Source organism: Triticum urartu, chromosome 3 (assembly GCF_003073215.2).
Source record: "Triticum urartu cultivar G1812 chromosome 3, Tu2.1, whole genome shotgun sequence".
Taxonomy (NCBI): domain Eukaryota; kingdom Viridiplantae; phylum Streptophyta; class Magnoliopsida; order Poales; family Poaceae; genus Triticum; species Triticum urartu.
This window is the reverse complement of record NC_053024.1, coordinates 76,880,389-76,930,932: the sequence shown is the minus strand read 5'-3', so window position 1 is coordinate 76,930,932 and position 50,544 is coordinate 76,880,389. Positions and strand designations below refer to the sequence as shown.

Genomic DNA, 50,544 nt, shown 5'->3' with positions numbered 1-50,544 from the left:
TTGAGAGAGACCTCTTGCTCCACCTTTCCGCCACCGACCACAAAGTACAAACTCTCAAGCGATGAAGTAAACCTGAAAATGTGACTGAAAGGACCTTAGGTGCAGCAATTGCTGATGAATGGGAACATTCTGAACATGTAGAAATAAAGTATGAGTTGATAGGGAAGAGGCCAAAAAAGAAGATATAAAATATTAGTATTGAGATTGCCTGAATTTCGTATATTAGTGGATGATTGAAATCATGTACAGAAAGTTTAGGAGCTATTGTGTAGTAATTTTGATGCCAATTGAGGACTAAGTCGTGGTAGAATGGATTTGTGGGAGCACTGAAAAGGTAATTCGAGTTACACAATACAATTATCATATGAAGAGATTAAATAGTCAATAATCAGACTGTAACCCTATCTAGTGCTGAGCTTGGCATTGATTTGGATCATGATAATTCACCTTTTAATGATATAATCAGAGTCTAACCCTTCCAGAATAACGTTGTTTAACTGTGGCAATGTTAGTTGTGTGGAAAGATCATGTATATAAAAGAATGATAGAATGAGAATCAGTTCACATTTGGTCGCTGGAAAAAGTACAGTGTAGACTTTGTAACATCCTCCACTGCGACGTATGCAGATCATGATGCAGTAAAACGACCAAAGAAAGTAAATAAGCACAAGCATCAAATTCTCTTGTGTATGGAACATAAACTGAATCATAAGTACAGGGTAGACTTTGTAACATCCTCCACTGTGATGTATGTAGATAATGATGCGCTAAAACGATCAAATTCTCTTGTGTATGGAACATAAAATGGACCATATGCTGGGTACCTCACTATTCGGTATAGTTTTATATCAATCTACACTTCAATCAATCGAATGGAAACTTACTGGTTTCTCCATAGTCAGATAAAGTCGTGGCCGTCCGTTGGGCAGCGTTGGGCAGCAGAGGAGGGCAGCACCGCCGCACCGCGCTGACGTCCTTCCGTGTGGCAGCAGAGGCTGACCGCGGGCAGTGGGCAGCGGCGGCAGGGGGCGCTCCCGCGTTCTTGGGGCAGCAGAAGAAGACCAGCGGGGGCCTGCTCTGCTCACGCCCACGTTTGTCCGCGGGGAGGCAGAAGAAGTCTGGCGGTTGCGGCGACGGATACCAAACTGGGCGGCGGGGGACGGCGCGGGGCCGGCCAGGGCGGCGGCGGACCGGCGGCCGACGGGCAGGGGACGCAGCGCGCGGGGCCGGCCGGGGTGGCCGCGGACCGACGTCCGACGGGCAGGGGACGTTGGGAGGGAGTACTGGTTGGGAGGAGGAGAGTGGGAAAGGTCGTGTGGGCGTGCGCGTTCTGCAGAGCGGTTTGTTTTCGTGATTATAGCGATGGAGGATTAGTGGGTTGATTGGCGTGTTTGTTGCATCAAACATCGAAGGATTAAGGGCCATTAGATTTTGTTGATGGATGGATTTGATTGTTTGGTTCTCCGCCCTCTCTTTCTTTTATAGGAGTAGTAGATAAATTCATGGTAATAGTTCATTTATCTTGCCACAATTTTTATGTTTGTTACATTCTTATTTTTGCCGCAACAAATTGTTTTTTACAATGATAGATTGTTATTGCAAACAGATTGACTATTTATATATATTATATCATTAAGCTTAAATATCTGAGCTAGCATTACTCCGTTTTTTTGCGATTGAATTTACCTTTATAAAGATAAATTTCAACTTTTACTACAAAACAATGATTTTATCATACACTTTTTATTTTACACTAATAACATAAATGAATTTGTTGCGATTTTGTTCATACCAATATTTTATTTTACAATTATTGCATTTATTTTATCATTTTATTTTACAATGATAAAATAAGTGAAATTTATTTTTGTAGAAATACATATTTGTAGTGTTACCTCGATCTATATTCCTATGGCGAGACTCTTGCCTTTTACTGCAAAAAATACTTGTTATCGCAGTACATCTTTTTCATGTGATATACTTGGCTATGTGCCGGGGATTCATTCCCAACCCTGCATAGTACTTGTGTGGGAGCGATGGATTCCCCTACATGTCTTCTTTCGATGTAGGACTGTTGGACCATTTTTCTGGGCTCTTCGAGGGAATATAGTGCCTTTCTTGCCAACATTTTTTGTTGTAGTGTTACATTCTCATTCAAACATATTTTAGTTTTAATAACTACTACCACCATGTGAATTTGTTGTGTGCAAAGAATTTTTGTTGGAATAGAAAATATAATGTACTGTGCACAAAAACTGGTGAGGGCCAAGTACTTATTGCCGATATATACACATATGAGATGTCCACATGTGGTTGCATTTATTTGGCGTCCATCTGTGTGGCTCACTCAAAAAGAAGAAGGGGATATTTTTTCTTCATCAGACAAACCTCAGTTACATCTCAAATGTATTTGTTGAGAACCACAATTGATCGATCTTTTTTTAAATCATTCAAACAAAAAAATTGATTGGGCTTATAGCCTATTTAGCCACAACCCTTGGTTGGTTAAAGGAAGACAATCCAGGCTCATCAAGTGGTTATGTCAAACGTTTAAAAAAAGATATTCCATGTGTTCCAAAATGTATGTGTATTTTAAATTAGTTATTAGAAAACTATTTCCATATCTACAATATCATATTCATATCTTTAGTTCCATAGTGAAATGAAATGTGCTTTAATCTTTTATTTATTTGGCATTTTAGGCGCTGATATTTTGTTCTATAGACTTGGTAAAATGATAAAATTTTGAATTTTGTAAAAACACACCTTATATTCTGAAGGAGTAGGAGTAGTTGGGTCGGATCTTCTCTCTCTTTTTATTTTGATTTTTCTTTTTCATCCATGAAGTACCCCCGCCTCTTTTCATGAGAGGCATAACCGTTTCCTCCACTACATGGACTGTTGGAAATATGCCCTAGAGGCAATAATAAAATGATTATTATTATATTTCCTTGTTCATGATAATTGTCTTTTATTCATGCTATAATTGTGTTATCCGGAAATCGTAATACATGTGTGAATACATAGACACCAACATGACCCTAGTAAGCCTCTAGTTGACTAGCTCGTTGATCAACAGATAGTCATGGTTTCCTGACTATGGACATTGGATGTCATTGATAACGAGATCACATCATTAAGAGAATGATGTGATGGACAAGACCCAATCCTAAACATAGCACAAGATCGTATAGTTCGTTTGCTAGAGTTTTTCCAATGTCAAGTATCTTTTCCTTAGACCATGAGATCGTGTAACTCCCGGATACCGTAGGAGTGCTTTGGGTGTACCAAACGTCACAACGTAACTGGGTGACTATAAAGGTATACTACGGGTATCTCCGAAAGTGTCTGTTGGGTTGACACGGATCAAGACTGGGATTTGTCACTCCGTATAACGGAGAGGTATCTCTGGGCCCACTCGGTAATGCATCATCATAATGAGTTCAAAGTGACCAAGTGTCTGGTCACGGGATCATGCATTACGGTACGAGTAAAGTGACTTGTCGGTAACGAGATTGAACAAGGTATTGGGATATCGACGATCGAATCTCAGGCAAGTAACGTACCGATTGACAAAGGGAATTGTATACGGGGTTGCTTGAATCCTCGACATCGTGGTTCATCCGATGAGATCATCGAGGAGCATGTGGGAGCCAACATGGGTATCCAGATCCCGCTGTTGGTTATTGACCGGAGAGCCATCTCGGTCATGTCTACATGTCTCCCGAACCCGTAGGGTCTACACACTTAAGGTTCAGTGACGCTAGGGTTGTAGAGATATGAATATGCAGTAACCCGAAAGTTGTTCGGAGTCCCGGATGAGATCCCGGACGTCACGAGGAGTTCCGGAATGGTCTGGAGGTGAAGAATTATATATAGGAAGTGCAGTTTCGGCCATCGGGAGAGTTTCGGGGGTCACCGGTATTGTACCGGGACCACCGGAAGGGTCCCGGGGGTCCACCGGGTGGGGCCACCCATCCCGGAGGGCCCCATGGGCTAAAGTGGGGAGTGGAACCAGCCCATAGTGGGCTGGTGTGCCCCCCTTGGCCCACCCCATGCGCCTAGGGTTGGGAACCCTAGGGTGGGGGGGCACCCCACCTGGCTTGGGGGGCACTCCACCCCTTGGCCGCCCCCCCCTAGGAGATCCCATCTCCTAGGGCCGGCGCACCCCCTAGGGGGCCTATATGAAAGGGAGGAGGGAAGGGGCAGGGGCACCCTTGAGTCTTGGCGCCTCCCTCTCCCTTGCTACACCTCTCCCTCTCGCAGTAGAACGGCGAAGCCCTGCTGCGGTGACCCCTGCATCCACCACCACGCCGTCGTGCTGCTGGATCTTCATCAACCTCTCCTTCCCCCCCTTGCTGGATCAAGAAGGAGGAGACGTCACGCTGACCGTACGTGTGTTGAACACGGAGGTGCCGTCCGTTCGGGCTAGGATCTTCGGTGATTTGGATCACGTCGAGTACGACTTCCTCATCCCCGTTATTTGAACGCTTCCGTGCGTGATCTACAAAGGTATGTAGATGCAATCCAATCACTTGTTGCTAGATGAACTCATAGATGGATCTTGGTGAAACCTTAGGAAATTTTTTTGTTTTCTGCAACGTTCCCCAACAGTGGCATCATGAGCTAGGTCTATGCGTAGTTCTCTTTGCACGAGTAGAACACAATTTGTTGTGGGCGTAGATGTTGTCAACTTTCTTGCCGCTAATAGTCTTATTTTGCTTCAGCAGTATTGTGGGATGAAGCGGCCCGGACCAACCTTACACGTACGCTTACGTGAGACCGGTTCCACCGACTGACATGCACTAGTTGCATAAGGTGGCTGGCGGGTGTCTGCCTCTCCCACTTTAGTTGGAGCGGATTCGATGAAAAGGGTCCTTATGAAGGGTAAATAGAAGTTGACAAATCACGTTGTGGCTTTCACGTAGGTAAGAAAACGTTCTTGCTAGAACCCTATTGCAGCCACGTAAAACTTGCAACAACAATTAGAGGACGTCTAACTTGTTTTTGCAGCAAGTGTTTTGTGATGTGATATGGCCAAAGTTGTGATGAATGATGAATGATATATATGTGATGTATGAGATGTTCATGCTATTGTAATAGGAATCACGACTTGCATGTCGATGAGTATGACAACAGGCAGGAGCCATAGGAGTTGTCTTTATTTTTTGTATGACCTGCGTGTCATTGAGAAACGCCATGTAAATTACTTTACTTTATTGCTAAACGTATTAGCCATAGTAGTAGAAGTAATAGTTGGCGAGCAACTTCATGGAGACACGATGATGGAGATCATGATGATGGAGATCATGGTGTCATGCCGGTGACAAGATGATCATGGAGCCCCAAGATGGAGATCAAAGGAGCTATGTGATATTGGCCATATCATGTCACTATTATTATTTGATTGCATGTGATGTTTATCATGTTTTTGCATCTTGTTTACTTAGAACGACGGTAGTAAATAAGATGATCCCTCATAATAATTTCAAGAAAGTGTTCCCCCTAACTGTGCACCGTTGCGACAGTTCGTTGTTTCGAAGCACCACGTGATGATCGGGGGTGATAGATTCCAACGTTCACATACAACGGGTGTAAGACAGATTTACACATGCAAACACTTAGGTTGACTTGACGAGCCTAGCATGTACAGACATGGCCTCGGAACACAGAAGACCGAAAGGTCAAGCATGAGTCGTATAGAAGATACGATCAACATGAAGATGTTCACCGATGTTGACTAGTCCGTCTCACGTGATGATCGGACACGGCCTAGTTAACTCGGATCATGTTATACTTAGATGACTAGAGGGATGTCTATCTGAGTGGGAGTTCATTGAATAATTTGATTTAGATGAACTTAATTATCATGAACTTAGTCTAAAATCTTTACAACATGTATTGTAGATCAAATGGCCAACGTTGTCCTCAACTTCAACGCGTTCCTAGAGAAAATCAAGCTGAAAGACGATGGCAGCAACTATACGGACTGGGTCCGGAACCTGAGGATCATCCTCATAGCTGCCAAGAAAGATTATGTCCTACAAGCACCGCTAGGTGAAGCACCTGTTCTCCCTGCAGAACAAGACGTTATGAACGCTTGGCAGACACGTACCGATGATTACTCCCTCGTTCAGTGCGGCATGCTTTACAGCTTAGAACTGGGGCTCCAAAAGCGTTTTGAGAGACACGGAGCATATGAGATGTTCGAAGAGCTGAAAATGGTTTTTCAAGCTCATGCCCGGGTCGAGAGATATGAAGTCTCCGACAAGTTCTTCAGTTGTAAGATGGAGGAAAATAGTTCTGTCAGTGAGCACATACTCAAAATGTCTGGGTTGCATAACCGCTTGACTCAACTGGGAGTTAATCTCTCGGATGACGCGGTCATTGACAGAATCCTTCAGTTGCTTCCACCGAGCTACAAGAGCTTTGTGATGAACTTCAATATGCAGGGGATGGAAAAGACCATTCCTGAAGTATTTGCAATGCTGAAATCAGCAGAGGTAGAAGTCAAAAAGGAACATCAAGTGTTGATGGTGAATAAAACCATTAAGTTCAAGAAAGGTAAGGGTAAGAAAAACTTCAAGAAGGACGGCAAGGGAGTTGCCGCGCCCGGTAAGCAAGCTGCCGGGAAGAAGCCAAAGAATGGACCCAAGCCCGAGACTGAGTGCTTTTATTGCAAGGAAAGTGGTCACTGGAAGCGGAACTGCCCCAAATACTTAGCGGACAAGAAGGCCGGCAAAACGAAAGGTATATGTGATATACATGTAATTGATGTGTACCTTACCAGTACTCGTAGTAGCTCCTGGGTATTTGATACCGGTGCAGTTGCTCACATTTGTAACTCAAAGCAGGAGCTGCGGAATAAGCGGAGACTGGCGAAGGACGAGGTGACGATGCGCGTCGGGAACGGTTCCAAGGTCGATGTGATCGCCGTCGGCACGCTACCTCTACATTTACCTATGGGATTAGTTTTGAACCTCAATAATTGTTATTTGGTGCCAAGTTTGAGCATGAACATTGTATCAGGATCTCGTTTAATACGAGATGGCTACTCATTTAAATTCGAGAATAATGGTTGTTCTATTTATATGAGAGATATGTTTTATGGTCATGCTCCGATGGTGAATGGTTTATTCTTAATGAATCTCGAGCGTAATGCTACACATATTCATAGTGTGAGTACCAAAATATGTAAGGTTGATAATGATAGTCCCACATACTTGTGGCACTGCCGCCTTGGTCACATAGGTGTCAAACGCATGAAGAAGCTCCATGCAGATGGACTTTTAGAGTCTCTTGATTACGAATCATTTGACACGTGCGAACCATGCCTCATGGGTAAAATGACCAAGACTCCGTTCTCAGGAACAATGGAGCGAGCAACCAACTTATTGGAAATCATACATACTGATGTGTGCGGTCCAATGAGTGTTGAGGCTCGCGGTGGCTATCGTTATGTTCTCACCCTCACTGATGACTTAAGTAGATATGGGTATGTCTATTTAATGAAACACAAGTCTGAGACCTTTGAAAAGTTCAAGGAATTTCAGAGTGAGGCTGAGAATCAACGTGACAGGAAAATCAAGTTCTTGCGATCAGATCATGGAGGAGAATACTTGAGTCACGAGTTTGGCACACACTTAAGAAAATGTGGAATAGTTTCACAACTGACGCCGCCTGGAACACCTCAGCGTAATGGTGTGTCCGAACGTCGTAATCGCACTCTATTAGATATGGTGCGATCTATGATGTCTCTTACCGATTTACCACTATCTTTTTGGGGCTATGCTTTAGAGACTGCCGCATTCACTTTAAATAGTGCTCCGTCGAAATCCGTTGAGACGACACCGTATGAATTATGGTTTGGGAAGAAACCTAAGCTGTCGTTTCTAAAAGTTTGGGGATGCGATGCTTATGTCAAGAAACTTCAACCTGAAAAGCTCGAACCCAAGTCGGAAAAATGCGTCTTCATAGGATACCCTAAAGAAACTATTGGGTATACCTTCTACCTCAGATCCGAAGGCAAGACCTTTGTTGCCAAGAATGGATCCTTTCTAGAGAAGGAGTTTCTCTCGAAAGAAGTAAGTGGGAGGAAAGTAGAACTTGATGAAGTATTACCTCTTGAACCGGAAAATGGCGCAACTCAAGAAAATGTTCCTGAGGTGCCTGCACCGACTAGAGAGGAAGTTAATGATGATGATCATGAAATTTCAGATCAAGTTGCTACTGAACTTCGTAGGTCCACAAGGACACGTTCCGCACCAGAGTGGTACGGCAACCCTGTCTTGGAAATCATGTTGTTAGACAACGGTAAACCTTTGAACTATGAAGAAGCGATGGCGGGCCCGAATTCCGACAAATGGCTGGAAGCCATGAAATCTGAGATAGGATCCATGTATGAAAACGAAGTATGGACTTTGACTGACTTGCCCGTTGAGCGGCGAGCCATAGAAAATAAATGGATCTTTAAGAAGAAGACAAACGCGGATGGTAATGTTATCATCTATAAAGCTCGACTTGTCGCTAAGGGTTATCGGCAAGTTCAAGGGGTTGACTACGATGAGACTTTCTCACGGTAGCGAAGCTGAAGTCCGTCCGAATCATATTAGCAATTGCCGCATTCTATGATTATGAGATATGGCAAATGGACGTCAAAACGACATTCCTTAATGGTTTCCTTAAGGAAGAATTGTATATGATGCAATCGGAAGGTTTTGTCGATCCTAAGAATGCTGATAAGGTGTGCAAGCTCCAACGCTCGATTTATGGGCTGGTGCAAGCATCTCGGAGTTGGAACATTCGCTTTGATGAGATGATCAAAGCGTTTGGGTTTATGCAGACTTATGGAGAAGCCTGCGTTTACAAGAAAGTGAGTGGGAGCTCTGTAGCATTTCTCATATTATATGTAGATAGATGACATACTTTTGATGGGAAATGATATAGAGCTTTTGGACAGCATTAAGGCCTACTTGAATAAGAGTTTTTCAATGAAGGACCTTGGAGAAGCTGCTTATATATTAGGCATCAAGATCTATAGAGATAGATCAAGACGCCTCATAGGTCTTTCACAAAGCACATACCTTGATAAGATATTGAAGAAGTTCAATATGGATCAGTCTAAGAAGGGGTTCTTGCCTGTGTTGCAAGGTGTGAAATTGAGCTCAGCTCAATGTTCGACCACGGCAGAAGATATAGAAGAGATGAGTGTCATCCCCTATGCCTCAGCCATAGGTTCTATTATGTATGCCATGCTGTGTACCAGACCTGATGTAAACCTTGCCGTAAGTTTGGTAGGTAGGTACCAAAGTAATCCCGGCAAGGAACACTGGACAGCGGTCAAGAATATCCTGAAGTACCTGAAAAGGACTAAGGAAATGTTTCTCGTTTATGGAGGTGACGAAGAGCTCGTCGTAAAGGGTTACGTTGACGCTAGCTTTGACATAGATCTGGATGACTCTAAGTCACAAAACGGATACGTGTATATTTTGAATGGTGGGGCAGTAAGCTGGTGCAGTTGCAAGCAGAGCGTCGTGGCGGGATCTACATGTGAAGTGGAGTACATGGCAGCCTCGGAGGCAGCGCATGAAGCAATTTGGGTGAAGGAGTTCATCACCGACCTAGGAGTCATACCCAATGCGTCGGGGCCGATCAAACTCTTCTGTGACAACACTGGAGCTATTGCACTTGCCAAGGAGTCCAGGTTTCACAAGAAGACCAGGCACATCAAGCGTCGCTTCAACTCCATTTGTGAAAATGTTCAAGATGGAGACATAGATATTTGTAAAGTACATACGGACCTGAATGTAGCAGATCCGTTGACTAAACCTCTCCCTAGAGCAAAACATGATCAACACCAGAATTCCATGGGTGTTCGATTCATCACAATGTAACTAGATTATTGACTCTAGTGCAAGTGGGAGACTGTTGGAAATATGCCCTAGAGGCAATAATAAAAGGATTATTATTATATTTCCTTGTTCATGATAATTGTCTTTTATTCATGCTATTATTGTGTTATCCGGAAATCGTAATACATGTGTGAATACATAGACACCAACATGTCCCTAGTAAGCCTCTAGTTGACTAGCTCGTTGATCAACAGATAGTCATGGTTTCCTGACTATGGACATTGGATGTCATTGATAACGAGATCACATCATTAAGAGAATGATGTGATGGACAAGACCCAATTCTAAACATAGCACAAGATCGTATAGTTCGTTTGCTAGAGTTTTTCCAATGTCAAGTATCTTTTCCTTAGACCATGATATCGTGTAACTCCCGGATACCGTAGGAGTGCTTTGGGTGTACCAAACGTCACAACGTAACTGGGTGACTATAAAGGTATACTACGGGTATCTCCGAAAGTGTTTGTTGGGTTGACACGGATCAAGACTGGGATTTGTCACTCCGTATAACGGAGAGGTATCTCTGGGCCCACTCGGTAATGCATCATCATAATGAGCTCAAAGTGACCAAGTGTCTGGTCACGGGATCATGCATTACGGTACGAGTAAAGTGACTTGCCGGTAACGAGATTGAACGAGGTATTGGGATACCAACGATCGAATCTCGGGCAAGTAACGTACCGATTGACAAAGGGAATTGTATACGGGGTTGCTTGAATCCTCGACATCGTGGTTCATCCGATGAGATCATCGAGGAGCATGTGGGAGCCAACATGGGTATCCAGATCCCGCTGTTGGTTATTGACCGGAGAGCCATCTCGGTCATGTCTACATGTCTCCCGAACCCGTAGGGTCTACACACTTAAGGTTCAGTGACGCTAGGGTTGTAGAGATATGAATATGCAGTAACCCGAAAGTTGTTCGGAGTCCCGGATGAGATCCCGGACGTCACGAGGAGTTCCGGAATGGTCCGGAGGTGAAGAATTATATATAGGAAGTGCAGTTTCGGCCATCGGGAGAGTTTCGGGGGTCACCGGTATTGTACCGGGACCACCGGAAGGGTCCCGGGGGTCCACCGGGTGGGGCCACCCATCCCGGAGGGCCCCATGGGCTAAAGTGGGGAGGAGAACCAGCCCATAGTGGGCTGGTGCGCCCCCCTTGACCCACCCCATGCGCCTAGGGTTGGGAACCCTAGGGTGGGGGGGGCGCCCCACCTGGCTTGGGGGGCACTCCACCCCTTGGCCGCCGCCCCCCCTAGGAGATCCCATCTCCTAGGGCCGGCGCACCCCCTAGGGGGCCTATATAAAAGGGGGGAGGGAAGGGGCAGGGGCACCCTTGAGTCTTGGCGCCTCCCTCTCCCCTGCTACACCTCTCCCTCTCGCAGTAGAACAGCGAAGCCCTGCTGCGGTGACCCCTGCATCCACCACCACGCCGTCGTGCTGCTGGATCTTCATCAACCTTTCCTTCCCCCTTGCTGGATCAAGAAGGAGGAGATGGCACGTTGACCGTACGTGTGTTGAACACGGAGGTGCCGTCCGTTCGGCGCTAGGATCTTCGGTGATTTGGATCACGTCGAGTACGACTTCCTCATTCCCGTTCTTTGAACGCTTCCGCGCGTGATCTACAAAGGTATGTAGATGCAATCCGATCACTCGTTGCTAGATGAACTTATAGATGGATCTTGGTGAAACCGTAGGAAATTTTTTGTTTTCTGCAACGTTCCCCAACATGGACTACCATCACCTCTTTGCATGGAAGGTATAACTAATGTTTGTTGGCACATGATTATATCTTAGTGCCAAAGAGTATGTCATTGACCCATGAGACATGCGGGGGTGTGACCAAATTAAAAGGGGTCAACGCCAGAGAGAATCTTGTTAAGCTCTAATAGCTCAAAGCTAGCGACTTTGGCATTACCCATGTAATCTTCGTTTTGCTGGTGAACCGCTTAGCTATTTCCTATGGCATTGTAGCCAAGTTCGACATCACAGAGGTTGTTGTTGAGCAAAAGGATTATACTTGATTAAAGTTAGGTGAAAGGACATTTTCTGTTGAACTGGAAAATGACCAATTTTGTCGATCTTCACCTTTTGTTTTCAATATAATAGGGTGCATGTACAACCGAGACCCAACTTCTCCTCTTTAGGGAGTATTGCAACTTTCTAGAACATCACTTTTATGGTTCTTGATTCTCATTTTTTTAGAGACACGCTTAATTTATTATTAAGAGGGACATAGTACAAGCACAATACATGGATATCTTTTTTGACATTGGATTTGAAAAAAGCAGCTGCAAAAGGTTGATAAGCTCGTCGCTTCCATACCTACCAGGCAACATGAAAATAGCTTACAGACCCACTTGTGTCGCCTACCATAATGAGTAGGATCTTGAGAGCAAAATACATGCTTCATCTCAGGCCTTGCCCCTTTCACAAAAGGAAGGTCTACCTCTTCATTGTCACAACATCATGAAAAGAGAAAGAACGCTATCAAGAACGTCAATGCAGGAAATTGAAGAACCAAATACCAAAACAAGCCAACATGAACGAATAGACCAGATTCATGAGCTACCAATCTAACAAACAAAATCACCATTATTCTGAGTGTCATCATATATTTGGCTTCTTTGACAAGGACAAGGATACGAAGCCCTAGCACAGAGCTACAAATGCGGTGGTGATCACCCCACCTCACTCACGACGCATAGGAGGTGAGGGACATTGACCGTTTTGCCCACGGGAAGAGCTCCATGTAATAATCATGGGAGCTTTGCAGTGTTTTCTTAGTGAAGGTCCTTGTATTGTGATCGTACGTACATGTGGTCGCACCTATATGCCTCTTATTGCAAGCAATAGGGGGCAAAAACGTGCAACCAGTCCGCGGCCCATCATGACATGGAATGTATTTTGGTACGACCCATTAAAGACACTATTGGTTTATATAAATCAAAATATATATTTATTTAACTAATTTTGTAAAAAAATAATTTAATAAAAAAGTTCATGTACCAAAAAAATGTGTAAGTATATCAAAAGAATGTCCCGTGTATTTTTTAAAGGTTTTTGTATGTGAATTTTTTATATCCATGCTGTAAAAAGTACATGTGCATAAAAACAAATGCTCATGCATTTTGAATAGAAAAAATGTTCACATATTTAGAAATAAAATGGTTTCACATGTCAATACAAAATGTCCATGCATGGTTAAAAATAAATATTCATACATATCAAAATAAAATGTTTGTATATAGCGAAGAAATGATCATGATTTTTTTAAAATGTTCACCTATCTCAGAGAGATGTTTTATGTAGTGAAAATAAGTTTGTGTGTTCTAAAGGTAGTTTTCATGTATCTCTTACAAAATCATTCATGTATCTAACTAAAATAAAAATAAATAAAAATAAATCAAGCATATTAATGAGTTAGCAAGAAAATAAATAGGTCAATAAAATATGAAAAGTTAAATCTAGTGGGGAAAAAGAAAAATAGAAATTTAAAAAGAAAGAGCGAAAAAAATGAACGAGAAATAACCAGGCCACCATATCGTAGCCCAATCAGGCCATAGTAGACAACGAGACAGGCGACAACGGCCCACAGAACATCAGCACCAGCTCGGCCTCACGTGACGGCACGTGCGGACGCGCGTTGGCATCCGATGTCCCGTCGCACGAACGAACACGAAGCCAAAGAAGCTGAGCGAGGGGGAGGGGCGACTGCCCGCACGGAGAGACACAGACGCTGACAGACAGCGAGAAATTGGCGGCCACGACCACCGCCGGGTCACGCGGTGAGCTCCCTCGCCCGCCGCGTCTCCCTCGGGCGCGACCCCGCCCCCGCGGAGTCTCCCCCGTGGTCTACCACCGCGCCCTACCTCAGCGTCACCGCCGACGCCTCAATCTCGCCCCTCCACGCCTCCCGCCTCGCACGCGGGCCGCCGCAGTCGCCTCCCCCGCTCTTCCTCGCCGGGGCATCGCGCCCCTGCTGTCCCCGCCCCGCCCCGCCCCGCCCCGGTCTCTGGCCATTTGGGGTTTGAGGTATGCTGCTTGTTCTCATCCATGCGATTAGTTGAAAATCCCACCGACCTTCACGATTTCGGGGTGTGCCGCTGCACGCTCGGCGCATCATCTAGATCCGCCGTAACAGTAGCGAATTTCACCTCTGCTGAAACTTTGTTAGTCAGTGAACTAATCAAGTCGAGGGACTTGATCCCCTTCCATGGTTTGGTTTTAGTCTGATGTCGAGTTTATTTTGCCATCCACTAATCATCTGGATTGTCATTTTGGATGCTACATCTGTTAGTTGCCCCCAGACCTCGAGCCGATTCTCTATTTCATTTTAGCACATCGTAGTCATTTTTTTGTCTCATCGTTGCTCCTGTTTTATTGCAATTCTCTGCTTCGGTTATGATATTTTTAAACAAAAACAAAAACAAAAAACTCAGACCAAATTGTCCTGTTAAATTTTTGGTCGCTCAATCATTTTCAGAGTATTATTTTCCAAAGAGCAACCATTTTCAGAGTGGATTGTTTAGGTTAGTGACTATTTGAAATAGCGAACTACTATATATTTAGCGAGTAGTGTTGGTATATATGCAGCAGCGAGCTATAATGTTTTGCTTGAAGCTTTCCTATTCTGTATTATGTTGGCTAACTCTCTTTCTATTTTTGCAAGAGATGTTGCTTGCTGCCACCATTAGCAGGTGAACCGGTGCAGAATAACAATGCCCATATCTTATGAGATGGAGGGTGGGCCTACTGTACTGCAGTTATATAAGTGGAAAAGCTTGCATCCCTGTCTTGAACTATCAAAATTCTGTGAAGCGTCCATTTCTCCTACAAGGAGCCTGTTTGGACTGCTCTCGGAACATGGTGAAGCTTTGTTGCTTTCCTTTATGCTCTAATATTCCTCTGCTCATCATCATCATCTCCTTCCTCTTATTTTTTTCTACTGATTATGATTTTACAACCCAGGCGATCTTGTTCTGTCAACTGTCAATGTCCAACCATCACAAGTTGAATCACCTATGGCTCTCTCAGATAGTAGCTTGCCAGTGTTTGAGTGTTTTTCTTCTATTCCCAGGGTGAAGTCTTTAGCATGGGGACACTGCTGTGATGCTTCTAGTCAACTTGAGGTTCCGGCTTTCAGTGAATTTCTTGTTTTATCTAGTGATGATTCTATCACAGTTCATGCGTTTTGTCATTCTGACAAAAGTGCAGTAACAGTCAATTGTGATACTAAAGAGCTGCATGGGGAGTGGAAAGAATGGTTTCCTACCAAGTGCTCAGTGCCGGAGGATGGCGAGTCGGGTGCAAGGAACTGCTTTCGCTCTTTTCTGACTACAATCAGTGCAGCTGTTTGCAATGGAAAATACCAAGCCAGATTTCCTCTGAAGTCTTCATTGCCTCATTCTGCAGAGGTGGTATCATTTAGCATATATGATATTACTATGTCCTTTCTGAAATTCTGGTTAAGCAGTTCTGCTATGAAGACTAGGACGGAAACTGACAGTGGATCTCCTGAAGATCTTCCAAGTCATGGACCTGTAGCTGAAGCATCATGCAGCTGCCAGTGGGAATGTTTAAAAGTTTTGCCTAGCTCTTCCGGTTATTTGACCGGTTTAGTGTTAACTCCTAATGAATCTGTAAATTGCGAGGTCCATCAACACAACGCCAAAAATATTTTGGTGGCTATCCTTGAGCTAAACCATTGGGGTATACAGTGGAACTTTGTGGTAGACCTTCAGACTGCATATGATGATGTAGAACCTAATCCACAGTGGGTCGATTTCCAACTGTCAGATATATTTCTTGCCTCCATCAATGCAGTGGGTTTTGTCGCCATTTGGAATGCGAAAACTGGTCACCCTATCAGCTCGTTTAGTGTTCTTGATTGGTGCAGAATAGATCTGGAGATGCCTTTGCCCACTGTAACAAATGTAGGAGAAAGCACCTGTGTTGAGAATGTCATTGGCAGAATGTTCAAGAGGTTAGTTTTGGCACCACATTCTCCACTTGTTGCTGCTGTAGATGAGGCTGGGGTAGTCTATGTGTTCTATGCTGACGATATCTTAAATTTCAAAGCCAATGCTCATGAAAAGTTTGACCAACCTTCTATAAATCATTATGGCAATAATTTTGCTGCCTGGGAAACTGCTGGTCATGAGATCGGGAGTCAAACATTTTGCAGTCATCAGCCAATTAGACAAGGGTCACTTAATCCAGACAAAATGGTATATGATTTTTCAGATAGATACAATGCTGGTGTCGTCGGAGCTAGGAAAAGAAGAAAATACTGTAAATGTAATGAAAATCAAGTGGATAGCTGGCCAAGTGGTTTCAGTACTACATCACAAATGAAAGATGTGGTAACTTATTCTTCCACAATGGTGGGTTCTGCTCATGTGCGAAGAGTAGTCCTTCCTCCATGCAGATCACAGGAGAATGTAATAAGCCTCTCACCATTTGGACTGACAAGGATCTTTAGAAGTTGCAATGCAGAGGGACATAAACATGTTAAAATTATTCACACGGAGTTGCTTATGGCTTCATGTTCACTTGACGAGAGAGATATTGATGCTGGTTTTCTGGACAGGAGCCTCCCATATCAGAAGGATTTTTCTTTTGCTGGTGAATCTGCTGTTTGCTCCTTTCAGGGATATTTGTATTTGATTTCGCAGGATAACCTTTCTGTGGTCCTTCCATCAGTGTCTGTATCGTCTTTTTCATCTCGTATCGATGCCACTCAATTTTGGCAACCAGGTTTTTCTGGTGGTAGTGCATGCAATGCTCTGAATTTGTTGTCAGTAAATAGACTTCGAACAAGATTGGAGGCCTGGCAAATAGAGGTTTTGGATAAAGCATTGTTGTATGAAGGACCTTCATTAGCAGACAGGCTCTGCTGGGAGAATGGTGCGTTGTTATTCAGTTGGCCTTGTCTTTATTTTTTCGCCCTGTTTGTCGTTCTGCTAGTGTCACTACGGTTAGCTCGAACAACCCAGTTCAGTATTTCAGTTATGGAGTGGCTTGTCCTATGCTGTGTCCTGCCACTCAAACGTATTTTGCGGGCGTGATCAATCATTTTATCACGATTGAAAGAATAGCTCAAATTTGCTACTACTTTTAAGCTAAAAAATGTTTGTGCAGTAAACATTATATGCAAGATTGTTACTGCCATGCATGCACATTATACAGTTTTTTCATCTGGTTAATGTCAATCAATACCGATCTAGGTGACTGGTCAATCAGCATTTGCTGGAATCGTGCACTGTGCTGGTGTTAGTCACAATGATCAGCTTCAATAGCATGGCCACTACCTGAACATGATGCATATTTATTAACAGAAATGGTAATGCATTTTGCTCATATATCTTTCTATGGCAACTATCCAACAAGCAATAATCTTCTTAACCTTTTCAATGGATGTGTATTTCCCCAATTATATATGTATAAATATTTGACAGTCCGGCTGCTGAGAATGATAGACCTCCTGGATGCTGATGGTTTGGATGTTCTGTGCAGATATTATATTTTTAGAGAAAAGCATCATGTGATCTAATATTATTTATTGCATTGGCAGGATGGGACATGAAAATCTCTAGGCTGCGCTGGGTGCAATTGTCATTGCATTACACAAATATCAATGATCTGGAGCAGTAAGATCCTCAATTATTTTCTGGGCTAAAATTAATTTTCATTTGTTATTAGTTTAGCTTAAACTTCATAGCTCTTACTTAGTTACTTCCAAGCCCTTGTTTTCTTAGATTTGTGTTGGAACATTCACAACGTAGTTCATGGTCATGTTTCTCGACGATTCCGATGGATCATTACTATTGCTTGGAGTCCAAGTATTGGTTTAAAGTAGAATTTCAGTATACAGTGGAAACTATCTCCATAGTTAAATGAATCGTACAAGAATGGCAAGACTAATTATCTATATTTACCTACCTTTATGATCTACTCCCTCCGTTCCAAAATAGATGACCCAACTTTATACTATGTACTAAAGTTAGTACAAAGTTGAGTCATCTATTTTGGAACGGAGGGAGTATTTGGAGGCTGATAAAATATTTGATCTTTTAGGAATGAATTTGAATATCTAGATGAAAGGGTTCCGTTTATAAGAATTTCTTAGGTTTATTCCGAAGTTCGAAGGTGGAAATAGATGGTTGCATGTAACTCCCAAGTTTCAATGCATTTATATGTGTATACTTACTTCTGGCTTTACGCTGTAAGCATGTTTTTTGTCTACGAATCTTGTCTCATTTTGTTGAATGTAGTTTTCAGTTAATTCCTCACCTACCATGTGTGTTTGTGTGTGTGTGAATTCTTCTCAGTTCTACTGATCAGTATGCACAATTGTCTAATATTAATCATTTCTAGATCGTTGAATATGCTCGCGGAGGTTGATCTTGCAGAAGAAGGTGTTTTGCAACTGCTATTGGCATCTGTTTATCGGCTATTATGTAGCACAAGAAGTGATCATGAGGCTGCAGTGTCATCCAAGTATATTTCTTCTCTTCTTTTAAGATTAGTATATTTCTTCTCTGATGGAGTATTTATCATAAATTATAAGCCATATTCGTAAATTAGGATTCTTCTGTAAAAACAATCTTTCTTGGGAACATGCTTTTCTCTATCTATTTATGTTGTAATATACATACAAAAACTCAGTTAGATATTGACCTCAGTAAGTACTGGGTAGGTACCCAAGAAATTAAGGATTCATTGCCCTGTGCCCTAGTAATGATATAAATATATTCTTCTCTAATTTAGACAAACACGAAACCTTAAGCTTCATTGCACCAATTTGTATTGGGTTGAGTTCATTTTAAAATCCTACGAGAAGAATGATTCATTTCAATCTTTCATTATCTTCACCTGCTTCTGCAAGGGAATGACATGAGTTGCATATTACTAGGTAAATTCATGAGCAGAAGCAGAGTATTAGCAGAACTTTGAGACATTCATCATTTTTTTAGCTGAATAAATTAGTTGCACCGAAACAAAAATGTTTCTCCTTATTTTTTTCATAGAAATAATCAAAGTAACTCAAATGTGATATTGTATTGTGTGCTAAATATGTCTCGTCAAAGAATGTTTACACGTGGAATACCATGGAAGGCAGGAAATGCTTCAGATATATACTGTTTAATTAGATACAATCTTATTGTATGGTCAAGAATAACGCGTGTACAGAAAATGGGGTGGAAGTTGGAATGGTATACACTTAAGTTTTTTTTGTTTAGTAATTTAGATGTAACATAAAATGTTTTGATATTTTCTGTCATCCTGCAAAGCTTATACAAGAAAAATAATTTGATGATCTAGTGCAAATGGACTGAAATCTATGTTGTGGCATGCAACTGAATATAATGTGATGTTGATATGTCTTCAAATCGCAATGGAACATATTAGAACATGCCCACAAGGAGGCGTGCCTTATATTCTTTCTACTAGTTATACTTTGAGTTGACCATGACCATGCTTGCAATATGTTACATACTTGTAGCTTTTAGCTTCATGTAATTTGTAAGCTTACAGTGTGAAAACAGGTTAATGGTTTTAGCAGTCCGCTTTGCAACGAGAACAATCAAGGCTTATGGGCTACTTAAGCAAAAGAAAGGTTACATCTCTTCTCCCGCACACCCACACATGTCCACGCACGTGCCCACACACTTTGTTATCTGTGAGTTTATTCCTTTTCATTTATCTTTTCCCCAGACATGCCAGCCAATTCAGTAAAGCTTCATGAAATGGCTTTCCTTTTGGGAGTAATTAGAAGTATCCAGGGCCGAATCACTGCAAAGAACCAGAATTCAGTCCGGATGGTAAATAATTATAGCTGTTTTTTACAATTAGTCTATCTTCAAATGGAAGGACAGGCCTGGCGCAGTGGTGAAGTACTCCTCACTTGTGCCAAGAGGTCCTGGGTTTGATGCGGCCTCTCTGCATTGCACTGTGCAGGTGTAAGGCTTGCCTCGTATAATCCTTCCCCAGACCCCACCTGGTGTGGGAGCTTCTAGCACTGGGTCTGTCCTTGAATTTATCTTCAATATTTTGCGGAAACAGCAGGGAAGACCCTACTGATATAGACTAATGGACCCTTATTTGGTATGTTATTCTTTGTAGCAAGGAGATGATAAAAACTCACTGAAAATAGGCAAAGAAGTACTACAAAATGATTCTCCATCCCCAGTTGTTGTAGTGGATGGTGTTTCACCAGAACTGTCAGCTGGTTTAGATGCTCCTGACAGACAAGGATCAACATCTACTGCATTTGAGTTTGTTCCTGGTAGTAACAGGCTGTTAGCATTAACGCAAGTTGAATCCTCCCTTACTACTTCTCATGACAATGACACTGATCAAAGAACCACTCAAGTTGGAAGACTGGTTACTCAAGGAAATATCAAGGATATGATGAACCGTTGGGAAATGAATAAGTTTGACTTGAAAACAATAGTCGGTGAAGCACTACAATCTGGTCGACTACCGTTGGCAGTTCTTCAGCTTCAACTGTTGCGCCAGAGGGAATCATGTTCTGGTGATGATTTTGATGACGTTTTCTCCGAAGTTCATGAAATAGGAAGATCCATTGTTTATGATCTGTTAATGAAGGTACCCATAGCTTAAAAATGTGTCTCCCCATCATTTCCTGAAGTCTTAACACATAATTTTACAGGGTGAAAGTGGACTGGCAGTAGCTACACTAGAAAGACTAGGAGATGACATAGAGTCGGACCTTAGACAACTTATGCAAGGTACTGTCAGAAGGTCACTTAGGCTACAAATAGCCGAGGAGATGAAACAGCGCGGGTACATGCGATCAAATGAGTGGAAGATGTTGGAGACCTTAGCACTGATTGAGGTTTGCTTCTGCATCCTGTTTTAGCTAATTGAAAAAATTCTGTTCTTACAATATATTTTGTTTCTGTTATACATTTTTAACACATAAAAAGAAATAAATGTTTGCGCGCTGTTTGTTTCCGCACTGATCAACCTTTTTTTCTTTTGTGGAAAAGCGTTTTTACCCAAGCAGCAGCTTCTGGGACACATATCTTGGCAGGGAGAACGTTATTCATGATGCTGTAAATATTGTTACACTTCCAGGGGAAGATAAACCAGTGCTTGCTCTCCATATTCGCAACCACCCTGCTATTGAATGTGGTGATGTTGATGGAGCTGTGCTTGGTTCTTGGGTGAACGTTAACGATTACGCTGATTTAAAGGAGTTCTCTCAAAGCAACCTTTCCGATGGATATTGGGTGTGTGCTGCTGTGTGGTCTGATGCTTGGGATCAAAGAACTGTGGACCGCGTAAGTCATGACTTGTCCTTTCACTTGTTAACTGGGGGATTGCACCTTCTTTCCGATAATAACCATGTGCTGTAGCTCATCATCTACAAAAGTGCAAAGGATTTTCTTGTTCTGTTAGCTCTTACTAGTTACTATTAATTATAAAATCAAGTGTTTTTTGCATTTTTCTCTATAAAATGAAGTGAGCATGGAAGAGTTTGTCACACTACTGATTCTGCCTAATTTGTTTTCCTTGCATTGTTCTTTTGTTTGCATTGAAAATGTTTATGATGTGCCATTTAATTAGCCATGGCAATATTTTTGGCCAGTTGAATAAGATTATTTTTGGCCAGTTGAATAGATTATAAAGCGCGCTAAACTCTGGATTATGGTCTGTATTACTTATTTTCTTAACTATGGTCCTAAGATTCTTTTTATTGTATGTTCTTTAGATAATACTGGACCAGCCTTGTCATATCTCTGCTCAATCGGACCTCCCATGGGAATCTCAGTTTGAATATTTTGTTGCTCATGATGATGTGGGGGAAGTCTGCAAACTCTTGGACATGATTCCTGACAGTGTACTTCTAGAAGGGATACTTAGCATTAATGTGGACAATTCACGAGCTGGTTACAGCATTGTGTCTGACGTCAGTGTCCCTGATTATAAAATGTATATATGCGACTCAGAGGAGCTAGAGCCTGTTTGTATGGAAGTACCACATGTCAAAATATTCAGATCCTTGTCTAATCATGAATCAACATCATGGATGAGAATGCTAATGCAGGAACAACTGGCAAAGAAACACATCTTTATGAAAGAGTACTGGCAAAGTACTACCGAAATTATACCTTTACTTGCTCGAGCTGGCATACTTACTAATACAGCCAAGATAGGCCCCAAGAAAGAAGCTTCTATGCCATTAATTGCTTCAGAGATGCCAGATGATGAACGTCACCAGGCTTGTGAAAGAGCATTGCATAAACTAGTCATCCGTTTTTGTGTGCAATATGACTCTCCATACCTACTCGATCTCTATCTGGACAACTGCAATTTGATTCTCGGGGAGGACTCTATTCCTTTGCTCAAAGAAGCCGCAGTAAGTCATACTGCATCCCTTTAGTTTATGATATTTGGAGTTCTTTGTGCTCAGCTCTGATTTAAACCTACCAAACTTGCTAATTTAATGACCCCTAGCAGTGGAATCAGCTGGTTGTGTCAAATAAACTTATTTCTTTTGTTAGGATACGCACTTGGTAATTTGGCTGTTACATGATTAGTGTTTATGTGGAGTCAAGTTTTTATGATAAGTATGGCGGGTTTGCTCCTGTTCAAATTTTCCATGATTCCTGCATGCAAGTAATTGGTTTTACATTATTCTTTGGAAAATACCTGAAGTTCAAGTTGCCAAACATTCCATTTCAGTGAGAATCTGCATATGCATGCTTCTCACCTGTTTTTTTCTGGTTTCCTGGCAAGTGACCAGTTGCCCCTTCTGTCTGCAAACTTGCTCTGTCTAATAGAGGACCAATTAATTTTTTGTCATACTTGCTACCCTGCACATTAACACTTCCATACCCAGTATCTTCTAGACGAGCTAGTATGGTGGTAATACAAACTATTATTGGCCGACCCGGCTTTGTCTGTTTGCTGATACTATGTACAGTAGTGGTAGACAAAGTACTTATAATACTGCCTTATGTTATAGATATAAGATTAAGCTGCTCGACCTTTTCCCAGTTTAACAAAAAATTATTCTGACTTTGTTATTATGTCATGAAATTTCTCAGGGTGATTGCAAGTGGGCACAATGGTTACTCTTCTCCAGAGTCAAAGGTTATGAGTATGAGGCATCCTTTTCTAACGCCCGTTGGAATCTGTCACAGAAAATGGTTAATCATGGCAATCTAACTGCAATTGAGATAGATGAGATATTATATACTGTTGATGATATGGCTGAACGGATTGGGGAAATGTCTGCACTAGCTACCTTAATGTATGCTTCACCACCAATTCAAAAGTCCATATGCACTGGCAGTGTGAACAGAAATCGTGGATTGTCTTCTCAGTGCACATTAGAGAACCTAGGTCATTGTCTCCAGCAATTTCCAACCCTATGGAAGACACTTCGTTCCACCTGTTTTGGGCAAGATGGGTATGGCTGTCTAAATTATTCTCCAACTAATGGTAATCAAAATACAACTCTTTTCCCTTATTAGTTTTGAAGCCAACTACTCACTATGTCCTTTCTTAATAAAACAGAATAAATTCAATTTCTTTTTCAGTTTCTGGAAAATCCGCAATGTCAGATTACTTGTGCTGGCGCTATAGCATTTTTTCCTCTGCTGGAGGAGACACTTCATTGTTGCAAATGCTCCCGTGTTGGTTTCCAAAGTCTATTAGAAGATTAATCCAACTATTTGAACAGGTTTATTTCTGCTTTTTGGATAGCATCTTGCAGCTAACATTTCTGAATTCCAGCATTGGTATCATTAAGCATTTAGTTCTACCCCATATGACATTAGTTGACTTTATGTTCTTATGACACAAGTACATGCGAATTGTTCCTTTCCTTCTGGAACAAATCTTTTCGGATGTTCCAAAGCACTTCTGGTGGATCAGTTGTGTTTTCTCTCAGTATCTTAGTTTTTCTCTATGGAAGTATTTAAAACAGTAATCACTCTTTCAAGAATGTTACCAAAACTGCACTGTTTTTGTGTTCCAATTTACGCCTAATTGCCCAAGGGCAGTGGACCAAAGTCAACAACATAAGCTGTTTGGCAAATGTGTCTTAAGCTCTTAGCCCCCTTTCAGTCTCTTCTATAACATCGTCTCTTTTAAAAAGATAACTTCTATACCAGTGTACTCTAATTATGTATTAGAAAAATGTTAGTTTAATAGAGTGTGTGATTATCGGTTACCATGAAGGAAAGCACTATAAGATTCGAGACATGCAAGGCTAACTTAAAAGCAGTAAGCGTCTTTGAGATGCCAAACTTACTTCCCTCATATATATATATATTTTGTGTACATGTAAATCTTGATCTTCCAGCAGCATTGATAGCAGGATAATTCTATTTTATATAATTGACCACAATCTGTGATCAGGGCCCTTTTGGGATGCAACTGCTATCGAGTGCACCGTCATCTGAGGAGTTATTTACTCATGGTGTCACTGACTACATATACAATACCACTGGATATAGTGAAACCAATGCGTTGTCCTTAGAAGCATCCATTCAAAAAAGTGTTGAAGAAGAACTATATTCTTCCCTCGAGGTACACTCTATCTTGTACTAATGTACTTAATACATTATTGAGAACAGATTCTTTGTTTTCTTTCTTGCATCACTTTTGCGCCATGTTACTTCTCTATTTAGAACAACAGAATTTTGTTTTGTCATGTTGAATGTATGCTAGTGCTCATACTTGGACACTGGTCAAGAATAGGAGATATACATACTTGATCCCGGCAAGAGCTAGTGCGGAGGATGCTTATCCATATAACATAAGCCCACCACTAGCATATACTATTTCTTAAATCCACACTGCATGTAATATTCTGAACTTAGGGTTATCGCCCCCAGTCTTGTTTGTGTTCTCTCACCGTATTATAGTGTTTATTTCCAAAGCAGTAATTTCATTATTAGTTAACTCCTCCCTTCAGGAGAAAGACTTGAGGGTGGAGCATCATTTGCACCGTGGCCGAGCACTAGCAGCTTTCAGGCATCTTCTTGGTAAAAGAGCTTCACAATTAAAATCAGCAAATGCGCGCCAAGTGATCTCCACACAGTCTGATGTTCAAGCAGATGTACAACTGATCCTAGCCCCTTTAAGTCAAACTGAACGATCAGTTCTTCTATCGGTATGTTCATGTTTCTGACTTGTTTTTTTCTCTCGAACAACTAGTTATACCAGTATCCATCAAAACTTTACACTCTGATTGAAAAACTTACTCTTCGAATAGACTAGTTATCATCATCATTCAGTTTTTGTTATTCTGATCACTAAGATGAATAAATATTGGAGAGTTTGGACTTCTAGTGAAGGTAGAGATGGGCATATAATCAAGAGCTACTTTATACAGATAGTACCCATTGGTCACTTAGAGGTGGCGATATTCCAAATCTTTTCCTGGATATGATATGCCAAAGTTTATTTTTGTCCCAGTTTTATCTTTTGATACCATTTACAAGAATGCTGAATGCCTAAATGGCAGAACATATAATCAACATAAGCTTCGGGAAGAAGTTCCATATACTATTTGTTAATTTGGAAATAATTTTTTCAGTTTCTATTGAAAATTCTAATGCTTTTTTCTTGGGTGTGCTGCAATATGTTATCATTTCTCCAGGTGGCTCCACTAGCTATCACAAACTTCGAGGACTCCACACTGGTTGCTTCCTGCACATTCCTGTTGGAACTATGTGGCATGTGTGCTAACATGCTCCGCCTAGATATTGCTGCTCTTCAGCGCATCTCTTCCTACTATAACTTGGCTCAACAAAATAAACAAAGTGAGCTATCTTCACCAAGGAGCTCCGGGTTACATGTGCTCTCCCATGGGGCTGATATTGCTCCTGCTCTTGCTCGAGCATTAGCTGAAGATTATGTCCAGTCTGATCATCTTCAGATTTTAGAGCAGAAGCAAACCTCTAGGGGTCCCAAAAGGGAACAACCATCACAGCCTCTTATTGCTATACTGGAGCACCTGGAACGAGCAAGTTTGCCATTATTAGACGAAGGTAGAACCTGTGGATTTTGGCTCTTGAGTGGCATTGGTGATGCATCTCTTTACCGGTCGCAGCAAAATGAAGCCAGCCAACATTGGAATTTGGTTACAGAATTCTGTCTGGCGCACCATCTCCCATTAAGTACAAAATATCTGGCTTTACTGGCCAATGACAATGATTGGGTACTGACACATTTTTTATTTGTCTTGTGGGTATGCTATTTATTTTAAGTCCTCCCACTGATGATCATGCTTTTGGCAGGTTGGTTTTCTAACAGAAGCCCAGAGAGCTGGTTTTCCAATTGAAGTTGTTATCGGAGTGGTATTTTTTTAATCATAAATAGTAAGCGTTTTGTTGATTGACAAAACACTATTCTCATCTCTTCTCCCTGGCATTGTGTTCAGGCTTCCAAAGAGATAAAGGACTCAAGATTGAGGACTCATATACTAACAGTTCTGAAAAACACGTTATCAAATAGAAGGAAATCGTCTAGCAATGTACCCTCAGGTAGTAGGGATCCATCTCTCTTGTCTGTTGATGGCGACGACCCCATGGAACTTTTCTGCATACTTGCTGTTTGTGAAAGGCAAAAGAACCCCGGGGAGGCACTTCTGAATAAAGCGAAACAAATGCAGTGGTCTTTATTGGCGTTGATTGCTTCATGCTTTCCAGATGTAACTCTTCTCTCATGCTTAAGCTTTTGGCTTGAGATTACAGCTGCAAGGTAATTCATTGAGCATTGTAGGGGTTTGATGCATGCGACATTTTGCAAGATTCATTGCTCTTGTTGTGTAATTTTGTTGTGTTGGCATCTATTTCTTGTCTTCAGGGAGTTGTCCTTAATCAAGGTGGACGGTATTTCCTCTAAAGTAGCTAAGAATGTTGGATCTGCTGTTGAGGTCACAAATAAATTGCCAAGCGTGAGTAGGAATGTTGAATATCGTTACAACAGGAAGAATCCAAAGCGGAGACGGTTCTTGGAGGCCTCTCCAGATAGCTTCAAATCAGGTTTTTCGCTGGACATCGCAAGTGGGCCAAATGGTACTGCAACTTCCAATCCTTCCGATATTGATGCTCATCAGGAAAGAAGAAAGCCCACCTCTGAAGAGACTGATATTCCAGTTGATATTGATGAGAGGCTTGCATCTTTATCAAGTATAGTAGCAGTGCTGTGTGAACAACAGCTGTTCCTACCGTTACTTCGATCCTTTGACTTGTTTCTGCCATCCTGCTCCCTTCTCCCCTTCATTCGTTCTCTTCAGGTTAGTAGAAACAGGCCATTTATATATTTTGCTAGTTGTATACCAACTAACATGAGCATTTTGTTTGTGTTACCTTGAAGGCATTTTGTCAAATGCGCTTGTCCGAGGCTTCTGCACATTTGACATCATTTTCAGCAAGGATAAAAGATGAAGCCTCTCAATCAAACTCATTCAAAGAAGCATCATCAATAACAGGATGGGTAGTTGCTACAGCTGTAAAAGCCGCAGATGCAGTACTCTCAACCTGTCCATCACTTTATGAGAAGAGGTGTTTGCTACAGCTCCTTGCAGCGGTTGATTTTGCAGATGGTGGTTCTTCGTCAGCTTACTTCGGCCGCAGTTATTGGAAAATCAATCTGGCTGAACCGTCCTTATGCAAAGATGGTGATATCTACAAGTGGAACGATTCCATGGATGATGCTTCTCTCCTGGCAGCATTAGAGAAGGATGGACGATGGGAGGACGCTCGTACTTGGGCAAGGCAACTGGAGTCGAGTGGCATAGCTTGGGAATCTACTTTTGATCATGTGACGGAATCACAGGTTTTGTAACTTTTTATCCTTAAGTTTCTCTATGGCTCATAATTTAATATCTACTCACTAATATCTTATGATTTATTCTGATATACATCTGTCCATTGTCTCAGGCAGAAGCTATGGTTGCCGAATGGAAGGAGTTTCTCTGGGATATTCCACAAGAACGTGCAGCTTTGTGGGGCCACTGTCAGTCGCTTTTCATGAGATATTCTTTGCCACCTTTACAGGTACCGTATTTGATGATTGAATCAGTGAAATGCATATGTGATCTCTTATCCCTGTAAATTCCGTGTGATGGTAATGCCCATTCAATTATGTGTGCAGGCTGGATTATTTTTCCTTAAGCATGCTGAAGCATTAGGGAAAGAGATACCAGCACGAGAGCTTCATGAAATACTTCTGCTATCTTTACAGTGGCTTACTGGAACTATTACTAAATCCTCTCCGTAAGATCCCTTGTAATCTATATTGATGTATGCTCATTCGTATCTTCTTCTTACCGATATATACATTTTTTGCAGGGTATATCCTCTTCATCTTCTCCGGGAAATTGAGACTAGGGTTTGGCTCCTGGCAGTCGAGTCAGAGACTCACTCTAAGGCTGATGGCGAATCTTCTGTTGTTTCTCAGAGTCTAGCTATTGGAAACAGTACCAGTATTATAGAACAGACTGCTGATGTCATCACAAAAATAGACAGTAGTATGAGTTTGCCAAGCATGAAAGCTGCAGAAAGAAATGGTATGAGGGACAATAACTTATCAAACCATCAACATTTGCATCTCTTTGAATATAACAGTGAAGCAACAACAACAACAAATAATGCAAGAGCAAAGCGAAGGGGCAAAACAAATCTACCACTTAGACGAGGTGTCACTGATAATGTTGAAAGTAGCACCAATGATTCTGATGATAATTCTAAAGTTTTCTTTCGTTCTAAGATTGGAGAACAAGCAAGAAATTTACTATCTGAAGAGGAATTTGCAAAGATGGAAGCGTCTCTGTCTGGTTGGGAGCAACATGTCAGGCCTGCAGATATGGAGAAGGCTGTGCTCTCCTTATTAGAATTTGGGCAAATAACTGCAGCTAAGCAACTCCAACAAAAGTTATCTCCATCATATGTTCCTGAAGAACTTGTCCTTGTTGATGTTGCGTTAAGAGTTGCAAATGACGGTGGTGATGGAGAGATCAATTTATTATCCTTCGACACAGAAGCCCTTTCAATACTTCAATCTCTCCAGATTGCAAGTGGCAGCAATATGATTGATCCATCACAGGTTTGGTTATACTGTTGCATTCATTTTGCCAGAAGTTTCTGTTAACACAATGACCATCTTATGTCAACAATTATTATTTACATTAGTTAAACATAATAAGTTAAATTACAGTTTAATATGTCTGCTTGCAATTTTTCCTCTTCTGGAAAAAGGCACAAAGAACAGCAGTATTGTCAAACACGAAAATAGATGTAATGCATGTTTACATTTGCTCAGGTGTTCTATCCAGTGTATGGGTTCTGGGGCGGAGCTTCAATTTATTTTTTGCATGTTGCATGATAATGTTAACATAGATAGAATGAATACTCTTGACATGATACATGTATGTTACTTATATTCTTAAAACACTGATCTGACTATGGACAAACAAAGACTAGGGTGGAGAGCTTCAATTTATTTTTGGCATAATTTACATTGAATGAACTCCTGACATGACGCAAGTGTTTTACATAGCATTTGTGTTCTGAAAACACTGGCCATGCGCATGAAAGAAACACCATATGTTTTCTCTAGTTTATTGGGCTTGCACTGTTTAATTTGCCACAAAAGTTACATATAAGGTCAAAAGGCTATAGCTTTCATCCAATTTTCAATCCATTTTTTCTTGTAGTAAAGATTACACTATGGTTGTAGTTGAGTTAGAAATATTTGCCTGTGGTTTGCTGGGAATGAATGATCTTTATGTCGAGAGTATACAAATAATTCTCCAACAACATAGTTGCAAGCTGGCAGCCGTGTGCTGTTTCTCTAGTCAATAAATATCGCAAACTGTCGTCCAGATTAAATATTGGTGTGAATTTACAACATAGTTGCTTGGTACATCAAAAAAGTTCTCATTGCGTTTTGGAAACAGACTGCTCTCATTAATGTTACATATTGGCCTGAACAAAGAAAATTCTGCTTTTAAGTTGCTTCATGACTTTGTACATGTCGGCCTGAACAATCCTTGTGAATACAAAGTCTCTAATCCAGGCGTGGAATTAAAAATGTGGCATCTAGTGCTAGTAGCTTAGGCCTAGTGGTAGGATCAAGTACTTTACCAGGTCTAGGGCGTAGGTGGTAAGGGAAGGATGGAGGGGGCCTTGGCGAGGAACGGGCGCACCGGCGGCTGGGCGCCGTCGCGAGCTAGGAGAAGGGCGGCGGCGGCTAGGGCTGTTGGCGGCTAGGGTTTCCGGCTCCTCAGGGAGCCGGGCAATAGGAGATAATATTCTTCTTATTGCTTGATCTGAAAAGAGTCTTACAACTTATATTTATAACCTAGATAACTTGCACACGAATTAACCTAAGATAACTTGTGGGCTAAGATTGCCCGATGGGCCTTCCATATGACAGGCCGGACATAACACTTCTCCCTGCCTGCACAAACAGCTCGTCCTCGAGCTGTAAGGTGGGGAAGCGCTTGCTTGAACTCTTCGAGGTAATCAACCAGCGTCAAACACCTTCTCGACATCTGGGGCGGCCAGGTCGTCGGCGACGGCGTCCTCCGGAATGTAGTCTGCCACCTCCAGGTAGAAGAGTCGCGGGCAGGCGTGGCCGGGCTTGTAGGGTTCGTCGCAGTTGAAGCACAACCCTTGGCGGCGAAGCTCGAGTATCTCAGCTGGGGTGAGCCGGCGGAATGGGCGCCCCGTGGTCGCGGCGAGGGGTGCCGCAGAAGCCTGCACAGGCCGACCCTGCGCGGAATCCGGTTTGGGTAGCGACCCAGCAGTCTGGGACGGTGATTCCTGCTGGATGGCCACCGCGCGGCGCTCGAACGCGCGGGCGTAATACATGGGCGACTGGAGATCCTGGGGTCCCCGAAGTTCCACGTCCACGCGGATATGGTCCGGCAGACCGCCCACAAATAACTCGGCGCGCTGAGTTGCGGAGACGCCCGGCGCGTGGCACGCCAGGGCCTGGAAGCGGTCGGCGTAGTCCTGCACCGTGGATGTGAAAGGTAAGCGGCCGAGGGCCGCCAGTCGGCTCCCGCGGATAGGAGGCCCGAACCGGAGGAGACAGAGCTCCCGGAAGCGCTCCCATGGTGGCATGCCGCCCTCGTCCTGCTCGAGGGCGTAGTACCAGGTCTGCGCTGCGCCTCGAAGATGATAGGACGCGAGCCAGGTGCGATTCGAAGCGAGCGTCCACTGCCCTGGAAAGAACTGCTCGCACTGGTTGAGCCAGTTGAGGGGGTCCTCCGTGCCCTCGTAGGTGGCGAAGTCCAGTTTGGCGAAGCGAGGGGGTGTCGGCCCGCCGTGCCCGGGGGCGGCCACAGTCGCCGCCGGCGCGTATGCTGGGTCGGGAAGCGCCGGGGTGTAGTTCGCCGAGCTGGAGGGTTGATCAAACCGCAGGGAGGGCGTCGGTTGTTCCGGCGCCGTGGAGTAGACCGGCCCCGGAGACGAGCCGGTCGCCCAAGCGGGGATCGGCGATGGTGACGGTGGAAACTGCACCTGGTGCAGGGGCCGACCCGTAGCCCTAGGCGCGGGTGGTGGTACTGTCGATGGCGGCGGCGCCTGGTGGAGCTGCTGCACCGGCGCCTGCGGCGTGGGGGCCGGCGGTGGCGCCGGGAGAAGCTGCTGGGGCGGGCCCCCCAGCGGCGCGGTGGAGGCCGGCCATGCTGGCCACGGCTGTCCCGCAGCCGAGTAGTGCGGCAACAGCAGCGGCGGCTGGGACGCCCCTCCGTAGGGCGCCTGGAAGGCCGGGGCGGGCCACTGTAGCGGCGGCGGCCCGTAGGCAGTGGTGCCGGCGCTGGGTGGCGGGGGCTGGTTCCCGGCGAGGTAGAGGGTAATACCCCTGACCGCCTGGACAAGCTCCTGCAGGGTGCCCGACACCTCCTCTGGCGAGAGGAGTGGAGGCGGGTCTGCCGCGATGGTGATGGGTGCGGTGGTGATGGTGGTGCCGGATGCGATCTCCGCCATCGCGGTGGAAGTGGCCGGCGGCAGCGAGAGCGGGGTGGAGGTGGATGGTAGCGGCGGCGGTGATGGAGATTGGGACATGATCGGTCTGGTGTCTCTGGATACCAAATTGGTAGGATCAAGTACTTTACCAGGTCTAGGGCGTAGGTGGTAAGGCAAGGATGGAGGGGGCCGTGGCGAGGAACGGGCGCGCCGGCGGCTGGGCGCCGTCGCGAGCTAGGAGAAGGGCGGCGGCGGCTAGGGCTGTTGGCGGCTAGGGTTTTCGGCTCCTCAGGGAGCCGGGCAATAGGAGATAATATTCTTCTTATTGCTTGATCTGAAAAGAGTCTTACAACTTATATTTATAACCTAGATAACTTGCACACGAATTAACCTAAGATAACTTGTGGGCTAAGATTGCCCGGTGGGCCTTCCATATGACAGGCCGGACATAACACCTAGGATCCGGTCAATATTAGCCATTGCTTTGGTCCATAGTTGTAATGTCAGATTCGCTATTTTTGTATGATAATTTTTGTTGGTATATGTTGACTAGTAGTGTACAACCCACCAATCAGAATGTTATTTCATCTCAGGCTATGGAGAAATTAGCCGTCAAATGTGGCGAGGGGCGCGGACGGGCTCTTATTAGGAGAATAATAGCGGTTGTGCAAACTGCAAAAATACTGGGACTCCCATTTTCTGAAGCATTTGAGAAACAGCCAATTGAACTTCTGCAGTTGCTTTCACTGAAAGCTCAGGATTCTTTTGATGAAGCTAAATTTCTGGTGGAGACACACATTATGCCTGCATCTAGCATTGCAAGAATTCTTGCTGATTCCTTTCTGAAGGTCTGCTCAGTGCACTTTGTTTTTGGTGAGGAAAACATGTATTATGTTAGATATCTTGACTGATACGTCCAATAATTGCAGGGGCTTTTAGCTGCACATCGTGGAGGTTATCTGGACTCCCAAAAAGAAGAAGGCCCTGCACCACTATTGTGGAGATCAAGTGACTTCTTGAAGTGGGCAAAACTATGCCCATCAGAACCAGAAATTGGCCACGCTTTAATGCGTTTGGTAATGACTGGGCATGAAGTACCGCATGCTTGTGAGGTTTGTGTGATCTGGTTTCAGTTTTTTAGTTTACTAGATGATACCCCGCATGTTGTTGCGGGAATGTTTTGCAATATAGTTCATTAAGATTTGGTTGTATGGAACATGAATATTTAGAGTAATAATTTGAAAACTAAAACTAAGAATACATATGATTTATTGTGTTTGATTATTGTGTATTTGTAAAGTTTTTATTAAATGTAAATAGCATAATTGATTGAAAATTATCATGCATGTTGACGTGTGGTTTTTCCTATGCATAGTTGCATGTTAAAGTGGGTCTTTTCCTATGCATGTTGCGTGCTGAGGTGGCATGCTTGCATGTTGAGAGAAATAGATTAGTGGGGGTTATGGCTATTTAGATATAGAAGATTCAAACTTTGCAAGCATTCCTTCCATCCCCTGGACTGGCGGTTACTGGCCTAGAGAGGTGATGTAACAGAGTGATGTGTGGAGATGGTATGTCAGCTACACTGGGGGGTGCACACCGAGGTTTTTCATGGTTAACCTGTCCTCCAGCATCTTGGGTGTTAGGATAGTCTGGTGGGGCTGGCGAACAATGCTAACTGTATGTGTGTGTGACAATGAGTTGTATATGGGAGGTAGTTTGGCAGTGGGGTGTTGAGCTGCCAACACCAGGCAGATGTGTTGGAGGGCATTGAGGTACTGATAATGCAGCCAGACAGGCTGGTGAGTGCTGCTGGTGCCTGCAACTTTGACGGGGATGGGGCACAGAGACAAGTGAAGGAGGTGTGTCTGCTGGATGATGGTGTTTGTGTTGTGGAGTGATGTGGAGATGAAACTGGAATGTGGTTTCTGCCATCTAATGGTGTTCTGCTTTCGTGCCATTTTTTGAACATTTGTAGTTAAAGATTAGAGATGATGAGGTTTAAGCGGTGAGCTAGGGCTTTGAAGACTGGGACTGGGTGTCAGAAAAACTGCAACCGTCCAGTTCTGGTTTCTGGGCCGGTAACCGGTGGTTTTCTAAGCTTTGTCTGTACCCATTCTCTCGTGATTGAGCTAATATGTTGGAAATGAAGAACCTTATTCAAATGGCATTTGCAGTGTCAAGCTATACCTTTTATATGAGCTGTGCATTGTATTTATTTCAGTATTTTTAATGTTCAGGTTTGGTTTGAGAATTTGCTGATTTCTTGCTGTTCTTTACCGTCTCTAAGTCCATGCCAAATGTTGTTGCAGGTTGAACTCCTTATACTGTCACATCACTTCTACATGTCATCTTCTTGTCTTGATGGTGTGGATGTTCTCGTCACATTTGCAGCCAACAGAGTGGATTCATATGTTTCAGAGGGGGATTTTTCTTGCTTAGCTCGCTTGATAACTGGAGTGAGCAATTTTCACTCCTTGAGCTTCATCCTTTCCATCCTTATAGAAAATGGCCAATTGGAGTTGCTACTTCAAAAGTATTCTTCCACTGACACAGCCACAGTGGCACCTGCATCAGTTCGAGGGTTTAGGTTGGCTGTTATTACTTCACTGAAACATTTCAACCCAAATGATGATGAGGCTCTGTCTCTGGTATATGTCCTCTCTCTCTCTCTCTCTCTCTCTCTCTCTCTCTCTGTAAATGTAGAATGGGAGTAGATTTAGGTGCAAAGACATGTTTAGCACATTCCGTAAAAAAAACTTTGTTAACCACATAAACACTTCTGGGTATCATTGTGTTTTGTGTTAATTATTTTGTAAAGAATAGATGGAAAATCGAACATAAGAAAGTTAACCCAATATATACAAATGTTGAGCAAACCCTTTTTCAGGATCTAGATCTATTGCTTTGCTGAAGCATAAAATCTGTTGATTAGCAGCCTATCATGGCAGCTTCTCATTAGTACGAGGCGGAAATGAAATCTGTTGATTAGCAGCATGCCATGCCAGTTTTTAATTAGTATGGAACAGAAATGTACTGAGCAGTAGTAGCTTGTTTGGGGGCCAGAACCATCTGTGCAACTACATGAAGAACAAAAAATATACAAGAATTTGTGATTTTGGTTTCCATCATACTTGCGGTGTTTCCTTACAACTTGGCTGTCGTCATTACAAGATAAGTCTTTCTGCTGTTTCGTTATGCCCCCTTCAACATATGTGTCTGATGCAGGTATACAAGCACTTCGACATGAAACATGAGGCGGCTTCCCTCCTTGAGTCGCGTGCAGAGCAGTACATGGAAAGCTGGTTAGATCGGCATGATAAGGAACGACGGAATGATGAGCTCCTTAAGGCTATGCATAACCTTGTACAGACTGCTGAGATTCTTTCAACAATTGACGCTGGCCAAAGGACACATCGTGCTTGCGCTCGTGCTTCTCTCCTATCTCTTCAGATCCGAATACCTGATCTTGTATGGATTGGTCTTACAGAAACCAACGCACGCCGGATTTTTGTGGATCAATCTAGGTTCCAGGAGGCCCTCATTGTTGCCGAAGCATACAGCATAAATCAGCCAATGGAATGGGCCCCAGTCTTCTGGAACCAGATGCTGAAACCTGACCTCATCGAGCTATTTGTGGCTGAATTTGTACTAGTTCTGCCCCTGCACCCACCAATGCTCGTGGAGCTTGCGAGATTTTACCGGGCCGAGGTTGCAGCCAGGGGCGACCAGTCGCACTTCTCAGTCTGGCTTTCACCTGGAGGCTTGCCTGCTGAGTGGGGAAAGCATCTCGGCAGATCATTCAGGAGTCTGCTGCGTCGAACAAGGGATATGAGGCTGAGGCTGCAGTTGGCAACTCTGGCAACTGGGTTCAGCGATGTCCTTGAGGGCTGCAATGCGGTTCTGGACAAGGTCCCTGAGAACGCTGGGCCGCTGATACTGAGGAAGGGCCATGGGGGTGCATACCTCCCTCTCATGTAAATCATCTCTTCTTTTTGTCTCCAAAAGGTGGATAAATCTTACAGGAGTGTATAGCACAACGGCAAATGTTTCATGCTTTCTTTGGCCCAGTCGCCCGGCAACCATTTTCCCTCTTCCTCTGAATTCTGTGACGTGGATGGGGCCACTGGGGCTTCCGGTTTGTATATAAAGCATTTTGAGCCTATAGGTTGGACACACCGCCAATTGGAAGTCAATTTTGCAGCCTATTCGGCAGAGACGATTTTCCTGGCATGGCTGGTGACGCCGTTTCTCCATCCATGGACAGACGATGTTTGTAATGTATGCTACATTGTACTCCCTCCGTAAACTAATATAAGAGCGTTTAGATCACTACTTTAGTAATCTAAACGCTCTTATATTAATTTACAGAGGGAGTATATTTGTATATCAATCCAAACTATGCAATTTTCTGGATTTTGATCTGTGGTTTGCGCCTTTTCCAGTCTCCATGCAGGGTTTTTCTAAGCATGTTCGTTTGTTGCCGGGTGAAGTTTTGTACTCCTGTTTCTTTTTTACTTCATGTATAAGGTTTGCTTGAAGTCGAGCTACGCAAAGTTTGACCAAATTTATATAGAAAAATATCAATATCCAAAATACTGAAGTTATATAGTATGAAAATTATGATGCATCCAAAGATATTGATTTCATATTGTGAATGTTGATATTTATTTCTATAAAGTTGGTCAAACTATACTAAATTTGACTTGAGATGTATGAAGGCTAAAAAGAAACGGATGGAATATATTTTTGAGGCGCTGTCCTGCAACCGTCAGATTACGGGATGCTTGTGATGATCACAGCCAGCGGCCGTAAGGATTTGCTTGGTGCTGATCCAGGCGTGTCTTGCTCGTCAGGAGCGACCGGACCGCATGTGCTTAGGTACTGACGTGACCAGTAAGAAAGTGATCCACTATCCGGTACCGACAAGAAATTTGTTTGTCTGTCTCCAACCGAACACTTCACGGGCAGAATCTTCGCCATCTATTTCAGCTGCTAGCTCGTTCACTAGTTGGATGGATGGTCGCCGGCGGCCAGAGGCCCTCTCCGGCAATGTCTCAAGCCTTGCGGCCGCGCTGGTCGGTGTTGTGGCCTTCTCGTCTGCGGGTGATCCGCCAGGCACGTCCCGGCACTGCAGCCGTCTCCTTCAACAACCGATGTAATGGTACTGAGCCCTCCTCATCTACTCTGCTCTTATCGCATTTAGGTTCTTTGCTGGCTCTTTGATTGCTAGTTCCTGTGCGGAGCGATGTAAAACCAACGTGAGAGAGACGATGGCAGCGTGGATATGATTGCTTTCTCAATCTAAATCTTTCTTGAGCCAGTTCTTAAAATACAATTTTAAACATGAACTATCTTTTTAAACGAAGGGAAAATGGGAAGTAGGAACTCTCGTTTTTACTCCATACTAGCAATGTGCCCGTGCGTTGCAACGGATCCAAAATAGAATGATACTTGATCACAAACTTGAAAGAAAACACTCTAGTTTTGATGTACATATATCACTAAAAATATACTATGTTTCACTCAAAATATATTTCTTAGGCTATTTTGATGACGCGAGGGAGGGATGTGGTTGGTTTTAAGATACTAATGGGTTTTCCACAAATTGGAGAAAAGAAGTGAATTATCTCTACTACTTAAAAAGAACGTAAGGTTCCATTTCACCTTTCTCTTCACCACCCTTTCGTCTAACCTTTCATTTATATGACAATCAATCACCTTAATTTACTTACCTTTTGAACCAATTCCATTTTAATTTACTTACCAAACTTCTAATCAAAATATAAGGTAATTCACGGTCATGATTTGATGAACATTTATTTACAAAATCACATTATTATTGATAGGTAAATCACAAGCTAACGTACTACAATATTTATATCCCGTTGCAACGCACGTGCATTATTCTAGTTGTTGTAAAAAGGTCATAGCTTACATTATAGCCGTTAGATGTAGATTTAATGGTCAGAAATGATGGATGGTAGACACACCATCATCACCAACTGAATAGGAGTAGAGATAATGCTACCTTATATCTAGAGCTTAGATTTTGGACACCAATAACGCGATGTTGACGTTCCCCCAAGGGGAGGCCACCTGAGCGAATGATCGGGTATTTCTTACATGAATCTCTCTTTTTTATGGGTGATTCTTACAGGAATCTTGTTTGAGTGAACAACGCCATCAGAGAGTGTTCCCTAAAAACCACTCCCAAAGAACACTTAGGAATTGTCATGGTATAACAAATATATTTGTCATACTATTACAGAAAGATTTGTCATGTTTTTTTTGTCATGCTAGCCAAAGAATTATCAGGAATTTGCCTGTAGTAGAGTAAATTGCCATGCGATTTAGGAATTTGCCATGATGCAGCAGAAAGAACTACCAGGCTAAAGAAAAAGGAAAATTTGCCAACACGTTCGAGAATTTGCTATGCCGCAATAGACCGAATTTCCATGCTATGTAAAGAAATTGCCATACATGCTTCTAATTAATTGCCATTCTACATCATGGAGTCTCGTTCCTTGTGGATGGTGTATGGGAGCGAACGTTTGCGTCATTCCTCGGTTTAGTCTTCGGTCACCTTGTATGAATCTTATATTAAAGCGTTGATACGGGTTCAGTCTTCGGTTTTCATGCACAGGTTCACTCATCGATCTTGTCCCCGCAAAGCGTCTGAAATCCTCTGTTTCAGCTAGTTATCGTAGCATGCCGGGCTATAGGGTAGCTCAGCGTGCAACATATCTAGGTCCCAATGTTTAACTCTATTGGTGGTAGTGATGATTGATGGCCCAAGGGGTCGATGTTTATTCGGCGGGAGATGGTGGTGGTGGTCGTATCTAACTTGTCCCTGTCATCACAAGCGGATGGTTAGCGATGCATAGTCGAGTGAAAACCTTGCCTCCAATTGATGGCAATGACGCCCATAGGTGTTTTTTTTTTGAATGCATCGTTGGGATCTTAGAACAAGGTTAATAGTATAGATAATAACCGGCTAATGAAGTTATCATGTTACTAATGAAGTTATCATGTTACTTATAGCCATATTAGCTCATTCATACGATAGTTAGTTATATATACATGTTATTATGTTATTAATGGGTGGGCCATCTTTTTCTCTCATAAGGGATGCTAGAACCCATAAAGCTGACTGTAAATTTATAACCTGTTTTTCTTCTCTTCCCTCTAACCAAACAAAAATTTAATATGATACTCTTATAGATCATCTATATCATCGTGTTATATTTTTAGTATGTATATATCGTAAGAACTGAACGCATATCATCGAAAAGTCTAGCACTTAAATCCTGATGAGCTGATAGTACTAGTACCACTGCGGTGTTCATGGGTGAGTAGCGTTCGCGTCCGTACTGTGTAAAGTAAACTCGTATCTCTCTCCCTCCCACGTGTCCACGAGACGCGCAACGTAGCAGCCGACGTGGCTCCTCGTGCAATTATTAACTTTTCCCTGGAAGCTTCTCCTGCCAGCTGCCACTTCTTTTCCCCAGCAACAATCCCGATTCCGATCCGATCCGATCCCACGGCCATTCCAACCCCCAATACCCTACACCAATCCTCTCCCCCATCAAACAGCTCTCGCGAACTCAACGGGAAACGACTCACGCCCCCCTCCCATCCGACCCCCGCAGATCGCCCCCGCCGCCGCGCGCCGCCGCTGACGCCAATGGCCGCCGCCGCCGCCGACGCCGGGCCCGAGCTGCGGCGGAGCTCCAGCATCGACCGCATCCCGGCGGAGGCGCGCCGCATCCTGCACCGCCTCGCCGGCGAGCTCTGGGGCGCCGACGTCGACCCCGCGGCCCTCGTCGTGTCCCAGCTCAAGGGCGCCCTCACCAACGAGGTCTTCCGCATCACCTGGCCCGGCGGCGAGGGCGACCCGCGCAAGGTGCTCGTGCGCATCTACGGCCAGGGCGTCGAGGTCTTCTTCGACCGCGCCGACGAGGTCCGCACCTTCGAGTGCATGTCCCGCCACGGCCAGGGCCCCCGCCTCCTCGGCCGCTTCCCCCAGGGCCGCGTCGAGGAGTTCATCAACGCCAGGGTACGTACGCAACGCAATGGCTTTGCTGCTCCTTGCTCCTACTGTAATGCCATTTCTCCTTCTGATGTGGCTGGCGTTGTTGTCTGCTCAGACGCTCTCGGCGCCGGATCTGCGCGACCCGGAGATTTCCGGCCTGATTGCCAGGAAGCTGCGGGAGTTTCACGAGCTCGACATGCCTGGACCCAAGGACATCTCGCTCTGGCAGAGGCTGAGGTAGGCCTGGTGAATCGCGACTCCTTATGCTATGGGTGGCAGATGTGCGTATTGCGACCAGAAGCTAACAGCAGGGCATTGTATGATTCAGGCGGTGGCTTGAGGAAGCTCGCAGCAGGTGCTCGACCGAGGAGGCCAGGGAATTGCGGTTGGAGACGCTCGGCGATGAGATTGCGGAGCTGGAGAATGTATTGTCCGGGGTCGATCAGAGAGTAGTATTTTGCCATAATGATTTGCAGTATGGGAACATTATGATATACGAAGAGACCAGACAAGTGACCTTAATTGTAAGTAGTTGTTACAAACCTGACCTTGTTTATATGGATACTAACATATATTTGTGAATGCTTATTTAAAGATAGACTAGCGCCTGGTTGCATATTTAGAAGAGCACAAAAGAAAAATTCTCAATTATGGTTATAGTCAATACTGCTTACCAATGAATATTTGTCAATCCTTATTTAAGCATAAACTAGCACCTGGTTGCATATTTAGAAGAGCACAAAATAAAAATTCTCAATTATTGATGGTCGACTCGTAATTTTTCTTTGTGCTGCTTAGTGATTCTAGGAACATCGACAGTTTGGTTTGCCTGTTTATTTTCTATAGCTGATTGCACTTTTGTTAATCTCTCTATCCTTCAGGACTATGAATACGCTAGTTTTAACCCTATTGCGTTCGACATTGCGAATCACTTCTGTGAGATGGCTGCTGATTATCATAGTGATACACCGCACGTGATGGACTTCACAAAATATCCTGGTTAGTTTTTCAATAACCAAATGTACCAAATTATATAATAATGGATGGCTATGTGTCTCACACCTTTTTAATCACATGTTGATTACTTGTTTGATTCCCCTGCATAATTTCAGACATGGATGAACAGCGGAGATTTCTTGAGGCTTACCTTAGTTCTTCAGGTAATTGGAGAGTTCTTTGGGAACACCACACTCTGCTGTGCTGGAAATGTGATGAATACTTCAGAATGCACGATTGCACGTTAAAACTACTTTAATGCATCACTCAAATGTGCTGTTCCTAAATGCTTCCTTTGTTTGTCAGGAGAAAACCCATCCGATGTAGAAGTCGAAACATTGCTTGGCTTGATTGCAAAGTACAGTCTCACAAGCCATCTCTTCTGGGGTCTCTGGGGAATAGTCTCGGTAAGCTCCACAACAAAAGGCAATTGCAATGTATCTACTCAGTGTTAATAATCAATCTATCAAAGCTCACTGTTATTTTTCGGTTCTTCCTCTATCTCTGCAGGCGCATGTGAACAAGAACATCGACTTTGAGTACAAGGAGTACGCGAGGCATCGGTTCGACCAGTACTGGGACACGAAGCCGAGAATACTGCAAGCCTGCAACACAACCAGCTGATCATGCGGATGGCTCGTTCTTTTTCTTATAGCATCCATCGCCCTCTCGAGTAGCTTTGTGGAGTCCTGTGACTGTGAATCTTGTTCATCAGCCAATTTGGCTACAGATCGTTTAGGCTAGTAGTTGACCGTGTCGTGTAATTAAACCTGCGCAGAATAGTCGATTCTACGGTTTTACACAAGCTTCTTTCCGTGTCGCCTGTTACATCGTTCATGTCCGCAAGAATCTCTTGGAGTTGCATTGCTCATGCAGATATTGTGTTGTGAACCCTGAAACCATGCAAGGACCAGATTGTCCAAAGGATGGTTGTTTTGCAGTGGACGATCGCTTAGCTGATGCCGCATCTGCCTTTCTCACCGGATGCGTATGTGTTTGCCGTGCTGCATACTGTCATCAGTGGTGCGTGAAGCTGCTGCAGGCAGAAAACGTTGATGCCTTGCTTCACCGTTGGCCTGTTCTTTTTCCTGACGTGTCGCACTTGCCGGCGATCTAGTACAACCCATGTTAAGACGGAAGCTGTTGTAGCAGGCTGTGGCCTCAGCTCGAAATGTTTCATCAGTGCGTAAAGAGACAATGAGTCACGAGGCATAAAAACTGAGCAAAAAAATGCACCAGCCGGGAATCGAACCCGGGTCTGTACCGTGGCAGGGTACTATTCTACCACTAGACCACTGGTGCTGATGATGTTAATGATTTGTTGAGCCAATTCACATGGATCTTCGCACCCTCACAAAAAATCACAGGTGGTTTGCAAAAATGCGACTGTGTTTTCTTCTTCGGAGTAAATTGTATTCTGGTAACTCTCCACTTGAGTGGCCGTACAAATGAGAGGTATGTGTAGTTGTTTCTCATAGTCCTCTATAGGGGCAACAGCGGCAGCCTGCGCAAACAAGGCTCGCGAGAGGGTGCGATGTGGTGCAACCACATGGCACGACCGCCGTGTTGATCGTGTCACAGTACACTCGCATGAGCACGACAAGCTAGTTCCGTTTGACCTGGTTGATTTTGCGCATTTTCACCCTGATCGGCGTTGCTTCTGACCATCGAACACCTGCTACGTGTTACCACTGCCAAATTTTGTATTCTGAACTGCTAGTAGTACTAATCGGAGGCAAAATTCATAGTAATTCCTCATGAACCACCACCCTGTTTTTCTTGAACGATCTGCAGAGGAGAGCCTGGACGCCGCGCCGTACAAGCTGCGGCGGAGGAACTCGGAGACGATGCGCGCGCAGTACATCAACACCAAGGAGGCAAGGAGCTCAGGTACGATCGAATTGTTCGGCACGATCGCGGCGCATTTTCCGTTTCTCGCGGTGGCATGGCGCTGAGCTGATGGATTCCTGCAGGATCTGCATTGGCACGTACAACGCCGCCTGCAAGGAGCCGCCGGAAGGCTTGGACATTGCCGAGTGGCTCGGCACCACCGGCGGCGAGCAGGCCGACATGCACGTGCTCCGGTTCCAGGAGGTGGTGCCGCTCAACACCGGCAACGTGTTCGGCGCCGAGGACGTCCGGCCGGCACTGGCGTGGGAGGCGCTCATCCGTGACACGCTCACGCGGACGCAGCCGTCCTGCTCTGCTCGAGGCCCAAGTACAGGTACCGCAGCCACCCGGCCACTACGACCCGCGACGGCTCCGACGAGTTGTTCCCCGGCGGCACCGACACCGAAACCGACGACGACGCGCCCTTCAGCTTCCCGGTGCACCCCGAGGGGTACGTCGTCGCCACCCCCAGGATGCTCGGGGCCATGGAGGACCCGGTGGACGAGCAGCCAAGCGCGCAGCAGAGGGCGCTCCTGTAGACGATGAGCAAGACGGACAGGATCGGGCTCGCCTGGCCGGAGCAGCCGCTGGACCTGATGGCCACCGCGTCCTTGTCATCGGCGTCGTTCAAGTCGCCGAGATCGTTCGGCGCGCACAGGTCGTTCATGAAGTCCAGGGCCGCCACCGACGACGGTCCGGCCATGGTCCTCGACCTGGACCTGGACCTCGACCTCGACGGCGAGGCCGCGCGTGGTCATGGCAAGAAGAAGGGCGGCGGCAGCTCGCCGTTCGTGAGGATCGTGAGCAAGCAGATGACGGGCATCTTCCTGACCATCGGGGTGCGGCGCGGCCTGCGGAGGTGCGTTCAGAACATCAAGGTGTCCACCGTGGGCGTGGACGCCATGGGCTACATCGGCAACAAGGGGTCGGTGTCGGCGAGCATGTCCATCTACCAGACCATGTTCTGCTTCGTGTGCACCCACCTGCCCGCCGGCGAGCGGCCCGGCAACCTCCTCAAGCGGAACGCCGACGTGCAGGAGATCCACCGGCGGACGCGCTTCGCGGGGCCCGGCGGTGCCGAACACGCCATGGATGACATGCACCGGCTGAAGCCTTTGAATACAGTAGGTAGTTTTCAGTTGCTTGGACAGATCTTGGACCGGATGGTGTCGTGTGGGTGATGCTCCACTTCGACGAAACATGTGTCACTGGCATTAGTAGGTCTGGTTATCGCTCCTTAATCATTGGCAGATCGATGAATTTATGGAGTAGAATTTTTTTCTTCTTCACCTCTGAATGAATCCCCTATCAGTTTGATCAGACAGTGTGCTGTTTGATTTACACATAAAAACGCACGCACAATAAAAAACTTGCACCAGCCGGGAATGGAACCCAGGTCTATACCGTGGTGCTTCTGACGTTAACAAATTTTAGAACGGAGATCCAACTACAGGTTGTGACAAAAATGATACTAACTTCACCTAGAATTCACTCTGCAGCAACAGCAGCAACGCAGTGGCCCTGGCAGCAGCAGGAACAGGGGAAGCTTCACTCTGCAGCGCGGACAGACGTATGAGGAACAACGGCGAGCCTGTAGTAGAGAGACGGCCAGGAATTTCTCTGGAGAAGCCGGAACAGACGGGATTCTTCCAAATAGCACGCGGCGGTCGAGGCAATGAACCAAAGCAGGGACTGTACTGTACGTGGCAACAAACCAGGATGAGCAACGCACAACCAACAGGAAACGTGGAGGCATAGGATAGGAAATCACAGCGTCTGCGCGAGCGACCAGACAGTGCGTCTGCTGGGTCGCGCGCTGGAGTGGGCGATCATGCATACATCCATCCGTTCCTGGATATAAGCCTTTATTAGAGATTTCAATATGAACTACATCCATCCATTCCTGGATATAAGCCTTTATTAGAGATTTCAATATGAACTACAAACGGAGCAAAAATGAGTGAATCTACACTCTAAAATACGCCTATATACATCTGCATGTAGTTCATATTGAGATCTCTAAAAAGAGAGATATTTAGGAACACAGCAGCTATGTATCGATCAATGCATCACCAAGTGATCAGACAGCCATGTTTTCCGGCTGGGCGATCTGACTATGGGGATGGTCAGACAGTGCAGCTCGAAAGACAGGTATGTTCAGACAGTGTGCTGCTTGGTTCAACACAAAACACAAAGCAAAGTGGAACACAGGCATAAAGTGTTGGGGCAGAAATAGTCAACAAAAGATTCACCAGCCAGGAATATATGTTCTTCCCCTTGAGTTGCTCTGTCTACCGATACCACATCCATAGCACCACTACAGCATGCCACGACTCACAAAATAAAAAGCTACAAAGGCCACAGGTCTATTCCATGTCAAACTACTCTCTGAACCTACACTAGGTCATCAGCCATGTACTTCTTGTCCATCAGCCACCATCAGCATCGAACCCCACCTCTCTTCGGCATCACTCATCATCCATATCTCTCAAGTGACGGTAGTGTGCCATGATCGGCCGAAGGCTGTTGCACATCAAAAAAAGAAGAGTTAACAAGTGATGCAGCACACTAGTTATTTATAGATGCCAACTAATACTACTTTGCTCCTGCTATTATCACAAGAGACTGATGAACAAAATCTCTGAAAGGTTTACTTACAATTTCTTCATCTTCATTGACGGACCACTGAACAGATCAGTGAATATCTCTCCAAGAACATCGTTGTTTTTTGATGAGTACGCCTCCGCCTGAAACATGCCACTTAGCGGCCTTGTACCAGCTTTAGCAGCCAAGTGGCTGTGCAAATGCACATCCAAATGGCGTTTGAAGGCTAGCTTTCCTTTCTTGTTTCGCTTGAACTTAGTTTTCTCAGTCACTGCACTAGACCTTACCCCCGTGGAGCTTGAGCTGTCCTGCCTTGTGCTCTCTTGGAGCTCAGCGAACCTCGTGTTCTCCTGGAGCACAGTGGCGCTTGTGATCTGCACCTCAGTGTTGCTCGTGTCCTCCTGAACCGGACCAATGCTCTTGTCCAAAATCTGTTGGATAGCTCTGCGATCGTGCTTATAGACTGCCTTTAGCAACTCATCCTGTGAATTTGACTCGGTGTAGTCGTCCCTCCAATCAACATTACTAGCCGGCACTGACTCAAACACGGAGATATAATCACGGAATTCGTTGGCTGGAATCCGGACACTTTCTATAGCCTTGTGCAGCTTCTCAGTAAGATACTCGTTTGCCGCAAGTGGCATGAGTGCAACGTGATAAGGGAGATACTGCACCACTGAGCTCACATCAATGGTGGTAGCGTCCAAGAGAGATATATCGTCATCCAGGCATTTGAAGTGCGGAGGGAAGTGTCCGGCAAGTTCTTACTTCACAGACATGATTTCATGCAGCTTTTTGATGTCCAAGACCCTATTTTCAGGAGAGCAAACAAGGGTTTCTCCACTTGGTCGGATCAGGCACAAGATACTCGTGCGGCTGAACAGAATGATATAAATATCTTTTGCTTCAAACTGCCCTCCCCAGGTTTTTCCAGCAAGATTCTGCTTAAGCACATGCTCCTCGGCGCTGATATAAATCTGCCTGCCAATAAACCTGGCTGTCACCAGATGATTTTCCTGTCCAAAGGGCGAAGCATCTCCTTGAACCAGGTCTAAAGCATCATACTGAGCGAAGGACTTCATGGACACGGGCAAATTTTCAAAGTCCAAGAAAACGGATTGCAGTTCATTCCTATCCAGCAGACGCCGTGTCCTGAGAAAATTTATTGCTGTCCCTAATAACCATGCATTGCTGTTACAAGAAAGAACATACACAGGTTAAATATGATCATCATCAACAGTCAATTAGGGATCAACATTGCTTGTCCGAAAATGTTTCAGTGCTCGAGCAATCTCTGTCACCTCTAGCAAATATTTCTCAAGTCAAAAAGCAAGAACAGAGAAACTATTCAAAGCAAGCCTAATTTTGTTTACACATGCTAAAAAACGCAGAAACCAGGTGTCCTTTTCAGTAGGGTGCAGAAGTAATGGAAGCATGCAATCCTACAATAGTGAATTACAAAACAAAGGTTGAAGTGTTGCTCACCCACGGCAAGCATCGTTTTCCTTCACAATCTTTACTGCCAGGTCAATGTATCCTTCATCAAGAACGTGATTGAAATCAACTACGAAGTCGAAATCGTTGCTCGGAACCATTTGCAACGCTCTACGTCCATAGAAACTGATGCAGCCTTTCATCTTGTAACTGCAAAAACCAAGTTGTTTTTATTAGAGACATCACCCAATTCCTGTGGATATACCTTACAGACTGCAATCAGGATGCATATATTGCTGGAATTTCAATCGAACTTACGTTTGAAGCAAGTGGGCAAATTCCTTCAGCAGCATGTTGGTCTCAGCTTTCAGCTCTGCGCTGCCTTCAGCGGCGAGCTCTTCCAAGAGGTCGTCACGGGCCTTCAGACGAGCCAGCTCAGCAGCCGCGGCCTTCAGACAAGCCAGCTCAGACGGAGAGCCACTCACATCCATCACTTGTTCACGGGGTAGCAGACGGTCAGACTCGGGAGGATGTGCAGCCGCATGGAAATTCTGCTTGTGTGATGAAGCGGCAGGCGAAGCCCCAAGGAGGAGGAATTCCTCTTTACTCTTGTAATTCGGACGCCGAGTCTGCGGAGTACGATCAGCAGTGCGAGCGCGAGTTTGAGCAACCGCAGACTGACCTTGAGGATATGCACTTTCCACCTCAATATGGAATTTCCCCAGAGACAGAAGCTTCCCTTTCTTCTTCTTGTTCCCGCTACCGCCGCTTGTGGCAGAGGAGGTAGAGGAGCTCGAGTCGCCGGATTTGTTGGAGTTGCTCCGCTGTGCGCCTTCTCCGGAGCCCGTCATTCCTCCTGAACTAGCCATGGAGAGTGGGGTTGCGGGTTGGTGGCGACGGGGAGGTGGCGGCGGGTGGCTGGCGCTGGGCAAAGAGAGCGGCGGCGGGGATGGTGGCCGCGGGTGGATGGCGCTGGGCAAAGAGAGTGGCGGCGGAGGCGCTACTGTGTGTCTCGGGGGGCGGGGCTTCGAGCAACTAGGGTTATCCACCATCCACCGCGCCATCTGACCGTCCGTTCCAGGACGAACGGACGGCGGCCCTCCAAACTCTCACCGGGCCGGGATCATAAAATGGGCCCGCGGCCCGCTCTCTCTATGGCCTCTCTCTCACCCAATATCTAGCCACCCCCTCAAAAAAAAAAAAATCCAGCCGCCGCTGGGAGCTCGCCTCCATTCCCCACTTCCTCTCGTCTAGGATTTCCTTTCCCATTTCCCCTCTCTGATTTTCTTCTTTGCTTCGGCATAATCGGATTGAGATTTGCAGGTGTTCGAGGCGGCCCTGGGGTTCTCTGCAGACGATCGAGGCGGCGCTCATCACCAATAACGCATTGCCCTTTTGAACCTTTTCATTGCCCTCATAATCTTTGTGCTGAGTTTGCGTGCAAGAACACTGCTGACCTGATTTGGTTCGGCCAACAGTGCGACTGATTGCTTGTGCAGAGATCAGATGCATAGTGCCATGTCCAAACAGTAAATAGCTTTGGAGTGCTTACTATATGCTGTGTTTTAACTTTTTTTATGTTGTCTGTTAACTTTTTAATCACTTGATCTCTAAAAAAAGATTTTGTATTTATTACCCTTCTAATTTTTGTTTTTCATCACCGTATACTGATTGCTACTGTGCATATTAGGTAGTATTCATGTTAATGTTTATGAGACAAAGGGGTGGCCCCATTGGTTTCATCTTCTTGTTATAAATGTGTGTTTGAGACTTTGGAGTTGTGCACAATCGCCAATATGTCTGTAAAGAGCTGAAAACAGTATCTTATTGACTGATTATACGTCTTTCACCAAGTCATCAAGATGTCCGTCTACCTACTACTACCTCCGTCCCAAGTTATAATTTGGAACAGAGGAAATACCTTACTGTCTTTTATGTACTGCAAGTTTCATACCTGCCATTCCAGAAAATATGTTGCCCAGTGAAGATCTTCTACCAACTATATGTCTATAATGTCTGTGTCTAATACATTGCCTACGCATCTGCAGAAAGCAACTTTATGCCCCTACACCTATTTTAGTTTGGTACTTTTTGCTTCTGACATAGTGAAGTATCAACTCTTTTTTTTGTTGTGCAATGCCATGTTTGTCCGTGATGTTGTTCGCTAACTAATAGTGTCAAATGTATCAGGGAATACAACCAGTTAACAAAAAACTCAATGCTGATGATGGACGGGTAATATCAACTGCCAAGAAACTATCCAACTGGTGATCATCGGTATGTTGCTACTACATATTGCTTGGCCTTTTTTTACTAATGTAAATACAATAGACTAGCTTGGGCATTCCGAAGTTTTGGTTTCAGGTTGCTGAAGGCCTGAAGGGGCAAACCCGTTCATAAAAAAAATCCTGGGTATGCATCACCTGTGTGTTTCATACTGTTTATTGATTTTTTTCATCACTATAACCCTTTTATCGGTGCAGTAAGGAAATTGAGATGTTTAAGGAGCAGGATCCAATAAACCATTTTACTCAAAACACATGTTATCACAAGTATTGTGAGTGTTGTACACATGTTAGATTGATATAAAATAATATCTGTATTCAGAAAAATGATGCAGTATGGTACGTAAATGATGAAATGAAGAAAGGAGTTAATATTGGCAACTTCAGGAAAGACAAGTTAGGGAGCGCTGGCGATGGGACTAAATACTGGTCAGTATTCCTCTTTCCTTTTCATTACATTTTTCATGATCTATCATCTTTGGCCACTTATATACTCATTTAAGTTTTTCAGTATTACTATAACAGTAAGTTTCCACAGAAAGGTCTTGTAACCCTAATGGGCAGGAAGCCTAATATGCCTGCGTTCCATAAATTTTAAATCCTTCCATGCACATGTCAGACACGAGGAAGAGGTGGGCTGATGGTAACTTAAATAGTCCTTACTCCTTATTGGCTCAAGCTCACTTCTTAAAGCCGTTTCTGCATATTCCAAAATTGCAATTGCAACTTCCAAAACAGAAGTTGATGCGATCTTTGATATTCATGGCTTGACTCAATATTATTAAGTTGTCGAGTAAATGCTGTCATTTTGTCCGGGTGCTCTAAGGTGGACGACTGGGAGTGATGCCCAGGATTTTTAAGTTAGGCGGGTTCCCAGAAATTAATGGTGCTAACTATGTCACTTGATCTGGGGCGGGGGCGGGGGGGGGGGGGGGGGGTGGTCGACGGGGTAAACTTTAGTTTCTGCACAAGAATGGGTAAGACATTGGATGTGGAGGGAGTGAGTCCACTGGAGAGGGGGGACGCTCAGCTGTCAGGCAAGCAATTTGCTACTAATCCAAATTGGATGACTGTTCTAGAAATTTGATAGGGACAAATGTGGCTGGCTGATAAGGATTTTCTTCTCCATCCTTGGTATTGCCCTTCTTGGTTTTCAACTGTCCACCTACTGTATCTCTAATATGACACATACGCTTCAGTTAAAGTGATGCTTCACGCCATCTGGCAGGGGCTTGAACCTTGAATATTTTCATTTGGTGTTTGTTTTATGTCCATTTGCACATTCCAGAAAAGTAATTGATTTCCCGCTTGGTATCTTTTATTGTCTTGCTGACATTTCCTTTTTAAATCTTCCTGCTTTGAAGGTATGTTGGGGATTTTACTGTCGGCCATAGTGTCAGCGACCCAATTACGGCCACAGCA

General features: G+C 44.4%; 3 protein-coding genes, 1 non-coding gene and 1 pseudogene across 6 annotated transcripts; 3 read left to right on the top strand and 2 right to left on the bottom strand.

Annotated features, from left to right (window-relative positions):
* Positions 1–13,586: 13,586 nt before the first annotated feature.
* LOC125542985 lies at positions 13,587–36,111 on the top strand. 3 transcript variants are annotated; one of them, XM_048706229.1, is made up of 27 exons: positions 13,587–13,945; positions 14,583–14,779; positions 14,882–16,819; positions 17,487–17,562; positions 18,290–18,412; positions 19,462–19,532; positions 19,631–19,737; positions 20,039–20,524; positions 20,589–20,774; positions 20,929–21,222; positions 21,654–22,301; positions 22,993–23,389; positions 23,488–23,630; positions 24,311–24,481; positions 24,870–25,067; positions 25,557–26,117; positions 26,197–26,256; positions 26,340–26,659; positions 26,765–27,197; positions 27,278–27,739; positions 27,844–27,960; positions 28,058–28,179; positions 28,255–29,008; positions 32,472–32,726; positions 32,808–32,990; positions 34,191–34,529; positions 35,107–36,111. In XM_048706229.1, exons 2-27 carry the CDS (start codon positions 14,632–14,634, stop codon positions 35,857–35,859), a joined length of 9,345 nt encoding a protein of 3,114 aa, XP_048562186.1. In that variant the 5' UTR covers positions 13,587–13,945; positions 14,583–14,631; the 3' UTR covers positions 35,860–36,111. The 3 variants fall into 3 exon arrangements, with proteins under 3 accessions (XP_048562186.1, XP_048562187.1, XP_048562188.1); XM_048706230.1 differs by lacking the exons at positions 13,587–13,945; positions 14,583–14,779; positions 14,882–16,819; positions 17,487–17,562 and having other exon boundaries at positions 19,451–19,532; XM_048706231.1 differs by lacking the exons at positions 13,587–13,945; positions 14,583–14,779; positions 14,882–16,819; ... (2 more) ...; positions 19,462–19,532; positions 19,631–19,737 and adding an exon at positions 19,919–19,938.
* A 756-nt stretch (positions 36,112–36,867) lies between these two features.
* On the top strand, positions 36,868–41,723 carry LOC125542987 (probable choline kinase 2). The gene is made up of 8 exons (XM_048706232.1): positions 36,868–37,042; positions 39,531–39,937; positions 40,029–40,150; positions 40,242–40,437; positions 40,795–40,912; positions 41,026–41,073; positions 41,216–41,316; positions 41,420–41,723. The coding sequence occupies exons 1-8, from the start codon at positions 36,898–36,900 to the stop codon at positions 41,531–41,533; spliced, it is 1,251 nt and encodes a 416-aa protein (XP_048562189.1). The 5' UTR covers positions 36,868–36,897; the 3' UTR covers positions 41,534–41,723.
* A 417-nt stretch (positions 41,724–42,140) lies between these two features.
* Positions 42,141–42,211, bottom strand: TRNAG-GCC. The gene has a single exon. It is a non-coding gene; the product is annotated as a tRNA-Gly (tRNA).
* Positions 42,212–42,373: 162 nt separating this feature from the next.
* On the top strand, positions 42,374–43,980 carry LOC125546683 (annotated as a pseudogene).
* Positions 43,981–45,000: 1,020 nt separating this feature from the next.
* LOC125542984 lies at positions 45,001–47,860 on the bottom strand. Its single transcript, XM_048706228.1, has 4 exons — positions 47,156–47,860; positions 46,889–47,047; positions 45,458–46,594; positions 45,001–45,322 (listed from the first exon to the last, which is right to left on the bottom strand). The coding sequence occupies exons 1-3, from the start codon at positions 47,704–47,706 to the stop codon at positions 46,168–46,170; spliced, it is 1,137 nt and encodes a 378-aa protein (XP_048562185.1). The 5' UTR covers positions 47,707–47,860; the 3' UTR covers positions 45,001–45,322; positions 45,458–46,167.
* Positions 47,861–50,544: the final 2,684 nt, after the last annotated feature.

Excerpts from the sequence above, each read along its gene's own strand:
- LOC125542984 (XM_048706228.1), bottom strand. The coding sequence starts at position 47,706 with ATGGCTAGTTCAGGAGGAATGACGGGCTCCGGAGAAGGCGCACAGCGG. Across the intron at positions 47,048-47,155 it reads TTTGCCCACTTGCTTCAAAC|TTACAAGATGAAAGGCTGCA; the intron begins GTAAGTTCGATT and ends TGGTTTTTGCAG. Across the intron at positions 46,595-46,888 it reads GAAAACGATGCTTGCCGTGG|CAATGCATGGTTATTAGGGA; the intron begins GTGAGCAACACT and ends TTCTTGTAACAG.
- LOC125542985 (XM_048706229.1), top strand. The coding sequence starts at position 14,632 with ATGCCCATATCTTATGAGATGGAGGGTGGGCCTACTGTACTGCAGTTA. Across the intron at positions 26,118-26,196 it reads TGGCCAATGACAATGATTGG|GTTGGTTTTCTAACAGAAGC; the intron begins GTACTGACACAT and ends TGCTTTTGGCAG. Across the intron at positions 34,530-35,106 it reads ATGATGAGGCTCTGTCTCTG|GTATACAAGCACTTCGACAT; the intron begins GTATATGTCCTC and ends TGTCTGATGCAG.
- LOC125542987 (XM_048706232.1), top strand. The coding sequence starts at position 36,898 with ATGGTCGCCGGCGGCCAGAGGCCCTCTCCGGCAATGTCTCAAGCCTTG. Across the intron at positions 39,938-40,028 it reads AGGAGTTCATCAACGCCAGG|ACGCTCTCGGCGCCGGATCT; the intron begins GTACGTACGCAA and ends TTGTCTGCTCAG. Across the intron at positions 41,074-41,215 it reads GGCTTACCTTAGTTCTTCAG|GAGAAAACCCATCCGATGTA; the intron begins GTAATTGGAGAG and ends TTTGTTTGTCAG.